This window comes from Cricetulus griseus, chromosome 4 (assembly GCF_003668045.3).
Source record: "Cricetulus griseus strain 17A/GY chromosome 4, alternate assembly CriGri-PICRH-1.0, whole genome shotgun sequence".
Classification (NCBI taxonomy): Eukaryota; Metazoa; Chordata; class Mammalia; order Rodentia; family Cricetidae; genus Cricetulus; species Cricetulus griseus.
Window position 1 is genome coordinate 75,251,161 of NC_048597.1, and position 72,089 is coordinate 75,323,249.

General features: G+C 39.9%; 2 protein-coding genes and 1 pseudogene across 6 annotated transcripts in view; 1 reads left to right on the forward strand and 2 right to left on the reverse strand.

The window, feature by feature from the left end:
• Positions 1 to 22,328: 22,328 nt before the first annotated feature.
• LOC100769116 lies at positions 22,329 to 33,323 on the reverse strand (annotated as a pseudogene).
• A 7,178-nt stretch (positions 33,324 to 40,501) lies between these two features.
• Positions 40,502 to 54,214, reverse strand: LOC100768835 (zinc finger protein 39). Of its 4 annotated transcripts, none has more exons than XM_027413447.2 (6): positions 54,063 to 54,214; positions 51,426 to 51,552; positions 50,824 to 50,913; positions 45,973 to 46,099; positions 45,754 to 45,846; positions 40,502 to 44,651 (listed from the first exon to the last, which is right to left on the reverse strand). In XM_027413447.2, exons 3-6 carry the CDS (start codon positions 50,842 to 50,844, stop codon positions 43,069 to 43,071), a joined length of 1,824 nt encoding a protein of 607 aa, XP_027269248.1. In that variant the 5' UTR covers positions 50,845 to 50,913; positions 51,426 to 51,552; positions 54,063 to 54,214; the 3' UTR covers positions 40,502 to 43,068. The 4 variants fall into 4 exon arrangements, with proteins under 4 accessions (XP_027269248.1, XP_027269247.1, XP_027269249.1 ...); XM_027413446.2 differs by having other exon boundaries at positions 50,824 to 50,919; XM_027413448.2 differs by lacking the exon at positions 50,824 to 50,913.
• Positions 54,215 to 59,489: 5,275 nt separating this feature from the next.
• Positions 59,490 to 72,089, forward strand: part of LOC100768540 (zinc finger protein 883) — a 23,335-nt gene continuing 10,735 nt past the window's right edge. The window contains exons 1-2 of one of the 2 annotated variants that reach the window (XM_027413449.2): positions 59,490 to 59,637; positions 61,572 to 61,718. In XM_027413449.2, the coding sequence (XP_027269250.1) occupies positions 59,599 to 59,637; positions 61,572 to 61,718 (186 nt within the window). In that variant the 5' untranslated portion in view covers positions 59,490 to 59,598. The remainder of the gene's footprint in view (positions 59,638 to 61,571; positions 61,719 to 72,089) is intronic. The other variant, XM_027413450.2, reaches the window with a different exon arrangement.

Consider the following 72,089-nt stretch of genomic DNA (forward strand, 5'->3'; position numbering starts at 1 on the left):
ATTAGACACTGAAAAAGCCTTTGACAAAATCCAACATCCCTTCATGATAAATATCTTGGAGACAATAGGAATAACAGGAACACAACTAAACATGATAAACGCAATATACACCAAACCAATAGCCAACATCAAACTAAATGGAGAGAAACTCAAAGTGTTTCCTCTAAAATCAGGTACAAGACAAGGCTGTCCACTCTCTCCATATCTCTTCAATATTGTACATGAAGTTCTAGCTAGAGCAATAAGACAACAAAAGGGGATCAAAGGGATACAAATTGGAATGGATGAAGTCAAACTTTCACTATTTGCAGACGACATGATAGTCTACATTAGTGACCCGAAAAACTCTACCAGGGAACTCCTACAGCTGATAAACGTAGCAGGATACAAAATTAACTCAAAAAAATCAGTAGCCCTACTATATACAGGTGATAAAACCAATGAGAAAGACATCAGGGAAACATCACCTGTCACAATATCCACAAGCAACATAAAATATCTTGGGGTAACACTAACCAAAAAAGTGAAAGACCTGTACAATAAGAACTTTGAGACTTTAAAGAAAGAAATTAAAGAAGATACCAGAAAATGGAAAGATCTCCCATGCTCTTGGATAGGTAGAATTAACATAGTAAAAATGGCAATCCTGCCAAAAGCAATCTACAGATTCAATGCAATCCCCATCAAAATCCCAACACAGTTTTTCACAGACATTGAAAGAACAATACTCAACTTTATATGGAAAAATAAAAAACCCAGGATAGCCAAAACAACTCTTTACAAATAAAGATCTTCTGGAGGCATCACCATCCCTAACTTCAAGCTCTACTATAGAGCCATAGTTCTGAAAACAGCTTGGTACTGGCACAAAAATAGACAGGTAGACCAATGGAATTTACTTGAGAACCCTGATATTAACCCACGCACCTACGAACACCTTATTTTTGACAAAGTTGCTAAATCTATACAATGGAAAAAAGATAGCATCTTCAACAAATGGTGCTGGCACAATTGGATTCAGACATGCAGAAGATTGCAGATAGATGCATACCTGTCATCAGGAAAAAAAGAAAATAGAGATTATTTAATAATAAACCAGTATGTAAAAACCAACAAAAAAAGCACTTATGCAGAAGATTCTTTTTTTCCAACTTTTTTTATTTGAATTAGAAACAGGATTGTTTTACATGACAATCCCATTTCCCTTCTCCCACCTGTACTCCCCTACCTGCCCCCCCCAACTAAAACCTTAGCTGTCACATATCTTTTCTGCTCCCCCTGGATGGTGAAGCCTTCCATAGGGTGTCATCAGAGTCAGTTCAGTGTTAAGCTGTGGGTGTCTGCCTCTGCTTACATCAGCCCCTAGTTGAAGGCTCTAGAATGGCATATAAAGTAGTCATCAATCTCATTATTGGGGGAGGGCATTTAAGATAGCCTCTATACTATTGCTTAGGTTGCCAATTGGTATCATCCTTGTAGATATCTGGTATTCTCCCTGGTGCCAGATACCTCCTCAAATCTAAAATGATATCTATCTAATCTAATATGATATCTATCATCCTGTTCTCCTCTATTCTTCCCCCAACTCAACCTGCCTGCTCCCCCATTTCCTCCTCTCACTTCCTCTTAGCCCCCTCTCTTTCTTCCAACCCCCCTCCCCTTCCCCCATGCTCCCAGACTGCTCAGGAGATCCTGTCCCCTTCCTCTTGTCCAGGGTAACATACATGTCTCTCTTAGGGTAATCTGTTTCCCAGCCTCTCTGGTGGTGTGGATTGTAGGCTGGCCATCCCCTGCTCCATGTCTAAAATCCACATATGAGGGAATACATACCATGTTTGTCTTTTTGTGACTGGGTTGCCTCACTCAGAATGTTTCTTCTAGTGCTATCGATTTGTCTGCGAATTTCAAGATTCCATTGTTTTTTCCACTGAGTAGTACTCTATCCATTCTTCATTTGAGGGACATCTAAGCTGCTTCTAGGTACTGGATATTACAAATAATGCTGCTATGAACATACTTGAACAGATGTCTTTGTTGTATAAATTTTCTTCCTGGATATTTTGTATTAGGGATTTGTTGGACTTATATTTTCTTTGGTGAAACTAAAATCAATCAAAAGAGATGAAGAAGGGCATTTCACACTCATCACAGGAAAAGTCCAGAGAGGGAGGAGTGATGAGCAAAGGGGTCAAAACCACTTTGGAGAAACCCTCAGAAACAGCTGACCTGAACAAGGGGTTCCTCATGGACCCCAGATTGATAGCTGAGAAACCAGAATACGACTGAATGAATTTTTTAAAGCATTTACTGTGTGAAGTATTTTTTCTTTAATACTAAAATCGATCATTTCTTTCATGACACAATCATTTAAACGATGAGTAAATGTAGCAATCACCACATTTCCATCACTGTATCAAGCACATTGTGTTTTCAAATGGCACTGAAAAGCACTGAAGGTGTACACAAAAACTAGAGTCTGTAGGAGCCAGAAAGTAAAAATTCAAGAGAACATCATAAAGTAGAAGTGTCCACCAGAGACCAAGCATGGGGACATGGATCTGAAAGTGGCCATCAGTTATACACACATCTTCTCTGATTATGAGCATATGCTTTTGTAATATTGTTGGTTAGTGAAGTCATCACTCTAATCACGTATCTTTTGGCAGGCTTCTTCAATTAATTCTATGGAGAATTCTGGAATTTATTCCCTGACTACTCCCATATGACACTCTGTATTGTCAGAAGCCAGCCTTGGCGACCCCCCATGCCTAGCTAGCCACCAGTCTAGTATCCCACCCCTCAGGTTCTGGCACCTGGCCTGAGAAGCAATTAACACCTATTCCTTCCCCCACTTCCTTAGGTTAGTGCTTGAGGTAAACACAGGAGATTCCGGATACCCGCCCTGGCCTGAGAGTAATTAACATTCATTCCTCCCCCACCTCCTTTTTCTCTGCTTCGCCCTTTTTCTTTAAAAGCCCCTTGGTTTCAATAAAGTCAGACCTTGACAAAAATTCACTTAGTCTCGATCTTCTTTTCGACCCATTATTTTCAGGCTTGATCCACCTCGGACTCACAAATTACCAGAGCCCCGAGGGCTGGGGCAGGTGGCGCCCAAATGTGTGGCTGGATTCTTCACCGAACGGAGATCCCCCCACAAGGAAACCTCGGTAGTGCACACCGACAGGGAAATTCTGGTCGCTGGATTTCGACAGACGCTGGTCTGGGAAAAGTTCTCACCGTTCATGAGTGACTGATTACCTGGTAAGTCCCCCCTCATTCCGTTCAATAATAATGGGCCATACATTGTCTAAGGAAGTCAAACACTTCCTTTCAGGAAAGAGGAGTTTGAGTAAAATGTAAGGACTTGATTCAGTTTTTTGCCTTTTTGTTGAGAACATGTCCATGGGTCATTTTAGAAAGCCCAGACATTCATCCCCTAACTTGGGAAAAGGTCAGAGAAGGACCTTAACAGATTGCTCATAGAAAAGGGACCTGAGGCAGTTCCCTCACAGACTTTTAGTTATAGGACTTGAGCCTCATTCCCCTAAAAACCTTAAAAATTACCCTGTCTTTAGTTCAAACCCCAAACCAGATACAGATAGTAGAAGCCTAGACTGCTCAAGTATAGGAGATTTTAGAGTTTAAAAGTTTTAAAAGGATCCTTCCTGCTTACAAAAGCCACTGCCATGATGCAGCATTTCGAGTTGCACAGGAGCTTGGGAAGACATAGGTGCAGCCTGGCATACACGCAGGCCCTCGGGAGATATCTAGGAATGTAATAGAGAACAGGAACCTCTGCGCCTACTTGGGGGCGGCTGGATGGTAAAGAATATACAGGACAAATGATTGGGATCAGCAGGGAGAGACAGTTAATAAGTACCAAGATGGAGTGAGCCTTCACCTCCTTCTTTCATTTTAAACTGGAAATACAGAAAGGCAAATACTCAATGGTAAAATTCAGCAAGAGCTAAGAGAATTGGAAATTTTAGCGAGATTGCTTATAGGAGATAAGAAATTTACAGGTTTCCTTGGATCAGAGAGAGAGAGGCTCAGGGGAGCATAACAGGATGCATGTGCCAATACCATTCAAACAGCTCCAAAAACTAAAAATAGCTTATGTCCAGTATGGACCAACAGCAATTTTTACCCAGAGGCTGATAGGAAATATTTCGATAGAAGCCTCACCTTTAGGAAATTGAAAGTCGGTAACCAAGGCCTGCTGGTCAGGAGGAGGATATTTGTTATAGAGAGCAGGCAGGGACCTAGGGAGTTAGTTCAGAATTGATTTCTAGGCCTGTATGGAATTATACAAAAAAGTTAGAGACACAGATGTTGGGAACTTTGATTGTGAAATAGCTAGCTTATGAGAATGTTGGTACTGCATGCCAGACCACGATAAGGCCTCACAGGAAGAGGACTGATGTGGCGAGTTCGGGTAAGAATTTTTCAGATGTGGACCTAGCTTACACTCAGGGATTAGCGATGATGGCTGCCTTACAGGAAATTCAGCTAAAAAATAAGTTATTCCTACACAGAAATCAAGGCATAGGGAGAAAGAAATGCACAGAGCCTTCTAGAGGTTGCTTTGGATGTGTTCAGAAAGAGCACCAGGTCAGACAGAGTCCCAACAAAAAAGAAAACAAGGGATCAGGCTTGTGCCCAAAATACAGCCCCAGATTTTTCAGCAGCCCAGAGGGCATAGTCGAGCTAAGGCCAAGGTCAGCCATGGTAGCGGCCGCCATCTGCCAGCCCTCAGCCAGCGGCTTGATGCCACCTCTGGCATCTGCAGCAGGCTAGACAAAATGGCTGATGGGGTGGCAGACAGCCTCATGGTAACTTACAGCCTTGGGAGATGCCGCCATGGCTAATGGCTAGTCAATGTATACAAATGCTATTGATACAGCCAGACAGAAACTGTTTTTGAGACTTATAGAGAAGAAAGGGCAACATATTTAAGCTTAGAATTGTTCAAATTTTGGATGTTCATATTTCAAAGATTGACTATAGCTACTATGTTAGGAGAAATTTCAATTAGGGATTTTTCTTTTCAACAAACTCATCATAACCTAGGCAAAAGGAGAAATGTGAGATGTATGCAAGTTATGAATGAATGGTGTGGCCACACCTAGATGCATGATGTGTTTGTGAATTAATGAATGCTGATGAATGGAAATGTCTAAATTGTCTTGGATATGATTAGAGATATTTACATTGCCTCAGATATTGTTTAAAAAATATCAAACTCACTTTAATATGGTCAAAAAGAGCATCCAGTCAGTCAGTCAGTCAATGTCTTAACAGGAAAAATTATGATTTAAGCCCTAGGAGATAGTCAATTAAAAAGTTAGCAAATGTCTATAGCGTTAGCTTAGAGACATGAGTAATCTATGGATGATTCTGTAAAAAATTGGGTACATGAGAGGATACAGATCTTCCTAAATTTTTATAGTTAAAAAGGAAAATCTAGAAAATAAAAGTTGATACATGATTGTCCCGCGCTAACCGTCTCGCCAGCAAAAACGACTCGGGGACACTCCTCAGGATCCTTCTGCAGTAAAGCTTTAAGGCATCTTGAGAGAGAGAGCATCAGCTTACAGAGCGGAGACTCCGAACACCCAAAAACCCATCCCTTATATAGATTGGCAACCGCCGCCTCAGACTGTTACTCTCTGACTGGCTGAAGCTCGTCGGACCATATGACGTCAGCTGATCGGACCATATGACGTCAAGGGAGGGGGCAGAGACTAAGGGCTGGAAAGTTACAAAGTTACCTAGTGCACATGTGCACAGCTTGTAACGGCTCCTTACACATGATTTTTAAAAGGGTTTATAAAAAGCCTCAGGAGTGAGCCATCCTGTTAGATTCACAGCTTGAATGTGTCTTTGCATATGCAAATTAAGTCAGGTCAGCTAAGATACAAATGAGGTCTTATCAGCTTGTCAGCTTCGAAGGTTAGATTAGAAAAGGCTACTCAGAAACTTTAAATAAATCTGGAAAATTGTTGAGGACATATGTTATATTCTAAAGAAATTAAGGCTTAATAGATAGCAATTAAAAAAGATAGTTTAAAATCTTTAAATGAATTTTTTAGAAATTGTTATAAAATATTCATTGGTTAAGTACCTTTTTTGGGATATCTAATGATGATTTAAATCCTTTAAGTAAGATTCTATAAGGAGATAATGATCCAGATGTACCCAGACAGCTAACTAGGAAGGTAGACAAGTTCTATAATTAGAGGAGGCGGATTCAGCATCATCAGATATATTGACTATACAAAACCATGGGAAGCTTATGTACTCCCCACAAAGCATAGTCCGACTTCTGTTTTACGGCAGAAGGAACCATTACTATGGTTGTGCCTACCCGTCTCACCAGCCTAAATATTTTAAACCCTTATTTTAAAGCATTAGCCTACATGGTACAGAAATGCCATATAGGTTCTAAGAAGTATTTTAGGAGAAAACCAAGTATGATACATGTCTCCTACTCTAAGCAATAGTTTAATTGGTTATTTCAGAACAATGAGTGATGGACAATTGTCTTTGCTCAGTTTTCAGGAGGAATCGATAATCAGTTTCTAGCTCATGGACTGTTACAATTTGCACTAATGCATCCTTTGTATTTCCAAAATTGTAAAAAGTAGTCCTATAAAAATATGCTATGTTAGTTTTTACCAATACATCTATTGGGAGAGTCACTTGCATAGGTTATTAATACAAAGGAATAGATAGAGCAGACAGCTCTAGCTTCAGCTCAAATAGTCAAACTGCAAGCTGTTGCAATGGTCTTTCAGATCCTGGTAAATAATTCATTTAATTTGTATACTGACAGTCACTATGTCTTTAAGGCTTATAAGGTAATAGAAACAGTCCCATACACAGGGTCTAGTAATAGTCAATTAAGAGTGTTATTTGAGCAAATTCAAAATGTTATTCACCTAAGAGAATTATCATGTTTATGGGTCACACGGGGAACCTATTAAATAGGCCTTTCCCTGATTACTAGCCAAATGGAATGAATTAACTGATTTACAAAATCAGTTGATTTGCCTTAAATAGAAAAAGCTTGACAGGCTTGTAACTTTCTTCATCATAATAGCAAAAGTCTAAGAAAGAAATTTGGCTTAACCAGAGAGACTGCTGGTCAAATCATCAAACAATGAGGAATATGTCCACAATATGGCTATGGCTAATTTAAGGATGAATCCTCAAGGCCTGCTCCCCAACCATTTATGGCAAATGGATGTTATAAGTCACTGTTTAAGATGTTTTGCTTACATGGGAACACCAAAAGTTATAAAAACAGATAATGGGTCTGGATATACTAGCAAAGCTTTCCAGCAATTTTGTGCTTAATTTCCAAGACCGGTGTTACCAGAACAGCCGCATGGCCTAGTCCCACCCAGCGCACGTGGACCTGCCTGCTGAGCCGGGGCTAACGGCGAGGACAGCTGGGCCTTTGGGGACATGGCGTGTGGCTGACTTGGGAGAGAGAAGGGCCTGCCTCCGAGCTTCTGTAGCAGCGGCAAGACATGAGGCAAGCCCTCAGCACGGGCAGCACAGGTGGATCCTGAGCCAGCAGGGACACACGGGCCAGGCGCGGCGGCACATACCTGTAGTCCCAGCTACTCGGGAGGCTGAGACAGGAGGATCGCTTGAGTCCAGGAGTTTTGGGCTGTAGTGTGCTTTGCCGATCAGGTGTCTGCACTAAAGTTCGGCATCAATATGGTGACCTCCCAGGAGAGGGCGTCCGCCAGGTTGCCTAAGGAGGAGAAGTTCTATACCATGCATTGTTTGTGCTAAATTTCCTCACATATGATGCTACAGGAAAATCAGTCGCGGATCACCTCTGGCATCCATCAATGGCTCAAAATTATGCTCAAGCTTTATGGAAAGATCCCCTAACTCACAAATGGCACGGACCAGATCCGGTCCTCATTTGGGGAAAAGGACATGCATGTATTTTTGATACGCAGGCCAATAATGCTAGATAGTTGCCTAAACGCCTTTTAAAACTATATAATCCACCCAGGGAAGCCCCTGAGAAGCCTTCTAATTCTGCTTAATTCTAGAAAAAATGATGCTGTCTTTTTGGCTACTTGTATGTTCCCACCTACATTGCCGTTGCCGCTGGAAGCCCTTATCAGATCTACAACTACACCTGCATGATCATCAACCCAGCCTGTGATGCTGCCAATGCCTCCGCAACTATTGCGACCACCCCCTCCTATTCCCCCCTGATAGTTGACTTATGTGCTTTAGCATTAGGGGCCTCTCCAGACTAGGGAACCCCTGACCATTTTTTCCCCAAGGACCTCCCTCCTCTGCTGACCTCACTCTCTCCTTAATTAACCCTACTGTTCAGGCCCTTCATCAAGCCAACCACTCCCTTATAGAGGACTGTTGGGTCTGCTATTCTTCCACCCCTCCCCTTTATCAGGGAATTGCAGGCACTTAATTCCTACCTTGCCTGTTCTACTGGATTGACTACTTATACTGTCACCTCTACCTTTTCAAAAACTAACCAAATTCATTAAGTCTCAGATTGACGTCATCCTCGAAAAACTGGTTTTGATCCACTACCATCACCTGGAGGCATTAGATTCTGAGCTGCCTGATGACAATAAAAAACCCCACAGTCCTAAAGGACTGGATTTTCCAGACCTTGAACATTGAACCTCCCTATTTCCTTGGTCTTGGAGCTGTCCATGACGGGTTTATTGTGATGCCGAAGGCCAGATGCTGACCCTTCCCAACAGCTGTAGCGCCCTCCATGACAGGATTAGCATGAGACTGACCCCCAGATGCCCACTCCAAAGTACTCCCGAGCTGCTAGCCTTATGAAGGGTCACCTGAGGGCTGGGGGCGGATGAACCTCACATAGCCTAAGACAGAGGCACTACCCCTCACTGTCATATAAATGACAATATCATAAAACATAGGGTCCTGACTGCGGGTGCCCATCATGTAGCCTAAGCCAGACACTCCATTTTATTATACTTAGTAGGGGGAGATGTCAGAAGCCAGCCTTGGCGACCCCCCATGCCTAGTTAGCCACCAGTCTAGCATCCCACCCCTCAGGTTCCAGGACCTGGGCTGAGAAGCAATTAACACCTATTCCTTCCCCCACTTCCTTAGGTTAGTGCTTGAGGTAAACACAGGAGATTCCTGATACCTGCCCTGGCCTGAGAGCAATTAACATTCATTCCTCCCCCCACCTCCTTTTTCTCTGGCTTCCCCCTTTGTCTTTAAAAAGCACTTTGGTTTCAATAAAGTCAGACCTTGACAAAAATCCGCTTGGTCTCGCTCTTCTTTTCTGCCCATTATTTTCAGGCTTGATCCACCTCAGACTCACGAATTACCGGAGCCCCAAGAGCAGGGGCACTGTATCAGAGATAAAAACGAGCTTCAAAATACGTTTGTAGATCTTCTTTATCCTGGGACCTTCTTTATTCTGGGGTATTTATGAGGACAGTCAGCAAGATACAAGGAATGACTCCTCTTGAGTACACTTGTGCAAAACTATTTTCCATAGTGGCTACATACAACAGTGATTTGGAATGATGCAAATATCTTCCAACAGAGGAAACCAGGAAGTGAGAAGGGAAACATCCAGAAAATGTTAGCTAGGAGGGGTCATTGAAAACCAGCAGGACACATGCTCTCTATAACTAATTATTGCCTATGCCACTCTAAGTTGTCAACAGCCTGAAGGAGACTTTAAACACATTCTGTGTAAATCACTGATGTCTGCAAACCAATATTCCATCCATTTCTCTCTACAATATAAAATATTTCATCTTGTTTCTAAGAAACTGAGAGACAGATTTCATCAACTCCAAATAAAAACTTAATATCAGTTATTAAATTGGTTTGGCCATTTATATTCTGAAATCTTACCTACTCTGCTATTGTCCTTTTGTGCAATATAAAATCCTGATCCTGACCATTTACCCTGATCTCTCTGGGCCTGCCCTGCTTGGAGTAGACCCACCCAGCAAGGGAAGAGCTCACTGAGTCTGGAAACACCTCACTCTTCCTTCCCGCTCCACCGGCCTGTCCCATACTGAGGTGAGTGACCCTATGCTCTTGCCCAACTCCTATCCATAGCCCCATTCACCCCTATCTCTCTGGGTCTGCGCCTGCTTGGAGTAGACCCACCCATCCAGGGAGGAGCTCTCTAAGTCTGGAAACACCTCATTCTTCCTTCCCCTGCTGCTGACCTGACCCCTACCAAGCCCCATTTACCCAGATTTCTCTGGCCCTGAGCCTGCTTGGAGTAGACCCGCCAAGCCAGGGAGGAGCTCCCTGAGTCTGGAAACACCTCACTCTTCCATCTTGTTCTGCAGACGTGACACTTACCGAGGCCTAACCCCTTCAGAGTGAGGAGACTACCAGGAGAGGCAAGACCATCCAGAGCTTCAGACATTGAAGTCAAGGCCCACACACACCACCAGGTCACAAGAGGAGATACAGAGACCCCTCCTGCACCCACTGGTAGAAGATATGGGAAGAAGACAGAATAAGAACTCACTCAACAACAGAAAGACCAATATGACACCACCAGAATCTAGGAACTCCACACCAGCAAGATCTGAAAAGCTTGACACAAATGATGAAGAAGAGATGGACCTCAAAAATTACCTCAGCAAGATGATAGACCTTTAAAGAGGAAACAAGAAAATCCCTTAAAGAAATAAAAGAAAAAGCAAGCAAAAAATTACACGGAATGGAGGAAAGGACAAACCAAAAAATTCAAGAAATAAACAAATCTCTTAAGAATCTAAAGAAACCCAAGAAAGAAACAACCAAACAAGGGAAGGAAGCACCCAAAACAGTTCAAGGCATGAGAGCTGAAATAGACAAAATAAAGAAAACACAGAATGAGGCGATGCTGGAAATGGAAAGGCTGGATAAACAAGCAGGAACTAATGATATGAGAATAACTAATAGAATTCAAGAGATGGAAGAGAGAATCTCAGTTATTGAAGACTCTCTAGAGGATATAAATTCATCAAACAAAGAAAATCTCAAGTCCAACAAATCCTTAACACAAAATGTCCAGAAAATATGGGACACCGTGAAAAGACCAAACCTAAGAATAATAGGTATAGAAGAAGGTGAAAAAACACTGCTCAAAGGTACAGAAAACATATTCAACAAAATCATAGAAGAAAACTTCCCCAACCTACAGAAGGATATGCCTAGGAAAGTACAAGAAGCTTACAGAACACCAAACAGACTGGACCACAAAAAGAAGTCATCCCCACCCAACACATAATAATCAAAACACCAAATCTACAGAATAAAGAGAAAATATTAAGAGCAGCAAAGGAAAAAGGCCAAGTAATATATAAAGGCAGACCTATCAGAATCACATCTGACTTCTCAATGGAAACTCTGAAAGCCAGAAGGTCTTGGATAGATAGATACCCTACAAGCACTAAGGGAGCATGGATGTCAACCCAGACTACTGTACCCAGCAAAAATTTCAATCAGTATAGATGGAGAAAACAAGATATTCCATGACAAAAACAGATTTAAAAATTACATATCCACAAATCCAGCACTACAGAAGGTTCTGGAAGGAAAACTCCAACCCAACAAACATAAATACACTCACAAAAACATAGGCAATAGATAATCCAATTTTACCAAACACGAAAAGAAACAGGAGGGCGAAATACACACATATGACACCAACAGCAATAAATCCCAAACAAACAAGAACCAATAAACAATGGACATTAATATCCCTAACTGTCAATGGTCTTAACTTACCCATAAAAAGATATAGGCTAACAGAATGGATATGAAGACAGAATCCATCCTTCTGCTGTTTACAAGAAACATACCTCAACTTCAAAGGCAGGCGTTACCTCAGAGTAAAAGGATGGGAAAAGATTTTCCAATCAAATGGGCCAAAGAAACAAGCTGGTGTAGCAATCCTAATATCTAACAAATTTGACTTCAAACTAAAATCAACCAAAAGAGATGAAGAAGGGCTTTCATACTCATCACAGGAAAAATCCATCAAGATGAAGTCTCAATCCTGAACATCTATGCCCCAAACACGAAGGCAGTCACATTTGTAAAAGAAATATTGCTAAAGCACAAACCACATATAAAACCACACAAACTTATGGTAGGAGACTTCAACAACCCCCTTTCACCACTAGGCATGACCACCAGAGACAAACTTAACAAAGAAACAAAGGATCTGACAGAAGTTATGACCCAACTGGGTTGAACAGATATCTATAGAACATTCCATGCAAACATGAAAGAATATACCTTCTTCTCAGCACCACATGGAACCTTCTCTAAAATTGACCACATAGTTGGCAGCAAAGCAAACCTCCACAGTTACAAAAGAATTGAAATAACCCGTTGTATCTTATCAGCACCGTGCTTTAAAGCTAGAATTCAACAGCAACACAAATTGAAGAAAAACCTGCAAACACGTGAAAATTGAATAACACCCAATTGCACCACCATTCATGGATTCAGGGAGAAATAAAAAAAATTAAGACTTCCTAGAATTTAATAAGAATGTAGACACAACATACCCAAACTTATGGGACACTCTGAAAGCAGTGCTGAGAGGAAAGTTCATAGCACTAAGTGCCCACATGAAGAAACTGGAGAAAAGTCACATTAGAGAATTGACAGAACAACTGAAAGATTTAGAGCAAAAAGAAGCAAACTCACCAAGGAGTAGACACCAGGAAATAATCAAACTGAGGGCTGAAATCAATAAAGTAGAAACTAGGAAAACAGTACAAAGAATCAATGAAATAAAGAGTCGGTTTTTTGAGACCAACAAAATAAACAAACCTCTATCCAAACTAACCAAAAGGCAGAGAGAGATCATGCAAATTAACAAAATCAGAAATGAAAAGGGGGATACAACAACGGACACTGAGGAAATCCAGAGAATCTTCAGGTCATACTTTGAAAACCTGTACTCCACAAAATTCGAAAATCTAAAGGAAATGGGCAGTTTTCTGTATAGATATCACTTACCAAAATTAAACCAAGAACAGATAACCAGTTTAAATCGAACTATAACCCCTACTGAAATAGAAGCAGTCACCAAAGCCTCCCAACCAAAAAAAGCTCAGGGCCAGATGGCTTCACTGCAGAATTCTACCAGAAATTCAAACAAGAGCTAATACCAGTACTCCTCAAATTGTTCCGCACAATAGAAGCAGAAGGGACATTGCCAAACTCTTTTTTACGAGGCTACAATCACTTTGATACCCAAGCCACACAAAGAAACAACTAAGAAAGACAGCTACAGACCAGTATCCCTCATGAACATCGATGCTAAAAAACTCAATAAAATACTGGCGAATGAAATCCAAGAACACGTCAGAAAAATCATCCACCATGATCAAGTAGGCTTCATCCCAGGGATGCAAGGATGGTTTAACATATGAAAATCCATCAATGTAATCCACCATATAAACAAACTGAAAAAGAAAGACCACATGATCATCTCACTAGATGCTGAAAAGGCCTTTGACAAAATCCAACATCCCTTCATGATAAAGGTCCTGGAGAAATCAGGGATAACAGGAACATACCTCAACATAATAAAAGCAATATACAGCAAGCCAACAGCCAACATCAAATTAAATGGAGAGAAACTCAATGCAATTCCTCTAAAATCAGGTACAAGACAAGGCTGTCCACTCTCTCCATACCTCTTCAATATGGTCCTTGAAGTTCTAGCTAGAGCAATGAGACAACAAAAGGAGATCAAGGGAATACAAATCAGAAAGGAAGAAGTCAAACTCTCACTATTTGCAGATGATATGATAGTCTACATAAGTGACCCAAAAAACTCAACCAGGGAACTCCTACAGCTGATAAACACCTTCAGCAAAGTGGCAGGATACAAGATTAACTCAAAAAAATCTGTAGCCCTACTATACATAGATAACACATTTGTGGAGAAAGAAATCAGAAAAGCATCACCCTTTACAATTGCCACAAACAACATAAAATACCTTGGAGTAACACTAACCAAAAAAGTGAAAGACCTGTACCATAAGAATTTGGAGTCTCTAAAGAAAGAAATTAAAGAAGATACCAGAAAATGAAAAGATCTCCCATGCTCTTGGATAGGTAGGATCAACACAGTAAAAAGGGCAATCTTGCCAAAAGCAATCTACAGATTCAATGCAATCCCCATCAAAATCCCAACACAATTCTTCACAGACTTTGAAAGAACAATTCTCAACTTTATATGCAGAAACAAAAGACCCAGGATAGCCAAATCATCCCTATACAATTAAGGAACTTCTGGAGGCATCACAATCCCTGACTTCAAGCTCTATTACAGAGCTATAGTCCTGAAAACAGCTTGGTATTGGCACAAAAATAGACTGGTAGACCAATGGAATAGAATTGAAAATCCTGATATTATCCCACACACCTATGGACACCTGATTTTTGACAAACAATCCAAATTTATCTGATGGAACAAAGAGAACATCTTCAACAAATGGTGCTGGCATAACTGGTTGCAGACATGTAGAAGACTTCAGTTAGACCCAAGCCTATTGTCTTGCACAAAACTTAAGTCAAAATGGATCAAAGATATCAACATAAATCCAGCTACACTGAACCTGTTAGAAGACAAAGTGGGAAATACCCTTGAATTAATAACTACAGGAGACTGCTTCCTGAACATTACACCGGTAGCACAGACACTGAGGTCAACAATTGATAAATGGGACCTCCTGAAACTGAGAAGCTTCTGTAAGGCAAAGGAGACAGTCAGCAAGACAAAACGGCAGCCCACAGACTGGGAAAAGATAATCACCAACCCCACATCTGACAGAGGGCTGATCTCCAAAATATACAAATAACTCAAGAAGCTAGTCCCCCAAACACCAAACAACCCAATTAAAAAATGGGGTACAGAACTAAATAGACAATTCTCAATAGAGGAATCTAAAATGGCTGAAAGACACATGAGAAAGTGTTCAGCATCCTTAGTCATCAGGGAAATGCAAATCAAAACAACTTTAAGATACCATCTTACTTGTCAGAATGGCTAAAATCAAAAATACCAATGACATTTTATGCTGGAGAGGATGCAGACAAAGAGGAACACTCCTCCACTGCTGGTGGGAGTGCCAACTTGTACAGCCACTGTGGAAATCAGTATGGCGACTCCTCAAGAAAATGGGAATGAGTCTACCACAAGATCCAGCAAGTATCCAGAGTATATGCCTATACTCTTAGGCATATACCCAAAAGAAGCACATTCATATAACAAGGACATATGTTCAACCATGTTCATAGCAGCATTATTTGTAATAGCCAGAAACTGGAAGCAGCCTAGATGTCCCTCAACTGAAGAATGGATAGAGAAATTGTGGTACACTTACACAATGGAGTACTACTCAGCAGAAAAAAAAAAAACAATGGAATCTTGAAATTTGCAGGAAAATGGATGGAACTCGAAGAAACCATTCTGAGCAAGGTAACCCAATCACAAAAAGACAAACATGATATGTACTCACTCATATGTGGACCTGCTTTATGATACATAGTAGTGACCATGCTTTATCGGAGCTGTTTTTAATGATGTTGCTCAGAATGGTTTCCTCCCAGATGATGACTGAGAAACTAATTTTAAAAAATGGTGCCAGATTCAATCTGAGGATTCATGGAGACAGGATCGCCCATTTTCTGAGGTAGAGGTAAGAGCTAGGGTCTGGCTATTTTGCTTCTCTGATATTCAGGCAAGCTTTATTAGAAAATAAATAATATATCACCACAACACAGAGCCAGAAAACAGAGTGATAAGTGCCAAGAGAAGACAAACGGGAGGGGAGAACTCTTTAATGGGTAGAGAGCTTCAGTCTCACAAGTCTAAATTCCTCTAGAGATGTTTCAAAAAAGTGAGGACAGACTTTACACTACTATTTGGTAGTGTGCAACTTAAAATTCTTACTCCAATTAAAAATAAAAATGAAAAATGAAAAAATACACTTTAAAAACTTTTCACTCAGCACACATTTAGTGTCATGAGATCATTACTAGGGAGGCTTTTCTAACCCTGCCCATACTCACTACTGATTTTTAATTGTGTATAGCTAATGGACTTCTCTTGGTTTGGTAAGGTTGACATTCTCAGAGTTCCCATTATCTTTAGTACATCAAAATCTGATAAAAGTTTTTCATCAAACCATCAACTTTCCCTTTGTGTAATTAATAGATAATTAAATGGCAAATTTGGGTTAGGAATGAGGAAAAACGTATAAAATGTAGAAGTGTTTGCATACATTGAAAGTGAGGAAGAAATGAAAAGCAATAATGGTTTTATTGTTGTCTAATAAAACACATTTAAAGTGGCAAAAAAAATCCTGATCCATCCCTAAATGCTTAGAGCTCCGTGCTCTCTCTATTATTTTCTTTGAACATTAAGTATTTAAAGAAACACTCCCCTTTAAAAAAAAAAAAAAAAGTAAGAGCTCACAGAATCCATCTACCATGTGTTAGTTCAAAATATTTTAAATGATTTCCCCCTCCGACTCCATGACCTCTGCTGAGGTGAGTATCCCCTCTGCTCCCACCCAACTCCCGCCATCACCCCTCAGATCTCTCTGGGCCTGCACCTGGCATAGAATGGATCCACCCAGACAGGGAAGACTACCCTGAGTCCGGACACACCTCACTCTTCTTTCCCCCAACACCTTGACCTCTGCTGAGCCCTGACCTCTGCTAAGGGAGGAGAATACCAGGAGAGGCAAGACCATCCAGAGATGCAGACACTGAAGTCTTGGCCCACATACACACCGGATGACAAGAAGATAAAAGGAGACCCCACCTGTACCCACTGGAAGAAGACATGGGAAGAAGACAGAATAATAACACACTCAACAAAGACCAATATGACACGACCAGAATCTAGGAACACCACACCAGCAAGATCTGAAAAGCACAAGGAAGAAAAAGGAGGAGGAGGAGGAGGAGGAGGAGGAGGAAGAAGAAGAAGAAGAAGAAGAAGAAGAAGAAGAAGAAGAAGAAGAAGAAGAAGAAAAAGAAGAAGAAGGAGCTGAACCTTAAAAACTACTTTATGAACATGATAGAGTCCTGTAGGGAGCTGCAGAATACCGCACCCAAAAGATGGCGCCGGTTTCCGCCCTCTGCCAGCCCAACGGCGAGTGCTCTCTGTGGTAAACAACTCCTAATTTGGGAAAGGTCATGTATCCTCTTAATTCTGCTTGGAGACAACCAATCCTGGCGCACCACGTAGGGTTAGGTGATTGGTAGATGTAGACTATATCAGGCCCCGTCTCCCTTGACCCGGGGCCGCCGCCATTATACACTGTAAAGCAAAGAGGTTCCCGATTAAACTGTGTTGAAGAAGATTCCTCGGTGTGGCGTCGTTCTTGCTGGTCAAGGGTGGATGCCGCAGAGTCCCTTAAAGAGGAAATGAGAAAATCTTTTAGAGAAATAGAAGAAAAAAACAAACAAAAAATTCAAGAAATAAATAATTCTCTTAAAGAATGTAAAGAAAGCCAAGAAAAGGCAACAAATCAAGTAAAGGAAACATTCGAAACAGATCAAGGAATGAAAGCTGAAATAGAAACAATGAAGAAAACACAGAATGAGGGGATGCTTGAAATAGAAAGGCTGGATAAGCAATCAAGAACTAAGGATGTAAGTATAACCAATAGATTATAAGAGATGGAAGAGAGAATCTAACTTGTTGAATACTATTCACTAGAGGATATACAGTAATCAACCAAAGAAAATCTCAAGTCAAACAAATCCCTAATACAAAATATCCAGGAAATATGGGACACTGTGGAAAGGCCAAACCTAAGAATAATAGGTATAGAAGAAGATGAAGAAATAAAGCTCAAAGGAACAGAAAACATATTCAAAAAAATCATAGAAGAAAACTTCCCCAACCTACAGAAGGATATGCCTAGGAAAGTACAAGAAGCTTACAGAACACCAAACAGACAGGACCACAAAAAGAAGTCCCCTCGACACATAATAATCAAAACACCAAACCTACATAATAAAGAGAAAATATTAAGAGCAAAAAAGGAGAAAGTTCAATTCACATATAAAGGCAGACCTATCAGAATTACACCCCACTTCTCAATGGAAACTTTGAAATCCAGAAGGTCCTGGATAGATGTCCTACAAACACTAAGGGAACATGCATGCCAACCCAGACTGCTGTACACAGCAAAGCTTTCAATTATAGATGGAGAAAACAAGATATTCCATGACAAAACCAGATTTACATGATACATATCCACAAATCCAGCCCTACAGAAAGTTCTGGAAGGAAAACTCCAACCCAACGAAGATAACTACACTCACAAAAACATAGGCAAGAGATAATTCAACTTTACCAAACAGGAAAAGAAAAAGGAGGGCAAAATCCACACACAATGACATCACCAACAATAAATCCAAAACAAACAAGAATCAACAAACAATGGCCATAAATATCCCTCAATGTCAATGGTCTTAACATGTCTATAAAAAGATACAGGCTAACAGAATGGACACAAAGACAGAATGCATCCTTCTGCTATATACAAGAAACACACCTCAACTTCAAAGACAGGCATTACATCAGAGTAAGGGTTGGGAAAAGATCACCCTTCACAATATCCACAAACAACATAAAATATCTTGGGGTAACACTAACCAAAAAAGTGAAAGACTCTATAGTAAGAACTTTCAGTCTTTAAAGAAAGAAATTAAAGAAGATACCAGAAAATGGAAAGATCTCTCATGCTCTTGGATCAACATAGTAAAAATGCCAATCTTGCCAAAAGCAAAGTACAGATTCAATGCAATCCCCATCCAAATCCCAACAGTTCTTCACAGACCTTGTAAGAACAATACTCAACTTTATATGGAAAAACAAAAGACCCAGGATAGCCAAAACAACCCTGCACAGTAAAGGAACTTCTGGAGTCATCACCATCCCTGACTTCAAGCTCTATAACAGAGCTATAGTCCTGAAAACAGCTTGGTATTGGCACAAAAATAGACAGGTAGACCAATGGAATCTAGTTGAAAACCCTGATATTAACCCACACACCTATGAACACCTGATTTTTGACAAAGAAACTAAATTTATATGTTGGAATAAAGAAAGCATCTTCAACAAATGGTGCTGGTACAACTGGATACTGGCATGTAGAAGACTGCAGATAGATCCATGTCACCATGCAAAAAACTTAAGTCAAAATGGATCGAAAACCTCAACATTAATCCAGCCACATTAAACCTTCTAGAAGAGAAAGTGGGATATACCCTTGAAGGACTTGGTATAGGTGACTGCTTCCTGAACATCACACCAGTAGCACAGACACTGAAGTCTGCAATTAATAAATGAGACCTCCTGAAACTGAGAAGCTTCTTTAAGGCAAAGGACACAGTCAGTAAAACAAAAACGACAGCCCACAGAATGGGAAAAGATCTTCACCAACCCCACATTTGACAGAGGGCTGATAACCAAAATAATCAAAGAAATAAAGAAGCTAGCCACCAAAACACCAAACAATCCAATTAAAAAGTTGGGTGCAGAACTACATAGAGAATTCTCAACAGACTGAAAGACACTTAAGAAAGTGCTCAAAATCCTTAGCCATCAGAGAAATGCAACTCAAAACAACTCCAGATACCATCTTACACTGGCAAGAATGGCTAAAATAAAAAACACCAATGACAGTCTATGCTGGAGAGGATGTGGAGAAAAAGGAACACTCCTCCATTGCCGGTGGAGTGCAAACTTGTAAGACCACTTTGGAAATCAGTATGGCGGTTTCTCAGGAAAATGGGAATCAGTCTACCTCAAGATCCAACAATTCCTCTCTTGGGTATATACCCAAATAATGCACATTCATACAATAAGGACATCTATCTGTTCAACTATGTTCATAGCAGTGTCATTTGTAATAGCCAGAATCTGGAAGCAACCTACATGCCCCTCAACTGAACAATGGGTAGAGAAAATGTGGAACATTTACACAATGGAGTACTACTCAGCAAAAAAATAAAAAATAAAAAAAAATAAAAAAAAAAATGGAATCTTGAAGTTTGCAGGCAAATGGATGGAACTAGAAGAAACCATTCTGAGTGAGGTAACCCAGTCACAAAAAGACAAACATGGTATGTACTCACTCATATATGAATTTTAGACATGGATCAATACCAGCGTACAAACCTCATCACCAAAGGAACTAGGAAACAAGAAGGACTCCAAGAGAAAAATGCATGGACCCTAGAGAATGGGAACAGGCAGGATCTCATGAGCTAATTTGGAAGCATGAGAGTAGGGGAGAGGGAGCTGGCAGAATGAGAGGGGGAGAAGAGGAGAGGGGAGGAGGAAATGGAGGAGCACAAAGGTTGAGTCTGGGGAAGAATAGAGGAGTGCAGGATGAAAGATACCATAACAGAGGGAGCCATTTATAGGTCTGAGGAGAGATCTGGCACTAGAGAGATTTCCAGAGATCTACAAGGATGACACGAACTGACAATCTAGGCAATGGTGGAGGGGCTACCCTAAATGCCATTCCCCTATAATGTGACTGATGAATACTTTATATGCCTTCCTAGAGCCCTCATCCAGTGGCTTATGGAAGCAGAGGCAGACACCCACAGCTATACACTTAATTGAACTCTGGAACCTAGTTGCAGAGAAGGAGGAATGAAGAACAAAAGGTTTGGGACCAGGCTGGTGAAACCCACAGAAACAGCTGACCCGAACAAGGGGGAGCACATGGACCCCAGACTGATATCTGGGAGGCCAGCACGGGACTGATCCAGACCTCTGAAGTCAATGAGGAAGCCTCAGCACTCTACAGGGTCCCTGGTAATGGATCAGTATTTATCCCTGGTGTAGGAAGGGACTTTGAGAGTCCATCCCACATGGAGGTGTTCTCTCAGTCTGGACACATGGGGGACGGCCTAGGCCTTGCTCAGGATGATATGACCGACTTTGGGGAACACCTAAACATCCAGTTGCAGAGAAGGAGGAGTGATGAGCAAAGGAGTCAAGACCAGGCTGGTGAAACCCACAGAAACAGCTGACCTGAACAACGGGGAGCTCTTGGCCACCAGACTGATCACTGGGAAACCAGCATGGAACTGATCCAGATCCCCATGAATGTGGGTGTCAGTGAGGAGGTCTCAGAAATCTATGGGGCCTCTTGTAGCAGATCAGCACTTATCCCTAGCATAGGAATGGACTTTGGGAGCCCATTTCACATAGAGGGATACTCCCGCAGCCTAGACACACCGGGGAGGGCTTAGGCCCTATCCCAAAAATTAAGACAGACTCTGAAGACTCCCCATCGAAGGCCTCACTCTCCCCGGGGAGCAGAAACGTTAGTGGGGGGCAGGGGAGGAGGCGAGGGAGGGGAAACTGGGATTGGCATGTAAAACAATCTTGTTTCTAATTTAAATTTTAAAATGGAGAAAAAAGGTCTATTATTAAGCATCTCATTCCTAATATCTTGTGAGTCAAGTTTGGTTGTTTGCTGAAGCGGTCAGTGTGCATCATGAAAATTCCTTCAGAAGTTAACAAAGAAATAGTCACTGCCTAAGCCAAGTCTCAAAGTCAGAATCTGGTTTGAATGATTTCTATTTAAATTACAGTATTTAAGATGACTTTCTGTCTCCTTTTTCTTGAATGTTTATAGTTCTTGAACACTTAAAAAAATTATGAGAGGAGACACATGACTAAAATAAAGGTATACACTAGTAAAGGTCTCCCACACTTACATACATATACAGCATGCAATAGAGAGGAGAAATCACAAGGAAATATGGTCTTAATGGAGTGCATGTCTATGAAATATTGATAACTCCCTGAAAAACAGGTAGTTATAAAATTGTAGGATTCACCATGCTTTCAGTTGAAAGAGTGCATACTAATTTAACCAAAAAGGAATAATTTTGAAGGAGGAAGTAGAATTTTAAAAAGAACTGTATGGATGTATGAAGACAAAGAGAATACGAGGACAGTCAGCTAACCTGGTTACAGTTGGACATTTGACATATGAATTCACAGTTAAAACAGTGGATTAATGTAATTATCTCCATGATTTCTCTCATAGTTGAGTATCATTTGACTTGTGTTTATAAAACAGGACATAAATAGTCAACATAACAACATAGTATGAAGCTCACTGTGGAATTATTTGGAACATTACTACATTAAGGAAATGATAACATTCAATTAAAATGCATTTATTTTCATAATAAAAGCATGATACAAATAAATACATGATTAATTAGTGAGACCTAACATCATATGTGTATGTGTACATATTTCATATTAACAACAAAGTTATAAAGTTTTGAAAACATTAAGTATACAAATATGAAACTGATCTTTTGTTTAAACTAATTGATATGAGAAATTAATTTATTGAAATATACTTTCCAAATTAGAAAAAAATGTGTGAAAATCTAAGAAAATTAGACCATAAGAATGAATTTCTTCAACATATTACATCATGAGGTAGAAGGAATCGTAGCATAATCACAGCATTAAAGCTGATACCTGTAAAACAAAGAGACTAGTAAGATTAGATCATGAAATCTAGCATGTAGAATCAAAACCCAAATTATGATCTTGTGCCAGACAGTTAAAGTGCTGCTGGAATGACTTCTAGAATATTTAATTAAGATGGAAATGAACTAAGTTTGAAGAACATTTCTCTTAGAATGTGCTTTGTTCCTGATGTGATGAAGAAAGTTCCTATCTGGTCTTGACAAAATAATATAGCACTTGGGGACAAAAATGCAGCCAAGAAACCCTGCACTGGAAGCCAAAATAGAGAAGACTTCCATGGCCACCATGAGATTTCCTGGGTGCTGTGGTAGACAGGGAGGAAGGTTATCCAAACAGTGAAGAATACCAACATGCTGAATGACAAGAACTTGGCTTCATTGAATGTGTCAGGTAGGTTCCTGGACAGATAAGCCATAGTATAGCTCCCAAGTGCCAAGCAGCAGAGGTATCCCAGAACACAGTAGAAGGCAACAATTGAGCCCTTGTTGCATACAATGATGATGTGGCCATGTTCAGAGTGAAAATCTGAGTAAATAAAGGGAGGAGAGATGCTCAGCCAAATTCCACAGAGCACAAATTGGATAATGGTACAGATGGGAATGATGAAGTTAGGAGCCCTTGATATCATTAGCCACCTCACCATTCTCCCTGGAACAGTGACCTTGAAGGCCAGAACCACAGTAAGAGTTTTGGCCAAGACTGTGGAGAGCGCCACTGTGAACAGAACTGCAAATGTGCTCTGTTGCAGGGTACAGGTGGCTGTGTTGGGATGGCCAATGAAGAGCAAGGTACAGAGAAAGCAGAAGATCAGAGTGATGAGCAAAATGTAAGTGAGAGACCGATTGTTGGCCTTGACAATGGGAGTGTGGTGGTGCTTCATAAAGACAACAAGAACACCAGCTGTGAGTACAGAGAATCCCAGGGCCAAGGAGGTGAGTATCATCCCCAAAGTGTCTTCATAGGCCAGAAAGGTCACTGTTTTCTGGAGGCAGTGGTTCTGCTCTGTGTTTGTATAATGACTTTCTGGACACCTCACACAATAATCCATATCTGGACAGAAGTAAAAGTTATCATGAGTCAATGCTCAGGTTTCGCTTTTGCTCTAAACTATCTCTCAGCTATTTAGAATATTATCTAATGCAACTTTCTTTGTAGTTTCATACTCTAATAAATCAGCCCTCCACACCTCACCATTCCTAATTCTCTATCATTAATTATTACAGATGGATACCGCACATCTTCATTACTGGTATATAAACTGAGCAAGAATATTCTTTTCCTGATCCAGACAAACATGATCTTGGGCTACTGGATGGTCAATGACATGTGGATTTTTTTTCATGGCTGTGAAATACTCTCAGTACTGCTCTTTTTTTCTCTTTCAAGGCCTTTACATTGGCTTCAGTTTGGGAAGTAGATAGACATTTCTCACTTGTTTCATTTGTCATCTTGGCAAAAGGCAACATTAAACTTTTAAGTGAAGGCAGGAAAAGAATTTTCTCTGCTGTTTTATGGTGTAACTTGTCCATCTGCTTAACACTACTGCAGAACACTACAAAATGATGAGTAATTTCTCAATGAGACTGCCATTTACCTGTCTCATTGGAGATTTCATTGGCTGGACAAGTTGTACAGTCAAAGCAACAGTTAAGCTTCCCATCCTGGGGGGATTTTCTGAATCCAGGATCACATCTCTCACTGCACACAGAGTGTGGAATCTGATAATTAGATATGTGTTAACAAATACTCAGAATTATATGGATTAAATTATGCACTAAAGATATTTAAAATAGAAATACTGAGTGACTAATTTTATATACATAAATGAAGATGGTGTGTCTGTGCTACTCATGAACAGGTCCATGTGTTAAAAGACTTTCCCCAAAGACAACGATTCTACTGCAGAATTGTGGAAATTGTAGAGGTAGGGTTAAGTAGGATCAACTTATCTCATTTAGAACATGTCTAGAAGGGAATGCTGTAACCCCAGACAGATGTTGTCTGTGTACTTTCCTTCTATTGAGGTGAACAGCTGTTTTCCGATTTTTGATGCTTAATCTCCATAGTCACCAAGACAGAATCTAGAAGCAACACAGAAACAGATCCTTAGGAGTTTCTGTGAGGTATTTTCTGCATTGGGAAACTTGATATGGGAAGACACACTCCAGAAGCATGTGGCATCATTTCAAAGGCTGTTCTCCCATATTGAATGAAAAAGAAACTGACAGAGAAAGCTAGGGAAAAGGTCAGAGCCATTGGTATGTACTGTGCTTCCAGAAGACCAGTTTGTTTCCTGGTACCCACATCCAATGACTCACACAATACAATGTCTAGAGGATCCAACATTCCCTTCTGAACTCTGTAAGTCCCTGGACTCATGGGACACATCCCAACATTAACATATGCATGACTTTAAATGACATAAAAGAGATGTGAACAGTGACATTCATTTTCCAAGCTTCCTGAATGTGGAAGTGTATGATCCACTCTCTCTGACATGTATTTATCCACCATGACTATAACTCAACATGTGAGAAAATTAAAATCTATCCTCCTTAAGTTGCTTATAAACTTTTTAAAGGCTTGAAGGCAAAAGGCCAAAGACCATGCATGATATTCCTTAAACTAAGTATGCAATTAATCCTACTTTTAGGGTTTTCCACATAAAAATGAATTCTTACTTAAAAGACATTGTATTTATGACATGAAGTAAGTATCCATGAAAAATATATTTGAAAATAGTCATATTGATAAGAAAGACACGAATTAAAATTTCTAATATTGGCAGTTCTTATGTATATGCACATAGACCCTGAGTGAGCAACCAAGGGTCATTGTATCCATAAACATATTTGTATCATTGATATAGAGACCAAAAGATTGAGATAAGATCCAACTCACCTCTGTAAGCCCTGTTGGCCATTTTATCATATGCTGAGACAAAACCAGTTGTTGACCCTGTAGAGACTTTGGAGAAAATGTTCCAACTTTCACTGTTAGTCCTGGACCTCCTGGAGAACTCCAGAAGTTGAGAATATCATACTCTGCATCTACTTTCCTTTTCAAACCTAAAACCACATTGTCTCCAGCGCAGTTTTTGACATGAGTATTCTTTAGAAAGGGATGAAGCTAAAAAAGATGCAGTATCCTATGAAGAACTGGATCCCAAAGACATCTAATAGAAGCAGAATATTTAAAGTCCCACATTGTCTTAAAACTCATCTTAAACCCACCTGTTAATGATATCAAACCGAAAAACAATCTAGGAGAATGAAACTATCATTAGGTTTCTAGAGTGTCAGCCAACTTCAATAGAAAAATTGACAAAAGCATATTGAAAAGGAAGCAATAAATGTTGACTCAGACAAATCTCAATTTCCTTGAAGTGCTAAGTATCTACACACATTTATCTTAGGACTATAGTAAGGGTTTCTGTGTGCAAAACTTAAGTGTCATGGCCAAGAGGATAATTAAATCATCACTTGGGTAACAATCACTGTAGTCACGTGCACCATAATTTTGACATGTGAGAATTTAGTCCTACTGGGAGAAATATTAGGGTGATCTGGGATTTTCATACCATGAGAAAATTATGAAATTATTTGTAAAATGAACTAGGTATTTGTTTATACATGCTTCCTCCTTGCTAAAGACACACCATTCAGTGGAGATAGTGACATAAGGGTCTGTACTGATTTCTATGCAACCTGGTCTGTGCTATTTGGTTAAAGATGCTAAAATCTACAATAGTGTTTTAGGCCTTTTATAATACACCGTCATGCTGCTATGGTTAAAATGCACAACAAGGGATATTACCTGCCAGGGGTAGGCATTTCCTTCCACATTCCTGGGAGATTGAATTTGTACTTGACTAAAGATCATCTCATGAAGACTATGAGCCACAGCATACACAGAATTATATATATTATAACTCTCTTCAGTCATGCCCATTTCCCAATTTTTCATAGGCAACTGTTCCAGGGAAGCATTGGGTTGACAGATACCCAGAATTTTACAATCGTGTTGAGAAAAAGAACAATTGAAGTGTCTATGCCACAAAATAGCTAGGAAATTGTCTTCTGGATATTTGAAAGGATTAACTGTCTGCATGAAATGTTTAAAACCAGGAATTTTTGCAAGGTGATGTGAAAAAATGAGACCTGCGTGGAATGAGTCAGCCAGGAACTCAAGTGAATGAAAATATGAAGAAGTATGTAATCGTGACTTCAAGACCCAGACTTTCATTGTCAGTAAAGGATGTGATAAACTCACTATTAAAAATTTTAGGGAATCACAGTCACCATAAATGATAATCACATTTGTCAATGATTCCAGGATCTGCACACGAGTTTTCATGATAGAGTCAAGAGTGGGAAAGTGAGTGTCTGGAATCATTTTTGCAAAAGCTATGCACACTTTATTTCTGTCCATTTCTCTCTCAAATCAGATAGAATCTGAGATGCCTTGTGGTCATCTGTGAGAACCAACCCCACCCAGGTCCATCTAAAATGAGCCATCATTAGAGCAATGCCAAATGGAAGAGATATGTCCGGGGATGCTATTTGATAGAGAGAAGAAAACTGGCCTCGATCACTCAGGATGCTGTCAAATGATCCAAATGTGAGCTGAAGGGAAAATCAAATTTTAAACAGAAGGAAGAACAGGGGCATAAAAGCACTCTTGCTCTTGTACACCCAGCTGGAAATAATAGGGACAATGGTCTGCTCATCCTGTTGTAAAGTCTTCTGTCACTTCCTGCGAGTTTTGCAGAGAACTGCTGACAATGCTGAGTTTCAAAAATTCTGTATCAACTCCAGCCTCTTTCTCTTTGCCCTAAGCAAAGAATTTGAGGTTGTATTACCAAATGCTTGACTCTTCCATTTGAAAGGCGAGTCATCCAAACCTCTCTCATTTACATTTGTAGACATCTGGTTTCTTACTCCATCACAGCCCCTCCCTCACCTGTAGAAATCTGTAGAGATCCAGCAGTCTCCCAATATGTGCAGATGTTGCTGATGATGCCCCCGTAAGCACAGCAGCTACCTTACTTTCCCTTCTACAGGTGTAATTAGGAATGATTCTTCTCTGTCCTGTGAGCCAAATAAAAGCATCCTGCAGGATATTCCATTCCTTGTTTAGAACATTATAGAGTTCAAATCCTAGAGATGTATTGGGTAAAAGATTTGGGTTCCTGTCGATCTATCTCCTCAGTGGCAAATAACAAGGCCAAAACAAACAAATAGTTATTTTCCAGAAACCTGCACAAATGGAATGTCAACATTTTATAGAACAGTCGTACCACAAATACTTGCAATTTTAATGCAGTGGCTTTTTTATTTGAAGTTTGGGTTTCCACAGACTAATATTTTAACAATTTTACATGATATTTGGAATCACAACAGACATAGTATCTAGATAGTCTAAAGCGAAATCCTTAACTTGAGTGAGTCATTAATTTGGCCAAATGGTGTTTTGTTTACCTGATTTTCATGTGTGGGTACACCACAAAATACTCTCTGTGAATCCATACACAGACCCTTAAAAAAATACAACAAATCTTCAGCTGTCTTGGTTATTAGTCTCCATAATTATTAAAAAACAAATGTTTGTTTGTTTGTTTGTTTGTGAAGTGGGGTCTCTCTACACAGTCCTAACTGTTTTGGAACTCACTGGGTAGAATAGGCTGGCTTCAAATTCACAAAGAACCACCTGCCTCTACCTCTCCGGTGCTGGGATTAAAGGCATACTGCCTTTAATTAAAACAGAATTTTATCACTTTCCACCTTCTCTTTAATTCCTTCCATCTCCTTCCATGTCCACTCTCACTCAAAGTGATAGCCTCTCCTTCAATTATTTCCATTACATATATGTACATATCTATATGTATGCACAGATATGTAAAAGCAACCTACTGAATGAATGCCCTGTTGTTATGTATGTGTGTATGGTTTCAGGGCTGACCACTTTATATTGAACAATCAATTATAAAACTAATTCTCCCTCTGTCAGCACTTATCATTTGCCCATAATTCCTTGCTGAAGGGTATAATCTTGTGATATTTTCCCTGATTTCCTTGTTGGCATGTCTACTGAAAGTGCCATTATCCAGACCTTGTTAATGTAGCCATTCTTTAAGAAACTGGTTTTGTAATGGACTTCCTGGTATTTTGACTTTTATGATCATTCCCCATCAGATCCTCTTCTAAAGCCCAGGACCTCACTAGCCTGAGAAGTTGGCTATGTTTCTAATACAAGGCATTATTTCCCTCCTATTGGGTGGCTTTTAAGTCCAATTAGAAAGCTCTTAGTTAACAACTAATATGTGAGCATGAATTGTTGTACCTTTAGAAACACTGTGCTATGCTGATCACTGTTGTGGTTCATATGTGCCACAGCTAGGTAGCACTGTTCACTGCTTCAATTCTCTGGCAGCTTGCATAGTATTGTCTGCTACCTAAGAAGTTAGACCACAGGAAGGAGGCTTTCAGATTAGACCTGGCTTTCAAAAATAAGACTTCTATGTCTTTAGGTGGTATCTTTCCAATAGCAGCTTAACTTCAATCTCTGAGAAGCAACCATGTGCAGCAGCCATAGTCTATACATTTTTTGGAGTCACTTAGACTACCCTGATCAGCTACTGAAAATGAGATTTCTTGTTCTTGGTACTGGGATTTTTGTTACAGTCTATGGTTTTGTAGAAAACATTGTCAGAGCAAGTGGAATACACTTACATGTATTGTGTATGATTTTAAGCAAATATACAACAATAAAGTTCCTTAAGGCTTTCTCAAACAACCTTGGTGCTATTTGTCCTGCCCCCACTTCCCCTTGTGTTTTGAGCTCCCAACATCCTCCCCAGTTGGAGGATCCCCTACACATTTTTCCATTTACCACCTCACATCACCCTCATCTTGCTACTCTGCTCTCAAGCCTGCTCATGGGCACTTTATACTGCCCTGGTTCTTGCAATGAGTCATGTTGTAGAGTCTCATCTGAAGATTTGCAGCAAGGAGGTTCCAATGAAAGAGAAGATGAGATTTTTGGTTTTCTGAGCCTGGGATATCTCATTCAATAAAATATTTTCTAGGAGCACCATTTAGCTGCAAACTTCGTGGTTTCATTTTATTTATGACTGAATAGTTTTCTCCTATAGATGTGTACCACGTTTTTATTATCCATTTATCTAATAGACATTTAGGATGTTGCAATTCCCTACATATTGTAAATGTGGTCATAATGATAGTGGCTGAGCAAATATGTGTGGAGTAGGACATTGATTCATTTGGGCATATGCTGAGGAATAGTATAGCTGGGTCATGCTGTAGACTTAATTTTAGGCTTTTTATGGCTCTCCATAGAGTTCTAGACTTGCTGAACCAATCTGAGTTTCCACTAATAGTGAGTGAGGTTTTCCCTTTCCTCCAGTCTTAGTTAAGTTTCTAATGTTGTGGTAAAACTCGGTGGTCAAAAAGAAATTCGGGAATAAAGGTTTATTTCCCCTTATAGCTTATAGTGCAGGAAGTCTGGCAAGAAACCCAAGGCAGAGTCCATGAGAAATACTGCTTACTATCTGGCTCTTGATGAATTGGTCAACCTATTGTTTATATACACGAGGACCACTGGAACAAGTATGGCATCATCCAAAATGGGCAGGAACTTCCTCATCAATCATTAATCAACAGAAAACACCACAGTCTTGCCAAGAGATAAACCTGTGGAGGCATTGTCTCAATTAAGTTCCCTTCTTCCCAGACATGCCTATTTGTGTAAAGGGGTCAAAAATATAACCAGCAAAGCCCACAACTGTGCCAGTATTTTTTTATCAGATGCTTTGCTGATTTTTATCAATTCTTGTCCAAATAAGATGAAACCTCAGAGTTCTTCTAATTTACATTTCCCCAATTGCTAAGGATGATGAACACTTTTGATGTATTTCATAGCTATTTTTATTGCTTGTTTTGAGAAATCTGCTTAGAACCCTATACCGTTTTATAGCTGAGCCAAATGATTGCTTAACTCTTTGTTTTATTTTTTCTGAATATTGATTCTTTGTCTGACATATAGCTGGCAAAGATTCTCTCCTGTTCCCCGGCTTTCTTCTTTGCTGAATTGTTTTTTCTTTACAGAAGATTTTTACTTTGATGAGCTCCAGTTGTCAACTGTTAGTCTTAATCTCTGGGGAAATAGAGTCCCAACAGTTAAGATTTTTCATATACCTAAAACTTATACAGCATTGCCTAAATTTTAGTCCAGGAGTTACAATATTTCTGGTTTCAAACCAAGGACTTTGATCCACTTGGATCTAATTTTGTCCAAGATAATAGATAAAGATCTGACTTCATTTTTCTATGTGTGGACATCAGTTTTGCCAGCAGCATTTGTTGAAAAGACACAATGCTATCTTTTCTCCAGCAGAATTTTTGCCTCCAAGTCAAATATTGGTAATTGCACTTAAAAATACTCAAGCTTGGATCTTCTGTTTTGTTTCATCAGTTTACATGAACTTCTCTGTGCCAGCATGATATTGTTTTGTATCTATATCTTTATAATTTATCTTGAAGTTTTGGATGGCAATCCCCCTTCAGTATTATTCTTGCACAAGAACACTGTAGATATTCGGAAATATTCTTCTAGGTCCATATGAATATAAGGGTAGTTTTTTCCATTTCTGTGAAGAATGCTGTGCATCTTTTGATTGATATTACAGTAAATCTGTAAATTGCTTTTGGTAGACTGGTCATTTTTATATTAATTGTATATAGCCATCAATTTGAGATGTCTTTCCATTTCCTAGTGTCTTTCTCAATCTCTTTTTACATAGATTGGGAGTTTTAATTGTAGATGTCATTAACTTCCTTGGTTATGTTTATTCCAAGGTATTTTATTTTATTTGAGGCTGTTGTGAATGGGAAAGTGTAATATGGTAAGTATTCATTTATATGTGACTGTAGCTTTTAAGTCTTTAATAGGCAGTGTGAAATCCCTATAATCATGGACCTTCAGTACAAGGTAAGGGACTGGGGGAGAGGATCTTCCTTTTTAAAAGGAAATAAAATAGATATATGGATATCTTTGGTAAACTGGCAGGATGATCAAACAGGGAGAACTTAGAGAAGAGGAGTGAAAGGGAGCAAGGAGGTACACCTAAAACTGTAGGCAATTTGAGGAGTCTTATGAATTCCACTACAGTAAATGTTTCTTAAAATATATACAAATATGAAAAAAGTCGAAGTGGAATCATCAAATAATGGGGGATACAGCAGAACCCCAACAGGATATCCCTCATTCCAGATGACATATCCAATGCCATGAGTGGGTTATATCTCATTGATTTGGTAGCCAAAGAGGCCACAAGGAAACCCTCAAATATCCAGGCTATTCCCAAAGCTGCTCTCCACACCTATTGCAAGAAGCTTCTCTCACAAGGAATCAGTGATGTGTGGGTATACAATCATGAAATTGGCAGTTATTTCATAGCTCTATCCATTAATTAGAATAATTATAGTAGGTTTTCCATGGTACCCATGATCTATTTAGGCTCAAGTTATTTACAACTTTGGTAATGTCAGGTATTGATGGATTCCAGCTCATGGAATGGGCCTTAATCTTTTACTCTTAATTGAAATAAAAATTATTCCTGGGTCAGGTTTGGTGGCCATACTTAAGCCTAGTAATTCAGAAGCAGATGCAGGAGCATCTCTATGAGATCAAGGGCTACATAGCCTACATAGCCAGTTCAGACATCCAGGGCTATATTGAAAAACCCTGTCCCAAAACAAACATCAAAATAAGCAGAAAAATAAGATTCCTGGACTGGTAAGATATTTCAAGAGATAAATGCACTTCTGTAAAGTCTGACAACCTGAATTCTACCCTGAAGACCAACATGGTCTTCATGAGAAATGAAGAAATGAGAAAAATACCTCTTATCAGTGGTTTTCTGAAGTCCATATTTTTGCACCCTGCACACCTGTGTGTACACACAGTATACACACACACACACACACACACACACACACACACACACAATGGAGTAAACTTTTTGTACACTGTGAAAATGTGTCTTTGTCAAGGCACATTCTGATTGGTTTAATAAAGAGCTAAATGGACAATAGCTAGGCAGAGGTATAGAAGGGACTTACAGGCACTGAGAGGACTCTGGGAAGTAGAGAGACAAAGAAGCCAGCCAGACAAGAAACAAGTCAGATACACAGGATGCAATAGAGGTAAAATCCACATAGTAGAACATAGATTTAGAAACATATGGGTTAATTTAGGTTATGGGAGCTAATTGGGAACAAGCCTAAGCCATAGGCCAAGCTTTCATAATTAGTAAGAAGTCTCCATGCCATTATTTGGGAGCAAACTGGTGGCCCAAAGAAAAATCCAATTACACACACACACACACACACACACACACACACACACACACACACACACACACACACACCCTACACAGACACTGACACATGCATTCCCATAAATACACAACAGGTATGCATGTATTCATACATCAAAATAAGTCTTCCAAAGCATATGTAGTACCTAGTGGCCTTTCCTGTCCCTGAGCTAAAAACTTAGAAACACTCAAATGATTCAGGAAAACTGATTTTCTGAGCAACACAATGAATTACATTGACCAAATTCCACCCTTTCTCCCAAAAGTGAAGTGCACACACTTGGTAATTTTCCAACCTTTGATTCCCACCTGTACTTTGGATGTGCACTTCAGTTTTGCCATGTTGTGTTCAGGTTTGAGTAAAAACTATATTATTCCATTTCACATCCTTAATACATGGATCTTACAAACATATGAATGCCTACATAGAATAAAATGAATCTTACTTCTTTTAAAATAATCCTATATGAATGTTCCAGCTATAAAGCGCAATAAAAGTGTCAAAAATTATTCTTCTCTCATGTAATGTGGGCCTTTTCTTTCCAGCATGAGGAAAGCAATGATGAATTTTCAATATGCTTTATAAATTGTCACACCCTTGTTATTCTGTTTGCTAAAAATCTATTTAGTTCCATGGCTTTATGTTAAGCTTGGGTTACTAACTCACATTTATTCTAACTTTAATTGAATTTTTATTACTCATGATAATTTTTTTCCATTTTGCACAGTATTTCTCTGCTGTGGGCTTTTGTTAGGTACAATTATGTAAGAATCAGAGCCTGGTCCAGTAAATTATTAATGAGTCAAATAAAGATACTAATGTTTATCTGTAACAAAAAATAATCCTAAATGATTATTTTACTTTTCCAGGGTTATAAAAATTCAACCAATTTTTCTGACACTATCTCCCCAGTCTTTCAGATTTAATACTGACTTAAACACACTTTCACGACCATCATCACAATCAATGTGTGCATATGAACATATCCATAACAATGAGCAAATATATACTGGGAACTTTTGAATAAAACAGTTAAGCTAGGCAACATTAACAAAAGCCAAAAGAGTATCAGACAAACAATTAGATAAAAGCATGAGTCACTGAAGGCATTTTTATGGGAAAGAATGTCTAACTCAAATTTTCATATTTCTGCTCCCAAATCATTAGTAGCTAGCATAGGCAATGCTGGTCAGCCTCATAGCACATAAGGGAATTTATAGTCAAGGCACTCATTGGCATCATTTCTTCTCACAGGGACACAACTAACTTTAAAAGTTTCTCTAAGTACTTTTAATAAATATTCCTTCTGCAGAAATAACAAGCTTGAGCAACTACAGAAAAATGCAGAGCAACAAATGTGGAAAATAAAAGGGAAAAAATAAAAGCCCTCACCTCTACTTTCAGAGAAGAGAAGGAGTTAACAGAAAGAGATGCTGAAGAAGAAATCTGCTACTAGAAGCAAGGGAAAGTCAGAATGAGAAGTGCAAAGAATATTGCTGCAAATCAACACTGCTGTGAGAGCAGATAAACACTGCATTATGAAAAGGAATAAATTTTTAAATCATACATACTGGATAAAATAGTATTCACTTGCTTCAAAATTTCTTCTCGGGTTGAAGTGATAACTATAAAGTGGAACAAACCCAGCAATCAGCACATTTCCATCATGGCCGTGTTGCATGCTCCTTATGCACTGAGAGTTACTGATCAAGCACAGACCGATGGGGGTCTGCAGGAGACAGAAGGTAAAAATCCAAGGTAACTTCATGTCAACACAAGTGCCTGACAAGCTGAAAGCATGGGGGAGATGGGCCCCACAGTCCTCATATATACAGCTATATAGATGGCTCATGTGTCTGTGAGCATGAGTGCTTGTGATTTTAATGATAAGTAAGTGTGAAATCACCACAAGTTCTTTCTGATCACCCTCCTCTTCTCCCCTAGAGAATTATGGAATACCTTCTTCCCTGAGGCTTTCCATCTGAGACACTTCATTCAAGATAAAAACAAGATACAAAATGTTTTTGCATTCTCTTTAGCTGCAGGCCCCATGATTTCATCTAAGACTAAAGAAAATAACACCTTAGGGATGAAATCTTCTTGGACAGATTTTTATACCAAGAAACTTTTATGTGTTAGCCACTTAGGATGATGCAAAGTATTACATCAGAGGTTCTCATACTAGCTCAAACATGAAAGGGACAATCTCCTGAGCAAATTGGGACCATGGGGGAGGGGAGAGGGAGCTAGGAGAATGAGAAGGGGAGAAAAGGAGGGGTGAGGAGGACATGAGGGAGCAGAAAGGTTGAGTTGGGGAAAGAATAGAAGAAAACAAGAAAGGAGATTCCATAATAGAGAAATTTTAGGTTTAAAGAGAAATCGGGCACTAGGGAAATGTCTGGAGATCTACAAAGATGACACCAACTAACAATCTAAGCAACAGAGGAGTGGCTACCTTAAATGCCCTCCCCTGATAATGAGATTGATGACTGAATTATATGCCATCCTACAGCCTTCATCCAGCAGCTGGTGGAAGTAGAAACAGACACCCACAGATAAACACTGAGCTGAACTGGAATCCAGTTGCAGAGGAGGAGAGATGAGCAAAGGTGTCCAGACCAGGCTGGTGAAACCCACAGAAACAGCTGACCTGGAACAACGGGGAGCTCTTGGTCCCCAGATTGATAGCTGGGAAACCAGCATAGGACTGATCCAGACCCCAGGAACGTGGGTGTCAGTGAGGAGACCTAGGAAATCTATGGGGCCTCCTGTAGTAGATCAGTACTTATCCCTAGCATAAGTGTGGACTTTGGGAGCCCATTCCACATAGAGGGATACTCGCTTAGCTAAGACACACGGGGGTAGGCATAGGCACTATCCCAAAGGATATGTCAGACTCTGAAGACCCCCATGGAAGGCATCACCCTCCCTGGGGAGCAAAACGGGTATGTAATAGGTAGGGTTTTAGTTGAGGGAGTGGTAGGGAAGGAGGAGAGGGAGAGGGAACTGGGATTGACATGTAAAACAATCTTGTTTCTAATTCAAATAAAATAAAGAAAGAAAAATTGTTATTTACTTCCTGAGAATATTATAGAATTTTAATCCCAATGCTGAGGAGGTATAGGTATATCTCTGTGAGTTCAAAGGCAGCCTACTCTACATAGTGAGTCCCACAACAGCCAGAGCTATGCAGAGAGACACTGTCTCAAAAAATAGCTATATTCTATTTCACTTCTTTAGTACATCATATGACATCTGTATCCAATATCACAATTACAAAGTATAACCTTGAAGAGGATTCTATATCCAATCATAAATCAGTTGGCTACCCCCACAACATTCTTGTCCCTATTGTACCTAAGCAGATTTTGCTAGGTCAGTCATAATTGTGGCTCATGTGGCTCATAGCTTAGTAAGACTGTGAATGGCTTTTTTTACTTCATCAAACTGCATCTTCCAGTACTGTGAAAGCTAACCAGCAGGAAAAGAAGTTTCCTGAATGTTACCAGTATGATTTCTCCATGTCCATGACAAAAGTATGTAGTTTCTTTAGCAATTTCTCTCTTTGTTTATTTTATGTAATTGGTGTTATACCCAAATGTTTCTCTGTGTGCCATTTGCATGTCTGGGAATCTCTGAGGCCAGAAGACAATCAATCTTCAAGAACTGGATTTACAAATGGTTTCGAGCCATCATTTGGTTGCTGAGAATCAAAGATGGATAATCAAAGATGAGAATCAAAGCATCCAGGGGTCTTAAATCCATGAGCCATCTTTCCAGCCCTAGCCATAGGGTTTTTTCATGAAGGGCTTGTCAGCAACCAAGATCAATGGCAATAGCCTTTATTATATAGTCTGCATTGTTTGGGGGAATCTCCAGGACACTTTAACTAAAAGCTCAAAGGAGGGAATCCCAAACTGGTACTAGGCTTTTTATCTGGCAACCTATGACTTCTGAGGAGAATATAGTGCTCTGTGTAAAGTAATGGCTATTAAACTCTTATACAAAAATATTAAATATTATATATGAAGATAATAGTATGATTCCATATTCTGTTTTCAAACATCTTTAGTGCTATCTCACCACCTCTTCCTCTGCCCTACTTTCCCACCCCTCTCCTCATTTGTGGTGTTTTAAGTAAGAAGGCCCACCCTAGGCTCATATATATGAATGTTTAGTCACTAAGGAGTGGAACTGTTTGAAAGGATTAGAAGGATTAGGAGGTATGGTCTTGTTAGAGGAATTGTGTTACTGGGAGTGGACTTTGAGGTTTCAAAAGTCCATGCCAGCCCCACCTCTCTTCTCTCTTTCTGTTACCCACAAATCATATTGTAGAACTCTCAGTTACTTCTCCAGCACCCTTTCTGCCTATGTGCTGCTATGATGATAATAGACTAAGCCTCTGAAACTGTAAGCAAGCTGCCAATTGAATGTTTTTTTATAAGAGTTTCTTTGGTCATTTTGTCTCTTCACACCAAAAGAATAGTGACTAAGACACCATTAAACTTCTCTCCCTAATTAAGGAAACAGTAATGGTGTACACCTGCTCTCAACTGTCCACCTAAAGCCTAGAAGCATGATGAATTGTGATCTCGATCTCATTTGTTTTCTGCACCCTCTACCCAGAATTCTCACATAGAGTCAGAAGGACCCTACACTGCCTCCATCCAATTATCTCATTCCATTCTTTCAGACTAAATTACAAAGAATTGTGACAATTGCTAATGTAAATAGTGGTGTCTCAATATGTCCCAGCTTTGTCTGCTTAAATCAGTACCTCTAGTCCAAAACCAAGTTTTGCCTAGAAAATCAAGTCTCTTGTTAAGGTCTCTCTAACAGAGACATGTTAGGAAATGTGGTGTTTTTAAGTAAGGATAATATTGGTATATTGTTTTATGCTGTTGAAAGGCTGGCTCTAGAGTTGGACATAGCTTCTCCCACCTCTAGACTCAAGCATGTTTGTTTAAAATTTCCTGTCCTGTGTTAGGCAAGCCACCTAATTTTGTTACTGTATGCCAGAATATCTCCTAGCTGAAATCCCTGTCCCCAGTTAAAACATATGGTTGGATTATACAACTAACATTCCTGGGGTGGGGGTGGGGGGATGGGCAGAAACCAACCTCAGAGGACTGGCCCAACACCAAGTTCCTATAATTGTTCAACTAACCACTTTGGCTGCCTCTGTTCAGATTAAATAATTCTTGTTTAATAAAATATTAAAGCTGAGCCTCCATGTACTTATACACAAAAAATGTACCTTGTGCTGGCAGTCAAACATTGTAATATGTGATACCTAGATGGTCCTGGTTTTAAAGACATGAAAGAATCACAGAGAATCACTTTAGCTTGACACTATATGAAAAGACTGAAGTTTCTAAAAGATCCCAGAAGCTAATTTAAAAAGAAAAATGCAGCTCAAGTGCAGTGAGTGAGCCCACCAATTTTAGAGATGCCAATGCCAAATCATGGCCATCAAAAATAGCAGCCACAATGAGATGGAGCCAGATGGAACCCTGGAGACAGGCTACATATGCTGCCAAGGCCAGAGCCAAAGTGACCTGGGCCCCTTAGAGGAACCCTTAGAGAAACCCCTTAGAGGATCATGAATAAAACCTACATATTGAATTGATTATACTGTTGAAGTTTGATCTTGCCTTGTCCAGATTATGGTTGTGCCCTCTTTCTTCTCTCTTGAGAGACACAACAGTCACACACACACACACACACACACACACACACACACACACACACACACACACACACACACACACACACACACACACACACAAAACCTTATCAGACCTTCAGACCTTAGCACAACTGACTCCATGATGAAAATACCATTCAGGTTGCAAAACTCAGCACACAGACAGCACCACCAGCCAAAACTAAAATAAGTTAAACAATTAGAGCCACAGCTATCAGAGGATGGGAGAGAGAGAGAACTGGGATTGGTATGTAAGATTGTTCTAATTTAAACTAAAAGTACGAAACACTAAATTCCCATCTTATGGTACAGCAAGACAGTGACCTAAGCAGTATAACAAGCAACCTAAAGAATGTCTCTCTTTGCCTAAAGTCTATTCAGACTAACAGAAACTGACTTAAAAATATGTCTATACATGGACATCCTCCCCCAGAAGGGGAAAGGAACAAGATCTCCTGAATAAACTGGGAGCATGGCAAAGGGAAGTAGGAGAAAGAGGAGGAGAGGAGAGGAGCAGGGAGGAGAACATGAGGGATCAGGAAGGTCGAGTTGGGGGAAGGTCAGAGAAGTGAGCAAGGAAAGAGATACCTTAATAGAGGGAACCGTAATGGGCTTAACAAAAAACCTGGCTTTAGGGAAATTCTCAGGAATCCACAAGGATGACCCCAGCTAAGAATCCAAGCAATAGTGGAGAGGCTACCTTAAATGCCCTTCCCCTAAAATGAGATTGATGACTACCTTAAATGCCATCATAGAGGCTTCATCCAGTAGCTGATGGAAGCAGAAGCAGAGATTCACAGCTAAGCACTGAGACAAAATCATGAAATCCAGTTGTAGAGAGGGAAGAGTGATGAGCAAAGGGATCAAGATCATATTGGGGAAACCCACAGAAACAGCTGACTTGAGCAAGTGGGAGCTCACAAACTCCAGACTGACAGCTGGGGAACCTGCATAAGACCAAACCAGGCCCCCTGAATGTGGGTGTCAATTGGTGGGCTTGGGCAGTCTATGGAGCCGCTGGCAATGGAACCAGTATTTATCCCTAGTACATAAACTGGCTTTTTGGAACCCATTCCCTGTGAAGGGATACTCTCTCAGCCTTTATACATGGGGGAGGGCCTAGGTACTGCCGCAAATGATATAACAGACTTTTGTTGTTGCCCATGGGAGGCCTGACCCTCTCTGAGGAGTGGATGAGGGTGGGATGGGGAGAGAGTGGAGGGATTGAGAGGATGGGAGAGAGAGAGAACTGGGATTGGTATGTAAGATTGTTCTAATTTAAACTAAAAGATAAAGAATATGTCTAAACTCCTTGTCTTTTCTAACTTTGTTAAGCTTTAACTATTTTGGTAAACTGAGTTATACAAGAAGCTGTGGCCAGGTAGTGGTGGCACACACCTTTAATCCCAGCACTGGGGAGGCAGAGGCAGGCAGATCTCTGTGAGCTCGAGACCAGCCTGGTCTACAAGAGCTAGTTCCAGGATAGCCTCCAAAGCCACAGGGAAACCCTGTCTTGAAAAAAACAAAACAAAAAACAAAAAAAAAGAAGAAGCTGTGATATTCTATAATGATAAACTATGGGAAAACAAAGTTTCCAGTCTCTATATGAACTGTATTTATGGCTTTATTTTTAATTTAATGCTAAAAGAGCTTCAATTCAAAAAATTATTTGTAGGTATACATGTAACTGTAATAATGAAAGAAGCTATCAATTTGAGGGAGAATTGGAGGGAGGTCTAGAGGAAGGAAAGGGTAGTGGGGTAAGTGACATAATTATTATTTTTACTAAATATGCAAAAAATGAAACAAGAATTGTTGACCAAAATGCTTTAATTCAGATGTCAATTATAAACAGTTGTGTACCAAATTTCTGCATTTCAACATGAATTGTTAATATTAGACACAATAGCAGGTTCTATGTTGGTTAAATATTGTAAATACACTAGCAATTGCTCTCTTAGAGCAGTGGATAGCGCTTCAGTTTCCGTCTGAATAAATAGTTTTACAAAAATACCCATACACTCTATACAAACAACATATATTTAACAAAATATAAATGGGATAATTGTTTAATATGAAAACTGCATATTATGATTTGAATATGAAATGTTACCCAAAGGCTTCTGTGTTGCATGTTTCATTCTCAGATTGTGGCAATACTTTAGAGGTGATATAAACTTCGGGAAAGGCTTTTTTCTTTTTTCTTTCTTTTTAATATATGTCACTGTTAGATATCTTTAAAGAATAAACCTGATATCCAGCCACATCTTTGCTGTTTCCTATCTAGAGGTTAGAAAGCACTTCTAACCATGATCTACATGGTCAGAGGGTCAAGTAACTATTGACTATATGAAATTAGGATCTAAATAAATATGTACATCCTTAGTTGGTTCTGTCAGATAATTGCCCAGAGTAATACCAAGTTAACTAATACGACCAAAGTACTTTAATACTGTGTAAGTCTGAAATTGCAATCAAAACCATATACATAAAAAGGCATGCACCCTACTTCTTAAGTAGTCTCCTACTGTATTTGTTACATATGTAACAAATTCTCTCTACTTATGCTGAGTACCCTCAATTCAGATTTCTAAAACAAAATATATAATATAGGACATACTTATATTTGAGATGTATGTTCAAACCTGTTCACTAACTAGATTTGAGTATCAACTAATAAACTTTCATTTATGTCAACCACAAGTGCCCCAGGTTGGAGGCCAATTTACGATGACTGGGGATGGCCATCCTGCTGTACACAACTGAACACAATCTAAAATAATATTTTTAAATAATTTATTATTTCCAATTAACACCCAAGTTACATAAACAGAACTATGTTTACATTGTAGGATTTTAATAGAATCCAAATAAGGGTTATTTTATTACAAGCTCCCTCATTATGTTTCACATTCCTGACTTCTCTGTGATTATCAAAGTGTAGGTATCAGCTGCAGTGAACTTTGAACTTCACATTACCCTCATTTTTCTTGATCTTGACAGATTTAGCGTCCTTTCACCAAAGCATCAAATCTTTCATTTGCTCAAATGTTTTGTAACATGGTGAGGGGGCATATAGACCATATAGACAGCAGCCAGAAAAACTCCAAAAGTTTTCATTCTTAATTTTTTTAAGTCTTAAAATTTTATGCTAGGCACAGTAGCACATACATGTAATCTAAGCACTCACAAGGCAGGAAGAGCAGGGCTTTGATATCAGCCAGGGTGTTTGTGGCAAGACCTTCAATCCAAATCAAAAAGTTAGGGAGATTTCACTGAAAATAATCAAAGAAATGTCCTTGCTGAACTGGCTAAACTACCTCCAGAACTGCTTTTATTTTACAAAATTTGTTAAGTATAACAACAGGGGCAGGAAATAGCCCAGAGGGAGAATAAAGACCCTTGCTGTAAAGCCTGACAATCTGAGTTTTATAGTAAGGACCCACCAGATGGGAGGGAATTGACTTTGGAGAGTTTGTCCTCAGACATATGTGACATGCAATGCATACACAAATATAATAAAATTTTAAGGTGATAAAAGGTAAACTATGTGAAAGATGGATAACATTTCTAGTGGTCAAGCACTCTGCCACTGAGCTACATCCATAGCCCTCCTAACTGCTTAAATTCAAGTAGACTTGGCTGTTATGAGTGAAGTGATGCCCAGTAACAAGATTTCCACAGTTCCACACATTTCTACAAACTTACATGATTAGAACTCCTATAGCATATTCAAATGGAAGTGAAGTATGGCAACATTTCCCCCTAATTGTATTCTTGTTCTTTGTCACGTATAGGGTTTGTAACACCATTAGATTATCAAATTCTTGTATTTTTAATTGTTTTTTTTCCTAAGGTCTCATGTAATGCAGGCTGGGTTTCAACTCACTCTGTAGCCAAGATTAGACTGTAACTCCTGATCCTCCTTCCTTGACCTCTCAAGTATGGAGACAACAAGCATGCACCAACAGGCCAGCAATGAGTTCTAAATTCTATTCAGAATTTGGGGCAATTCTTGACTTTCATCGGTTTCACACCAATTTCTGATAGCATGTCACGAGAACCTCAAGAAAAACACTTTGTTTTGATTTGTTTTTTTAAGTCATGGTGTCATCCTCTGTTGCCTACAATCAAATGACCCTCCACCATAAACTATAAAGCAATCACTAATGTACCTAGCTAAATTACTTGTCAGTCAATTGTGAGTTCTTTGATTTAAAAAAAAAAGCATAAATCAAGACTTTTCTTAACTGTTTATTCATAAGGTTCAATCTCTCATGTAGGTATACCTATGTACAATAAGATCTGACTTGCAGGTAAATGTTTCCAAATGGTCTTTACATTCACAGGTTCTCAGACCTGTAAGAAGTGTTGGATGTTTAAGTAAAGTTTGTTTTATGATGCAAAGCTTTCTTGCATTCTTCATATTCACTGTACATTGTCTGATGTTGAGAAGTGTTACTCAGCAAAGATTTGTTGCATTGTTTGCATTCACAGGCTTTTTCCATAGTATGAATCTTCTGATGCCTTCTAAGGTTTGACTTGTCATAGAAAGATTTCCTACATTCCTTACATTCATAGGGTTTCTCACCTGTATGAGTTCTCTGATGTACAGTGAGGTGTGAAGTGCAGTAAAAAGCTTTCTCACATAATTGACATTCATAGGGTTTGTCACCTGTGTGAGTTCTCTGGTGTCGAGTCAGGCCTGACTTGCGGTAGAATGTCTTCATACATTGCTTGCATTCATAGGGTTTTTCACCAGTATGAGTTCTCCAATGATGACTGAAACTCGACTTACAGATAAATGACTTCCTGCATACTGTACATTCATAAGGTTTCTCACCTGTGTGAGTTCTCTGATGTACAGTTAAATAGGACTTGGTAGAAAAGGCTTTCCCACATTCTGTACACTCATAGGGCTTCTCACCTGTATGAATTCTCTGATGTAGAGTGAGTTGGGGCTTTTGGCAAAAAGCTTTCCCACATTCCTTACATTCATATGGCTTCTCACCTGTATGAATTCTCTGATGGTCAGTGAGCTCTGACTTACGATAGAAAGCTTTCCTGCATTCTAAACATATATATGGTCTCTCACCTGTATGAACTCTCTGATGCTGAGTGAGGTGTGACTTTTGGCAAAAAGCTTTCCTACATTCTGTACATTCATAGGGCTTCTCACCAGTGTGAGTACTATGATGTCTGTTGAAGCTCGTTTTCCAGTGAAAGCATTTTCCACATATTTTACATTGATAGGACTTTTTCCCTCTGTGGATTTTCTGATGGAGACTCACTTCTGACTGCTGAGAAAACTCATATTCCTCCTGGGCAAAGAGCTTTTCTTCTGCATGCTGTCCCTTATGTTTTGGAAGGTATGATTCAGTAATGAAAGGATTCTCAAAGTCATTACATTTGTAATGTTTCTGTCTAGAGTGTATTTGCTCATTTTCATCAAGGTCAGACTTGTTACACTTTATCTGTGATATATTACATTCAAAAGATTTCCCCCTTATCTGAGCCATCTCCTTGCCAATAAATGCTGTATCACCTAAAGATTTTGCATATTCACTGAATTTATGAGTCAGTAATACTTCTTTTGTATTGAAGGTACTCCCTGGTATAAGACTTTGAAAGTAACTTTGTGAACTTTGAGACTTGTACAAACTAACATGCTCTGGATGTCTGATGGATTTTATAGTTTCATTAAGATCATCAGGTTCAACTTCTAGCTCATCAGCATCACTGTGGAAACACACATTCTTCCACAGAAAAAGCTTTCTAGGACATATTCCTAGTGGGTTCTCATTCTTTATATTCTGATTTGAAACATGGTTTGCACTCACATTGAATGCCTTCCCTACTCCAGTCAACTTCTTTGATGTATCACTGTCAAGTGCAACTTGCCACACATGTCTTGCTTTGGTTTCTGGACAGATCTTGCTCAGGGTATTCATTCCCTGGAATTCTGAAATGACAAAAAAAAATTAATATGCAAAAACTGGACTATCTTTCTTCCTACTAGAAGGACAAATGCCCTCCCCCCCAAACTCCTATTATGCTTTAGTCATCTATTTGCTTTTTAATCATTTTTTTCAAAACTAGGAAAATATTATATAATTCACCAAAATAACATCCATTTTCCTTTATCTAACTCAATGTCATATGTGACTTCTATATTTAACATACATTAATAATATAAACTAATGTTTATATTATATATATTATGTACATATAATATATATAATAATATAATATGTATTATATTATATTATATTATATTTATTATAAACTAATAATATAAACTAATGTATTGTTGTTTTTACATATGTATACAACTGAATACTATTCACACACAAAGAGGTATCATTGTCTTGTTTCTAGATACACAATGTACTTCAATAATACTTATGTCTACCTTTCCCAGCCCAGACCTCTAAGTTCTTTTCCTCCTTCCAGACAATCCTCATTCTACTTTTTTTTTTTAGTTTACATCATTCTAGAAACTTAACCTCTATCTTTTTAACAAGCCACTGATCATTCAAAACTGTATTCAACCACATTATTTGTTTAGTTTATTTTCTCTGGAACACTCTGATGATTCTCTCATATTCCACCCATTAACTGCCAAAATGACTGTGATTGAATACTAGCCTTAAGCTAGTCATTTATTAATTTGTATCTGTTATTAATACTCATGACTATTATCATGTCTTGGTAATTAGGCATCTGCATATTATGTAACAAACTTGAAAAATGATTATCTCAATGTTAAATTACCTCAATAAAATAAATGCATAGCTACTTCCTTACAACTCAGTTTAATAGACTTTTCCTAAATTAACACTATGTATGTTCTTTCTCCAAGATCCATATACAGAATGGATTTATAGTAAATCTAAAAGCATATTTCAACAACAATAAAAACAGAGTCTTCTTTGGAGAGTGTATTACACAAATGTCTAATATATAAGATTAGCCATCTTTAGGACTGGGATGGGGGTAAATTTGGTGACCATATCTGATTAGTTCTCATTATTCTAATCCCTAACAAGTATGTACAGATGTACCTGGGATGCTCTGGTCTGAGGCTTCTCCTACAATCCATGACCCAAGTCTTTGCTCCAAATTAAAGATCAACTCAGGTTTGGTCTTGCAGTGCCCTGTAAATGGAAAATATTAAACTACTAAGTCAAGCAGAGAGAAAAAAAACAAAATATCTTCATTTGAAGAGACATCCAATGATGAAGCCAGTAAGTTAGAGAGTTTACATTCCATTCTTCACTCACCCAAGAACAACAAGTTGCTGTAGTTCTCCAGCATCACATCCCTGTAGAGGGTTCTCTGACCTTCATTCAGGTCCTGCCATTCCTGCCAGGTGAATTCCACAGCTATATCCTCAAATGACACCAACCCCTGTAATGACACATTTCTCCTCAGCCTGGGAGCTCATCCTTCTATGTGGATACCTGTCTTACGTAACACAAAACTTGATTTTGTATTCTTTATCATAGGATAAAGTAATATCTTACCTACACATGAATTTAATATAATTCAAGAAAATGTAATTATCCAGTTTCCCTTATAGATGCTGAACAATCCTTATTACTAGGAAGAACAGGATTAATAAAATTCTCAGGAAAGCACCTAATATAGTCCAAAGACACAAGTATAAACACATTGTTGATGTGTACAAAAAAAGTTAATGTTCTATGTACAACAGGATGATGAAGTAGAAAACATTTGCTACTTACATAAGACAGAACTCCTAAATGTTTACATGGATGTGTTCTCATGAATATGAAGCAACAGAAGTCCAGTTATGACAGCACAAAGGACACAAGACAGACTAACAGAACCACAAAGAATACCGTGTCTGAGTATTTTCATGTTGTGATGAGTGATAACACCAGTAAATGTTCAAATCATTAATTACCCAATAGTTTTGCATTTAAGTACTTCTAACAATTTAATGTCATGGGTTTGTTAGTAGTCCATTATATAAATAATTGTTCAGAGGCTGGAGAAATGGCTAAGCAGTTAAAAGCACTGTCTGTTCTTCCAGTGGACCCAAATTTGATTCCCAGCATCCAAATGGTGGGTCACAATCATCTAGAATACCAATTCAGAGGATGAAATGGTGTCCAAGGGCACAGGCAAAACATGCAGGAAAATATCCATATACCCAGATACATAAAATTCTTAAAAATTAAACCTGCTTTAAAAAATTAATAACTGCAGTTACAGCCATTCTTGCATTTTCTTACTAAATCAAAAAAAAACAAAAACAAAACAAAACTGCTAGGGTTCACATAAAAGTAACTGTATTACCCACTTCCTAAATCAAAGTTATTTTTAAAAAAGACTTGGGGTGATATAAATTATGTAAATTACATGAACCAAGATAACAGTTGACTGTCTACATTACTAACTCTGACCTTTGATTTATGGTTGATGGTTACAAGGAGAGGAGTTAATAAGGCCCCAACCATTCTCAAAGATTTATAGACAGCAGAGAAACATTCTCTTCAATGGTGTAACTGCTTAATTACCCATGCGACTATTAAGTAACTTTAACTAAGCTCACTGGTTCACCAGGACTTGAGTGGAATAGTTTCGTTCACCTGTCATTGGTGCTTTATCTACGTGAATGGGAATGTGATATCTTCCCAAGAAATATTCACACAACTAGAGGGTAAACTTTGTGCACTCCATGATAGGTACTGGAAAATCTAACAAAACACAAGAGAAAGCATCATCTTTGCAATATAACCAAAATCCCAAGAGAATTCCCTGGACATTATTCCAAATAGGAGGATTCATTAAACACACTACACAGTGACATAAGGGCTGGGGATGTAGGTCAGTGGTAGAGGGCTTTACTAGAACACAGAGCCCTGGTTTCAATACCCAGTAATGCCTAAATAAATAGCACAGCAAACTGTTTCAATTGCTTTCTATACTTTAATAAAACACTGACCAAAAGTAACTTTGAGAGAAAAGAATTTATTACATCTTTCAGGTAAGATAAGAGCCCACCATCAAGGGATGCCAACTCAAGAGCTCAAGCAGCTACCACAGAGGAATTCAGCTTACTGGCTCTCTCACTCGAGCTTACACAGCCCAGGCCCACCTGTCCATGATGGTACCATCCACAGGGAGCTGGGACCCCTACATCAATCAGCAACCAAGAAAACTCTTAACAGACATGATCACAGGTCAATCTAATGGAGGTAATTGTTCAATTAAAATTCCCTCTTCCCAGGTATGTCAAGCTACAAACAAGATTAGTCATCACAGAAAATTCTTCCCACAATAATATGTTCAGACAATAACAAAATATCAAATTAAAGGTACCTACTGTAGCAACAAAAATATAACAACTTCTCAGATAATAAAACAAATTGAGGTTATAAAAAAACCAACTACATTCATGAACATAAAATTACATATCACAAAAACATAATAAATGAATCAAGTCTATATCATAATATCATTAATTTTCCTTAGGTCAGTAAATTTTCTTCTTAGATGTGAAACAGTTGATTTCAATGTTGTTATAAAAAAAAAGTGTACACTGGAAAGATAGGTAGAAGGTAAAGATGCCCATTAGGAAATCTGATGACCTAGGTTCAATCCCATACAGAGGAAGGAGATCCAACTCTCAAAAGTTGTCCTCTGATCTCCACATACATGCCACAAAAAAAAAAAATCTTGAAAAATTATTATTAACATACAAATAGCAACAGAGTGGTGTAGGTTAAATTCTGTTCTTACAAATCTACTTCTTCCCCCTGTATTAGTTGCCATGGGTTGGATAAAAACTTATATAGAATGGATGAAAGACAAATTTTTTCACAGTTGTGTAAGTTAAGTCAATAGTCAAGGTTGCTAGAGGTTCAGTTCCTGATAAGATCTCCCTTACCGATATCCAAGTGAAAACCTAATGCAAGCACCTTTCCATGAAAAAAACAAATATAATTCTCCCTTCCTCTTTTAATTTTATTCTGGGGCTCAAATCATAGCTTTGAGCATGGTAGACAAATGCTCTCACAGTGTGCTAGCACCCAGACCTTGTTCCTCTTTTGGATAGGGAAGTTCAGCTGTATGGTGTTAGCACCCAATATATACTTCCTCATTTAATGCTAATTACCTCCTATAAGCCCTATCTTCAGATACAGTCCGAATGTGGATTTGGATATAAGCTTCAACAGAGAAATTCTTGGGAAAGAATAAACACTTCATCCATGCCTTTATCTGAGTGAAATACTGAAGAAACACAACATTCACATAAGCCAACTTGGAGCTTCCCTTTGCAGTCTGGGTTCCCTCTGCACTGTGAATGAAAGTGATGTACAGTCTTCTGAGAAGAAGCCAGAGGAGTCACATGCAAGGGGAAGTCAGAGGTGTCCCCCACAAGTTCACATTTTCCCTTTGACATGCGGAATGAGAATGTACCACACAGGGCAAAAAAAATTTTTTCCTCTGGAATTCTGAGTCAGAGAAGCAAACACTCTTATGCTCTTGATGGACAGATTAGTATGAGTAGGAAAGAAAAGTTTGCTTCAGATCTTTCTGGAAAATTATAATCATCATAACAAATACCACCAGGAATAACAAGTAGTATAAGAAAGCTGTTACACACTGTCTTAAATACTAACTAAAACTGAACAAATACTAAATATAAAAATGACATTTAACCCCTACCAGTGGTGTAACTTAAGCTACATTTTACTTATTTAGGATAACGACTAATATAAGTGTTGCTTAACATGTCATGTGCTTACCACAGGGACTTAAAACATAAACGACAACAGTGCATTTCAGGTACCATCCATTGCATTTGGCCAAAGTATACAGTTACGAATGGACAGTACACACATGCCAGTTTATAAGCAGTAAATGAAGCAAAGAACCAGTAGATATCTGAGGACATACAGTGCTAAAATCTAGACATGTTTCCATCTCATCTTTTATGCTTTAAAATAGGTTAAAAGTTGCCTACTCTAGTTCAGGCAGGAAACAAAAAGGGAAAAAAAATGCTCTGTGAGCTAGGAATATAGTTCATTTCCACAGCAGTCAGCTAGCATATATGAAATTCCAAGTTTAACACATTTTTTAATCCTATAATAAAAGTCAAGTAAGAAAGAAGATTAAAGTTGATTGAAAATGGGGACTTCTTGGGTCAGATGGAGGACTAGAAGCTGTCTACAGGTGACTCTAAGAACAAGATGATCAGGGTAACAAAAGACGGACTTTATTCTGAACAGAGGGGAAAAACACAGAGAAACACAAACGAGGAGAGTATAAGTTGAAATACAGTGAGAAAGACAAGGCAGTGAGAAACAGACGTGGCCAGTGACCTCAGCTCAAGCAACTCAGAGAGAAAAGGGGCCAAAGATGTATCTACAAGGTAAGCTAAGTAGTCTTGGGGAAAAGAGACTGGCAGTGGTTACCCACACAAGAAGTAGCCCATCAAGTCCACCATGGATGGGGCAGCACTCATAAGGCCCCATCATTCCTTAAGGAGTATGAAGGTTGAGTATTCCTTAGTGGTGTTACCACTGATTCAACTGTCCTTGCAGCCAATAATCCTCTACCCACTCTCATGCCAGCACCCCTACTTACATGCAGAGGGCCATTAAGACAATAAAATACAAAAAGAAGAGCAAGGCTTATTGAGAAGAAGTATTCAGGGAGGTGGTGATAAAAGAATAGTGGGGGATTGATCAAAGTATAATATATATATATATATATATATATATATATATATAATTGTGAAATAATTTTTAAAGTTGTGTCAATTATATTAAAAGTCAAACTCATGATAGTTTATAAAAAATGATATAATCATCTGAGAACAGAACACAATGCACCCTGTGCTCTGGTGGCCCAGCCTACTGCCCTACAACTGGTAGGGAACTAAAGGCACACAGAGAGCTCCAATAGGAGCTGAAGTCACCTTGCAGGAATGAGACATGCCACCTGGGTCCCAAGTACCAGCCCATCACCCACCCCACAGAAAGAGGCTACCTGGGGCCCAGAGACCCAATACAGGGTTCCAGTCTGTTGATTCCAGAGCCACAAATAATTCCCACCAATTATAGTCCCTGGTTCAAGATGCTGGCCCACACACTCACCATTTCTGGCTTCCAGGGCATCGAGTGTCCTCCCTATGGAACTCCCCGAACCAGCACGTCACAGGGCAACAGAGTCTACAGCACAGCCACCTAGACCTCCAGAGTAGAGGAAACTGAGCCTAGGGACGCATCCCAAGATGGCGAGCTTCAGAGTAAAAGATCCTAGCAAGACTGGGAAAGCCTGCCCCTTACTATCCATCTGCCTGATTAGACATTCCTCAACCCCAGTGTCTTCAATTGTACAGGAGGGGCTGCCTCTAGGGCCCTAAGTAACAGTAGAGTCACCAACCCATGAATGACTAAAGCCAGCATAACAGATACTGTGAGTTGAAACACCAATCCTATGTATACATGTCTACATGTATTTCTGTGTGACCTAACAGTATCTTTCAGTTAGAGGAAATCGGTACCTATAAAGTACCTATTGCATTGCTAATATAAGCAAGGTGTCATTAAATTTTGGAATCCTATCTATCATAGGGGGTAATAATTATCTACACTAGATAACAAGCCCCTTTAAAATGTTATTAAATACAGAATGATTGGGCTGGTCAGTAATTTAGGCTAGGATCAGGTGGGCTCTTTTTGGTCTGTGCACCTACCTGATGGTTGAAGAGGCAGCTGAGCTTCAAAGAGTGACCTGACTGTCATCTGGAGCATCTTGATTCTCCTCCTTGATTATCCTCCAATGCCCTACTGTGGCCTTCCCCTCACAGAGATAAGAGGGATCTGAAAGAAAGGGTGAATGTATTCCAAGACCTTTGCAGTGCAGGTACCAAACCAATACACTTTCCCATTCACAGCTTCACACGTGACATGCCAAATAGGCAACTCTGGATCCAAGGTTCAGGAAATAAGAGTTCCCTTTCAATGGCCTGTCCTGGTTCTGGACCCAGAGAACTAATGGCCACTTGCTGACATTCTGACACTCGGTATCATTCAGACTCTCCTTGCAGATGTGATTTCTGCCCCTGTTCCAACTCACAGAACCTTCTAACTGGACTCTGAGTTACAGGAAAAAAGAGAACATGAAGGTAGGAAGAGGGCCTATTGGGGGTGTCTGAGGGAAGCAAAGGTGATATGACTAAGACACATTGTATACATGTATGAAACTGCTGAAGAATCAATAAAAAGAAAAAAATACTGTTGTATGTTTTGGTTGCGAATGGAGCCTTTAATGCAGCCATTTCTCCAGTTCTAAAAAATATTCAAAAAAAAAAAAAAAAAAAAACCCAAGTAGATGAATTCAGCCTGACTACAAAGATCATGTATCACCTCTAGACAACATGACTCATGTAACTGGCAGTGTCCTTTCCAGTCCTAGATAATGAACACTTATTCTAATAGTTGAACTCAAGAAAACAAGAATCTAGGAGCAACAGAGTATTTCTGATGTCTCATCACAGCAGAAATTCCAAAATGTGTACAATGCATCCCACAGGTGTGCCAATGCCAATCATTTCTGTCACTTATAGTACTTGTAAGTAATTTAGGATTTCTTGTACAGATCAGAAAAAAAAAATATCCCTGTGCCTGGAACGTCTTACTGTGAAATAACCTGAAGATACAATTAAGAGGAAGCATTTTCTCTTGTTGGAATTTGGAGAAAGATACAGATAACTATCCTGAATTTGTTCTTTGATTTTTTTTTTCACTAGGCAAAGCTGTTTTCAAGCACTTAAAACTGATGCTGCAATGAAGCAAATACACAGAGCACCCTGAGAATGTTTCTAGCACCCTGGACTCCCATTTCTAACTCCCAGAAAGACTTAAAATCTTCAAAATTCAAATTGTGATGGGCCAATGAAATTAGAATTACTGTACTGGCCCACCTAGAAATCGATACTCTTTAATGCTTTCCAGTAGTATGAAATGTGAGGGGACGGTCAAACACATTGCTTTTTAAACCATTATCTTTTGTAGACTTATCTGTAAGTTGGTCCTGAGGTAGTATAAAAATCTTGGGGCTAGAGAGATGGCTCAGCATGTTAGAATACTTGCTGGTCTTCCAGAGGACCCAAATTCAGTTCCCAGCACTGATATCGGGCAGCTCACAACAACTTGTAACCCCAGCTCCAGGATATCCAATGCCACTTCTGGCCTCTGAGGCACCTACATGTCAATGGCATACACTCACACAGATACACACACATACATCTAAATAAAGTAAATTTACTGCTAAGTTGTATTTCAGTCTTACCTATTAACATAGGTTACCTAATCAATATCATTTGCTCATCTCAATAGTCACTTTGTTCGTGACTGAACCCAATACCGGATATGTCCTACTGTGCATAAGATATGGAACACTTTCATTTTCTCCTAACTTCAATGATCATTATTATAAGATGAGCACCATGTGGGGGAAAGTGTCATCCAAAAACAAAGCCATGCCACTCACTAAATTCAAATGGAATCTGACAGTTCTTAGGGATCCACCCAAGGGTGAGAACATAAATACCTCAAAATACTACAACTGACCTCACGAGAGCATGTGTGAACAAGGCCAACATTAAAACAAAACTAAGTTCTACTGTTATTCTCAGATACTTAGGTATGCAAATCATTAGCAAGTATTACTTTTTGTTGATGTAACACGCATGCTAAAATATGTTCACAAAGCGTTCGTGTAAAACTCAATGACTTTTTGCACAATGTTCAGAAGTCAAATGTCTTGTTTTCCTCTCTTTGTGTGTTATATTCACAGAAAATCTTTTTAAAGTCTTTGAGAGATGATTTTTCTCAAGTACTCTGGTATTTGAAAAAAAATAAATTATACAGTATTGCATATTTGAAATGTACAATGAGGAACAGTTAACATAATGGAAACTGGAAGTTGGCGTTTGAGAATAGGGGCAGAGAGGTAAATTGGGGTGAAGTGCTCACAAGGAGGGTTAGGGCTGGCATTCGGGGAAAATTAGAGGAAAACAGGCGGGGTCACAGGAAGGGGGGGGGCAAAGCATCCGGAGGGCGACAGCTCGTCTCCAGGAAAAAACCCACAGAATAGGAAGAACACAACCTGCAGGAACCAGCCAGCTAGCGCAGAGCTGCCCTTCTTGTGAGGGCTCCAGAACCGGCTGCAGCCGCCACATTGGGAGGGACAGGACGCCCGGGCTCGGGCCGCCCCACAGCACAGGGGAACCAGAGCGGCCGCCCGCCAGGCCTCACTGCAGACCCCGCTCCGCCACAGCGCTTCCCGCTCGCGCGCCGCCACCTCCGGGCGCCACACGCACACTCACCAGGCCCGCTTCTCGGGGACGCCGGCGCCCTCCTACCATTGCCCTGCACCCACCGCGTCACCGCGCCACCAAAGCTGCGCAGGAGCTTCCCGGGCAGCTGACATCGAGCCCAAGATGGCCGCTCCCAGACAAAGGCCCGGCGACCGCCAAGGCCCGCCCCCACCCTCCGTCTGTGTGTCTGATTGGATAGAGCTTCAGGTCCCGCCCCCCCCTGAGTGACAGTAGTTGGCGCCAACTCTGGGCTGAAGGAACCCAGAATGACAGGTTCTCCGCTGCAGCTAATTTTAAGGCAGGGAGAGCTTCTTGCGAAGCACAATCTGTTCCTCTAGGTGGACATTTGCGATTTAACCTTATATCTAATATCATATAAGCTTATGAATTATATATGTGTGTATACACATACTAGTCACAAATAGAAATAGGACGCCAATTTTTTTGTAAGTCTCGTATATTAGATTACATGCTCCGTAGATGATGTTTTAAGAAAACCTCTCTCTCTCTCTCTCTCTCTCTCTCTCTCTCTCTCTCTCTCTCTCTCTCTCTCTCTCTCTCTCTCTCTCTCTCTCTCTCTCTCGTATAAGCAAAGCTTACTATTTTACAATGCCTGCCTCCATGACTTTTGATACGTAGGTTAGGTCACATGGTTTGCTCAGAGGAATTGAGTATGGGTTATGCTTAAAGGCTGAATGTATATGATCTTGGGCAGGCCTCTTTGCTTTTCCCGGACATAGCCAAGGACTACCTAGCAAGACTTAAATTTGTTTACAGTAAAGATGTCCTGCCTTTCTTGTATCCCTGTGAGCTAGATTTTTACTTTATTGTAACCCTATCAAGTGTCCCTCAGAAACTCTCTGGCGGTTAATTTTTTGAATGAGTGTACAATGTGCATATGGGTGTTGATGTGTCCTGCTGTGCATATAGAGAGATCAGAGAACAACTTGTGGGAGTTGATTATTTCCTTCTACCATGTGGGGCCTGGGTATTGGACTGCCATAGATGCCGTGCCCTCCTACCACATGCCTTTATCGACTAAGCCAGCTCACTAATGACCCCCCCAAACACACACACACACACACACACACACACACACACACACACACACTTTTTAAAGTGGCTTAGCTCCACAGCACACTGATCTTCAGGCAAGCGTTGGTGATTTAGATCACAAAATATCAGCACAGTATGACATTTTTTTTCAGCAAAGTTCTCAGTCAGCAATCACCAATTAATATAATCTGTGCTTACAGTGGGTACTCGAGGAACTGAGTTCAATCAGAAACAAGATGAACAGTTGAATCCAGCAAAAGATTGAAATTAAGTGAGCAGATAAGACTGGTAAGCCACAAAGTAGCAGCAAATAACTTCCTGTTAATTTAAGAAATCTGCAGGTGTTAGAGAGATGACTCAGCAGTTAAGAGCACTCACTACTCTTCTGGAGGACCAGGGTTTGGTTCCCAGCACCCACATCAGCTAGCTCACAACCATCCAAACTCTAGTTCCAGGGGATCCAAAGCTTTCTTCTGAGGCAGGCCCATTGGTGCACATCTTTTGATCCCAGCACTCAGGAGGCAGAGGCAAGCTGATCTCTGTGAGTTCAAGGCCAGGCTGGTCTATGTAGAGAGTTCCAGGACAGCCAAGGCTAAAGAGAGACCCTGTCTCAAGAAAAAAACAAAAAAAAACAAAAAACAAAGAACAACACCCTTCTTCTGACCTCCGTAAGTACAAACATATACATGGACACAGACTAATTAAAATAAGTAAAGCAAATAAATGATTTAAAAGTAAACATATTGAAAATTTGGGATAATATCAACTAAGGAAGCATATCAAAGATCTAAAAGAACAAAAGGAAGTATGTAAGCCATATGTTTGAATGAAGGTGTTTGGATTTTGGAGTTAGGCAGGGGCCATCCTGAGTCCAGTTGTTTAACAGTTGAAGCTTTGGGATATTAGGGGAATATATACATATACATTTACATATACATATCGATAGATGAATAGATACATAGATAGATAGATAGATAGATAGATAGATAGATAGATAGATAATGTTTGTATTGTGTAAGTACTCTTGCCTGTGAGTACATGGGAAAGCTAGAGGTTGATTACAAGTGTTTTCCTCTATCATTCTCCACCTTTTTCTTTGTTTTTTTTTGGGGGGGGCAATTGGTGATGTGAATAAGAATGACCCTCATAAGTTCATATATTTGAATGTCTAGTCATTAGGGAGTGGTGTTACTTGAGAGGGATTAAGAGGTGTGGCCTTGTCGGAGTAGGTATGGCCTAGTTGAAGGAAGTGTATCACTGGGATTGGGCTTTGGGGTTTCAGAAGCTCAAGCGAGGCCTAGTGGCTCTCTCTTCCTGCTGGCTGTGCATTTGGATGTAGAAATCTCTGCTGCCTTTCTAGCACCATGTCTGCTGGCATGCCACCACTCTTCCCACCATGCTAATAATGGACTCACCCTCTAAAACTCTCAGTCATGCCCAAATAAATGCTTTTCTTTTATGAGTTGCCATGGCCATGGTGTCTCTTCACCGCCACAGAACACTGACCAAGACAAACAGGGTCTCTCACTGAGCTTGGAATTCTCCTGTCTCCACCTCCGAAGTGCTGGGATGATACAAGGGTTTTTTGCATGTGATATGAATCCAAATGCCAGAGTTACTGTACAAGTGGCAAACACATTACCCACTGAGCCAATTATTAGCCAACCTATCAGCAATGTGCTTCCCACTGAAAGGGAAGATCTGTTCCCCAAACTTTGAATCTGGACTGGCCTTGTCCACTATGGCTCATACAAAGCCCCTATGAAAGTGCATTAGCTTGATACATAGGCAGGAAAGTTTTTGAGGAGTCATTTTCCTTTTACTTCCAGAATCCTGCCATCTCCATGAAAACAAGTTCCCAGCAACCAACTAGAAAATTAAATAGTGTTTGGGGAAAATCAGTTGGTGTCTCAGTTGTCAACCAGCCCATCTCCTGCCACCTTGTCAGGCACCGGATAACTAGATACAGCAAAAGGAGCCCAGTGGATTTCAGCTCAGATTGCTAACCAGCCCAAATTTAAACTAACTAACAACTTTTGAAGGGGCTTTATCCAGCCTTCTCTAATTAGCCATGGCCCAATAGACAGATATGAATGTAACATAAATGACCTCAGCAAATTGTCATATGCTATCTTAAGGGTACTGAAAGCAAACTTGGGGAGTGAAGACGCCCTCTCTTTTCTCCTCCAACACACCTTGTTCTGAGTCAGGCTGGCTCCCTGGCTCTGTGACATGGAGAAAACAAAGCACAGCAAGAATGCTAGATTATTAAGTATAGTGCATCATTCAGAAACGCTAAAAGTGTACCATTTCCAGCAAACTTCACTGTAGCTCATTCTATGGTTGTAAAAATGCTTGCAGTAAGAAAGAGAAGCTGGTGCTCATTTGTGGAGAGGAAGCTCTTAATCAGGAACCCAAGCAAACTGCTCAACACTCCCCAACAATTTCTGCTACCGGTTTGTAAACACTCATAATTTTTAGTGTTGTTATTCTGTGCCTCCCTCCCCCCTCTGCTTATTTATTTTATGTGTATACATTCATATGTCTGTATGAATGTATGCATACATGTACATACAGGTGCCCTGGTGACTAGAAGAGGGCATAGGATCCCTTGGAATTGAAGTTGAAGGTGTTCTTGAGACACCTGTGTGAGTCCTGGATTGGAGCCCTGGTCCTCAGGACTGAACGCCAAGTGTTGCTAAGCCATTTTCTCCAGCGTGTTTGCTTTCTTACTCAGGATCCTTCAGCGGCCCTTGCTAGATATTATAAACTTCTGTTTTGATAATGTTTTGCTATCTGCTGCTTCTCTCTATCAGCTCCATGTAATTTATTCTTTATTTTTTTTTCTGCTTGCTATGGACCCAATAAACACACTTATTCAAAACCACAGCTACCACAGATCATTCTCTAGACTATTGAGAAAAGCAGGCTGCCAGGACTTAATGACATATTATTTACAAGTTACCCGGCTAACAATTGGGGCCATACAGATGTTGATTTCCCCTCCCTTTTGTTAGATGTTGCTGAGTTCACAGAAACATGTATAGAAATATATATTGTTCCAGAAATCACACAGTACCCCACATCACAGGAGGAAGCAAGACCCACAGCTTGACCATTAGGGACTAAAGCCAAGTAGCAAAATTAAAAGGTTATCTTTTGTTAAATTCTATGGACCAAGGCTGTAGATAGATGTGAAGACATAGAGCATTTCCTCTTCTTGTGATGCCACAGTCCCTGCCTGCCTCTGTCCAATCTCTGGAAGAATAGACCTGTCCTCAACAGCTGTTGGGAAACAGTAGTTTACCATTGAGCACTTCTGGTTGAAGTTCTCTGTTCTCTTTTAGGTTGCTATGGTTCCCCTCCTTGAGCTTTTAGGGGAAATTCCAATAGGGACTTCTATCTCCTCCCTTCTGGTATGACAGGCCTTTCTACTTCTTGAGGTCAGGAGAGTCACACCTCTCAAAAGGGTGCAGTGGCTTTTCTGAACTGAAACAAGCTATAGCCTTAAAACACTTGCTGAGTTTCGAAGAAGTTTGTCCAAATAGGACATGAAAGTCACCAATTTTACACTGATCAGATTATAAAGATATGTTTAGGTGCACTGGGTCATTGCCATCAATTTCACACATTGTATTTCTTTTGAGACAGGGTCTACATATGCATTCCAGGATGGCATAAAAATTCATCTTGTAGCCAAGCTGGACTTGAGGTTGCAATTTCCCTGCCTTTACCACGCAAATTCTAAAAGTACATACAGGCATGTGCCACAAAGATTGGCTTCACCCGCTTCTCTTCAATTTTGAATCTGAATACAAAAAAAAATTTACATTAGACATCTCATCCCATTTTGAAGGCCAAGCTAATGAGAACAGAGTTCAGAAAATTTAGAAGAATTTTGAAAATTGATATCTCCTTCCCATTTGTGACTAATACACATATACACATATTTAACTCATAATCTTATATGAATATGTATATTTACATATATATTTGTAAATGCAAGTGTGGCCTGTGGCCCAGATCCCACTCTAGCAGGCTAAAGGCACAGTGTAAGAACCTAAAGGAACAAGATTTTATCAGAGGCTGCAACAGGGCTCTTGGCAGCCGCCAGAGTCCCTACGCCATAGCCGCCATAGCCAGAGGGGACCAAGAGGCAGGCCTCCCACGGAGATGACTAAAGTCCAAGCTCTGAGACCTGACAGGAGACAAGACTCCCCAACAGCTGCATCTGAGAACCTTTCATCCTGGGCTCCTTCAGCTGTGCGTTGGCGCCAACTACTGTCACTCAGCGGGCACTCACGAAGCTCGGTCCAATCAGAGGCTATAGGCTGAGGCATATCCAATCAGACACACCGACGGAGGGCGGGGGCGGGCTCTGCCTGTCGCCGGGCCTTTGTCGGGGACCCTCCATCTTGGGCTCGGTGTCAGCTGCCCGGGAAGCTCCTGCGCAGCTTTGGTGGCGCGGTGACGCGGTGGGTGCAGGGCAATGGTAGGAGGGCGCCGGCGTCCCCGAGAAGTAGACATGGTGAGTGTGCGTGTGGCGCCCGGAGGTGGCGGCGCGCGAACGGGAAGCGCTGTGGCGGAGCGGGGTCTGCAGTGAGGCCTGGCGGGCGGCCCCGCTGGGTCCCCTGTGCTGTGGGGCGGCCCGAGCCCGGGCGTCCTGTCCCTCCCCAGGCAGTGTCTGCAGTCCGTTCTAGAACCCTCTCAGGGAGGACCGCTCTGCGCTAGCTGCCTGTTTGCTCCGGATCATGTGTGACGAGAGCTTGGTGGTTCAGAAAGGAGCTGTGTGTGTTCCCTAGAACCCCCAGTCCCTTCATCCTCTCCATGACCCACCTAGTTCCTGGTCTTTACAGACCAATGAGAAGCGGGATCTCAAATCCAGAACCTAGGCCAGCTCCTCGGAAGTCTGATTATTTGGTTCTTAAAATTGCACATCCCCGCCCACCGTCCCAAACACAGTAACTTCTGCTTCCACCTTTTGTGCTCCCCTGAGCTTCCCCCAGAAAGATTACACTGAAAGCCTCCCACTTGTTCCTCATGGTATATTTTCTTAAGGGATATCTCAAACACATTTTGTTTTTTCAAAAAGAAAATATTTTGTTTTCTCCCAGGTACAGAGAAATGGACTTTTAACTCGTGCGTGCGTGCGTGCGTGCGTGCGTGCGTGCGTGCGTGCGTGTACGCGTGTACATGCATCAAGTGAGGGCACTACCAGAGAGAGCGTGTGATCCCCTGAAGTGTAATTACAGCAGGTTGTGAGCTGCCTGATGTAGATGTTGGGAACCAAGGCTCAGGTCCTCTGGAAGAGCAGCAACTGCTCTTAACTGCTGAGCTGTCTCTCTAGTCCCAAGGTTGTTTGCCTGTGAACATTTCAGGAGAAGAATCACTTGAGTCCTTGTTACAGAAAGACTTGTTTCTTTCGTCCTTTTTTTTTTTTTTTTTTTTTTTTTTAAACCCCTCTAGCCTAGGACATATTATGAGAATGCCTTTGTGTTCCTTCCCTTTTGGGAACTGTGAGAGTCCTCATCCCACCTTCATGTCTCTTCCAGGTGGTAGGTTTCAGAACTGCTTGACACCCAAGTTCTTAGAATTGTCAAGTCTCCAGTCTCTGGTCTCTTGGATTAATTAGTAATACTGTGTTATGATAAATCTTTCTGCCAAAAGCCGCCTGAGCCCCACAGCCACATGTGAGCTTTACGCCAACCGCCCGCCCGAATTAGGCCCAAATGAATACACAGAAACTTGTATTAGGTTCAAAGCTGCTTGGCCAATGACTAAGATTCCTCATCTGTTAGCTCAGTCTTAATTATCATAAATCTATATATTTTATAAGACTTATCTTATCGGAAGCCTTATTGGCGTTCCTCTTTGCCAGTGGATCACATTGTGCTGCTGGAGAAGCAAGGGGAAAAGGGACCCTTCCTGTTTCTCCTTCGCTTAAATATGAGTCTCCTTGCTATGTCACTTCCTGCCTAGATCACCACTTCTCTACTACATTTCCCAGAATCTTCTTTGACTCCTAGTCCCGTCTGACTTGCTGTCTCATTGGCCAAACAGTATTTTATTTAACAATCAATAAGATAAACATACACAGTACATTCCCCATCAACACTGAGTAGAACGGAAATGTGGAGTGCACTGTGGGGGAGGGCATAGGAACTGCCAAGGTCCCATCCAGCTGCCAAGAGGTCCACTGTTTTATTTGATGCTGGCGCTGTGTGTGTGTGTGTGTGTGTGTGTGTGTGTGTGTGTTCTATTCATTAGTAATGCTGTTTTTATATGGTTATGTTGATATGTCTTTCTGTTGCTTTTAACAATACAGTCCTTTCAACCATGTATATCCATCGATGGATGATATTTACAGTGTTGGGATCTTGGCCTATGTTATCACAGTATTGGAGTTATAAACTGCATGTTAGTGTTATGTAATGATAGCCAATCTTACTGCTCTTATTCTAGGGTACTGGGTCTTCTCCTCCTCTTGGAGGCTTTCTGAGGTGTTGGGGTGCAGCCTCTCAGGGAAACACCTGGATGCCCTGCTACTGGAAGGAAAGTCCTGGTATACTGTCATCTAAAAGGAACTTCAGTTGTTTCCATGTCTGCTCTGTGAGTGTGACTAATGCGGCAGCAAACATGGGAATGGTGCCATTCCTTTGACAAACTGATTGGTATTTGAATACATAACCAAAATTATAATGTTTGGATTACATGGTAGTTCTGCTTAGTTTTTTTTTAAAGGAGCACAAACTGCTATGCATAACTTATATTCTCATTAGCAATGTACTAGGATTCCTCTTTTGCCTTGTCTGTGTCGTTTTGAACACTTCTTGTCTGGCCTGGTTTTGATACTATTTATTCTATGCTGAAGTTGCAGGAGGTCTGCTGTTTGGAGTAGCCAGTTAAAGTCACCACCGGAAAAGTGTTCAGAAACTCTTCTAGGGTAATTGGAGTCTGTGACTTTTAACTCTTTATTAATGGTGACAGTCAAGGGCCAACGAAGTGCTTATATGCCCATCTTAAAAAGTTGGTTTTTTCCTATGATTCATGGCCATTTGCACATGCCCCATCTCTTCTTTGAGAGTTCTGAGGCTTGGAATTAATTCCTTAAAATGGAATACATTAAAACCAAGACACTTTGTATGTGCTAAAACTCATTCCATGAGGTGGTCCTTGTAGGCGAAGTGAGAGTGGGGAGCTTAGGAAGTGCTGGACACCCATTCTGGATGCCAGAGCATTTACTCTTTTGTTTTTTGCCTATTAATAGTGGGTTTCTTTTTTTGTTTTTTTGTTTTTTTTAAATAAGGTTGGATTGATATATGTCTTCCTGTTGCTCTTGATACAAATCTCACATCCATGTAAATCCATCCCTGGATCTTACATCCCTCCATCTCCCAGGTTTTCAGCTATTTGTGTTATTATTTGTGTGCCTCCTATGTTATCATGACACACATTTATGACAGAAAACATTTTGCCTCTTTCATAGCCACTTTCTCCAAAGGAATAACAACTTACACTTCATCTTGAGTTCGTGTTCAGTTGTCCCATGTGTTCATCAATACTGTTTGTCTGTTTTGTTTTATGGTTTTTTTCTCATTTCTAAATGTGTTCTGTATTTTTATGGTTATTGAACATGCACATTCTTACTATATAAAACAGCTTTTCAAATCCCTTGCCTACTTTTCTGCCTAGGTCTCTGTCTTTTCCTTCCTTATTAAAAGTGATTAGATGTATGATGTATGTGAAGCAATTGGTTTCTCCCACCATGCCACTTTGTTTTTTTGTTTTGTTTTTTGTTTTTGTTTTGGGGTTTTTGTTTGCTTGTTTGTTTGTTTGGTTGGTTGGTTTTTCGAGACAGGGTTTCTCTGTGTAGCTTTGGAGCCTAACCTGGCACTAACTCTGGAGACAAGGCTGGCCTCGAACTCACAGAGATCCACCTGCCTCTGCCTCCCAAGTGCTGGGATTAAAGGCATGCGCCACCAACGCCTGGCTGCCACTTCGTCTTTTTACCCTTTGTTTCATTTTATGAATACAATTATTTCAGTATATTTTTTAAAATATAGCTTTGTGTACATTTAAAGAGCTTTCCCATTACACTTTTGTGTTCCCATTCCATTTTCCATAATTCCTTTGGAATGTGTGCTTTTAGATTTGTAATTTGTAAATGATTTATATTTATAAATGATTTCTTACATGGTATGAGGAAAGGGTATGCAAACATTTGTAGCCAAACTGTTATTCCACTGTTCCTGTAGTTTTCATTGCAAAGGGAGTGTTTTATTATTGTTGTGGAGCCCAGTCTCTGTCATCTACGAATCTAAAAGACAAGGATTTCTTTAAGGGCTCTGTCTTCATATCCACAGTTCCATTTACTCATCTTATCACCAAGTTCATGCTATACAGCTTTATAATTTATAGGCATTTGACACATCAAGATGTCATGCTCATAGTAGATTCATATATGATAGTGACTATAACATGTAGCTGAGGTTTGTGTAAATTTACTTGGTAATGTTTGCAGAATGTCAGAATCACTAAGAACACATCTCATATGGTGTCTCCACTATAATGTGAGGTATGAGTTCAAATATGTAATACAAATTAGCATGTAATTTTTCCTTATTGAAGTTACCTGGAATTGCTGATATTCTCTGTGATATGTTCCTGTTCAATACCTCTTCATTTTTTTCTTTATTTTGGAATGTTTTGTTTACTCTCCCCCCAAACTTTTGTGAAAATTGCATTTATTTATTTTGTGTGTAGGAGTGAGTGAGTGAGTGAGTGAGTGAAACAGACTATATGGAAACCAAAGGACAGCATTAGGAGTCGATTCTCTCTTTCCGTTGTGTGAGTCTTGGGGACCGAACTGAGGTCATCAACCTTGGTGTCAAGCCCTTTATCTCTACTGGCTAAGCAACTTGTTAGCTCCATCTTTTTTTTTTAAACAAAATATTTATTTTTTTAATTATTGAGACTAGAGGTTAGGCAATGAATTTTTAGTCTCTTTGTTGTTTTACCTATTATTGTTTTTGTCTACTGAATACTATGAGCTTCATTACATCGTCTCTAAATTTATTGATTTATAATTGGCATGATTTGCATATATTTTTGTTTACTACCATGTTTACATTCACAACACCAATACCACAGCCAACATAATTAACATACCCATGATCCCATTGTGTTTTATAGTGTCCTTATACAATCCCTCCTTTATGTTTTCCCCCATCATATTCTAGGTAATAAACATTTCCTTGAACAAAAGAAAAATGTAGCAAATATCAAAATCATATAAGCTCAGTGAAGTATCACAAGGGACATGTAATTGCTACCTCCTGTGTCAAAAATGGATACCTTTTGTAACAGGTAAAATGTTTGGAATGTGTTAATTTAGCAGACCACTGGCTCCCACCACCCTAAAGCTAACCACAGATAGCATCTGCAGCCTATGCTAGAAATTTGCCCACTTTGCTTGAGTCTGTTGTGTTAATTTACATAAGGAATGTCCCCCACAAGCTCATGTCTTTGAACACTTGGTCCATGGTTGGTGGTGCTATTTGGGAATGTTATGGAACCTCTAGAAGCTACAGCCTTGCCAGAGGAAGTACATTACTGGGCAGGTTTTGAGGACCTATAGCCTGACCCTACTTCCTGTTTGCCCTTTCTGCTTCCTGTGCATGGATAAAAATGTGATCAGTTTCCTGCTCCTGCCCCCATGCCACCACTTCCCTGTCATGATAGAGTCTTACTCCTCTTAAACCGTGAGCCAAAATAAACTCTTCCTTAAGTTGCTTTTGGTCTTGGTATTTTATTATAGCAGCAGAGAAGTAGCTATTACAGTCACTTACCTAATCGCTATACCTCTATATTTAGTAATGCCTTGATTTATGACTTTGTTTTGTGACTATAGAGGTTCATGTAACCACTTCCACGTAAATCCATATTGCTAGGCATAGCCACTAATTTTTGACTTGGAATGAAGTACATTTTATTCCTTTTGAGGTGAGAACTATTTTGTGGACATTCCTGTATACCAAGCCCACACATTACCTAATTGTCCCTGCTCCCTTTGTCTCTCCAGAGTTTGGGAAGTTTGTGGGCATGTGGACATGTGGACATTGACATGTCTGAAGAGGGCCCCAGTTCCCAAGACACCATTCAGGCAAGAACCTAGGTCCTAGAACTACACCACAAATAGGCAGGAGCTAGTGGATGAGTGGACAGCTGTAAAATTGGGCTCTAGACAAGTGGAGGCCTGGGGTGGTGAGTGCTAGTTATGCAGGTTTCAATAGCTTATACATCTACACATCTGGACTTCCTGGCCCAAATTCACCGTGTCCTACTTTTAATTGTCCTGGTGTCCTCCCTATGACTGACATATAGGTTACAGTGGGGCAAATGATGTTGCACTGCTGTTGAAGTTTGTAAGGCCCATAGCATGCGACTATGACAAAGTGTAACGCATAGTCATGAACTTTAGTCCAGTAGCCCTTTCTACTCCTACCCCTTTTCTTTCAGCAAAGCACCTGATTGGACAGCTCAATTATTCCCATTCCTTTAGAATGCAGGGAAGAAGGTTAGTCTACAAGCAGATTTCCCCTTCCTTTTGTGAACTATAAGTAGCTCCTGCCAGCTACATTTCCATGTAAACAGAACCTGATACTTATAACAAAGTTGACCCCAGTGTCTTCCCACAGCTCCTTCTGAACATGAGGATTCGAGCATGTGAAGAAAATTCCACTCTTGGTACTATCGCATAATTGTTATGATAACACTCAATGATAGGAATTTCTTATATTAGCATTATCATATAAGAGCTACCATACTATTATTGTGTGGGTTGTTATTGACTAAAGTGCTATGTAACACATGAAAATACTCTTGATTGGCAGGGTAATGAATCATAAAAATATGTTTCAAGCATGTCATGTAGCCCTTATTGCATCCATCAGTCTATATACAATAGCTACAAAACCTAACTCCTTTCTTCAATTTTTGTCTCATGCAAACTAGACCACTGGTGAATTTTATCATGGCATCACAAGGAATGGATTATGCAAAAACATATGTTACAACTTCATCCACATTAGTTAAATTCAAGCTAAAAAAATTATTTCCAACTGTAGATTCTGTTACACTATTACAGATCTGTTTGTGATTATAATGGTTAATCTTGCTTGCTAGCTTGATGGGATGTAGAAGAAGCTTCTGTATATGTCTATGAGAGTCTTTAACTGAGAGAGAGGCTTAACTGAGATTAGAAGATCCACCCTGAAGGTGAGTGGCACTATTGTATAGGCTGGAGTCCCAGACGGAATAAAAAGAAAGTGAGCACACCAGCATCCATTTTGCTGGGCTTCTGTGGATATAATGTGACCAGTGCCTCATATTCCTGCCACCATGCTTTCCCTGCCATATGGTCTGTACATTGAAACTGTGAGGCAAATAAACTTTCTTAAGCTGATTTGCCAGATACCTTAGCAAAGTAGTGAAAAAAGTAACCAGTACAGAAAATTGGTAACACCGGTGGGACTACAGTTTCTAGAAATCTGAGTATGTGGCTATTATGTCCTTGAAGTAGTTGTGATAGAGATGTTGAAGAAGGCTTGCAGACTAGGAAAGTCCTAGAATCCCATTAACAGAACTTATGGGGCATTTGGGTTCTGAGAGATATGTGGACTGTGGAGACCTGGCTCATGATGTTTCAGAGGGGATCAAGGATTCTGCCAGGAACTGGGCAGGAGGGCATTCATGTTACATTCTCACTAAGTATCTAGCTTCACTCTGTCCATGTGATGAGAACTTACATGAATTTTGATTCAAAGGTAATGGACCAGGCTAGTAAGATGGCTCAGCAGGTAAAGATGCTTGCTACAAAGTCTGATGACCTGAATTTGATCCCTGGGACCCACATGGTGGAAGAAGGAATCAACTCCCACCACTTGTCTTCTTACATCCACATGTGTTTATGGTACATTTGCACCCTTCCCCCTTGCATATAACTGTATAAATAAATGTAATTTAAAAGTTTTAAATAGTGGATTAATTTGTTTTGTGGGGTAAGTTTCAACACAGTATAATATTCAGGCTATGCCACGGTTACTGCTCACTCCTGTTATCCAGATATACAGGGAGAAAGGTCAACAAGTGGAACAGAGAGAAATATGAAAAATGTGCAGCAGACATGTAGGTCAGTAGATTACAATAGAAGACCCAGAATAAAGCCACATGGCTACCTACAGGCACCTAGTCTTTATCTTTGATAAAGGATATATATATATATATATATATATATATATATATATATATATATCCCTCTTTAACAGATGGTACAGAAACACTACCCACATATATATAGAAGAATGAAACTAGGTCTATAATATCTCCCTGTCCCCTGTCACCCTGTCATTAAGATTGAATCAAATACCTTAATGTAAGACCTGAAATGAGAAAACACCTGAAGATAAGCACAGACATTCTGAAAATGACTCTGGTTGCTCAGAAAATCAAAATTTAAGAATTGGTGAAAGGATTGAATGAGATTAAAAACTGCACAACAGAAAAACAGTTGTAGAAGTAAGATACAACCTACAAATGAAATGAAACTTTTTTAGCTGTTCATCTGACAGGATTAATGTCCAGAACATATAAAGAACACAGAACCAGTGAGGTGGCCCAGCAGGTAAAGGCACTTGCCCAAAAGACTGATGACCTGGTTTCCACATAAAGGTGGAAGGAAGAATCAATTCCACAAAATTGTTCTTATCTCCACACATGGACCATGGCAAATGTGTGCATCCCTGCCCTAAACAGACACAAAGAAAAGAAAGAAAAAAGAAAAGAAAAGAAAAGAAAAGAAAAGAAAAGAAAAGAAAGTAGTTCAAAGCCCTCCTCCTCTACTACACAGTAAGTACAAAGCCAACATACTTGCATGAGTCTCAGTGGCACCAGTCTTTAATCCCAGATCTTGGGAGGCAGAAGCAGAATCCCTGTGAATTTGAGGCCAACCTGGTCTACATAATGAGTTCCAGGATAACCAGGGTTATGTAGACAGACTCTGTCTCAAAAAGAAAAAAACAAAGGCAATTCTCAAGAGAAGAAATACAAATGGTCAGTAAATAAAGAATATTGAACATCCTTAAGTCACAAGCCATTGGGGAAATGCTGTGAGATTCCATCTCACCCAGGTTAGCCTACCATTAAGCCAAAAAATAAATGCTGATGAAGATGAAAGTGCAGGGTAGAGACCTTATACACTACTTATGGGAATGCAAATTAGTCCAGCCAGTGGAAATCAGTATGGAGAGTCTTCAAAAATACCTCAAGTAGTCTTGTGACCCAGCTATACCACCACTGGATATATGTCCAAAGGTATTTATGTGTCTGTTTATTACAATGTAATTCAAACTAGACAACTTAGAGAATTAGCCTAGATTTCAAACAGGTGCCTGGATGGAAAAGAAAGTGCATTTACTCAATACAAAGAACAAAATTAAGTCTTTTTTTTTTTCAGGGAAATGGGTATAACTGGATATCATCATAAGTGAAATAAGTTAGACTCAGACAAATACTAGGCTTTCTCACTATGGATCCTAAATTCTATGTAGATATTTAGAGTTGTATATGTACACATGTGACAGAAAGTAGCAGCAAGACTGTAGAAACAAAGCAGATGAGTAGAATAGGGAGAAATGGGATAGCAGGGTGCATATGATCAAATTACATGATATGCTTGCATTTAAATGTCTTTATGTAACCTATCACCATGCGCAATAAATGTATGTCAACATTTTTAATTAAAATAATCTTAATTTCTTATTTGTTTACTTAGTGGTTATATTAGTCACCGTTTTATTGCTGGGAAGAGACACCATGACCAAGGTGACTCATAAAAGAAAACATTTAATTTGGGCTTGCTGAGAAGCCAGAGGCTTAGTACATTAGGGTCATGTTGGGAAGCATGGCAGACATGGTGCCAGAGAATAGCTGAGAGTTCGACCAGACCCACAGGCAGCAGGAAGACTGAGTCATTGGGCCTAGCTTGGGCTTTTGAAACCTCAGTGCCCACCCCCAGTGACATGCTTCCTCCAACAAAGCCACACCTTCTAATCCTTCTAAGGAGTGCCACTCCCTGATGATGAAGAATCCCAACATAAGCCTCTGGGGGCCATTCTTATTCAAACACATACAAACATAAGCACATACAAACATCCAACAGTACACACAGCAGTCAGACAACTTTCAGGAGTCAATTCTCACCTTTTGTCTTGTGGGTTCTGGGGATTGAACTATAGTAGAGAGGCTTAGTGACAGGTGCCTTTATTCACTGAACCATCTCCATGCCCCACTGTCATCACTCCAGAAGTGGTGGGGCCTGGAAGAATGGAGCCAATGAATGAGGCAGATTGGTCTCATGCACCAGCCAGCTTTATATAGAACAACAGACAGTTTATACTCTGAGGCTTAAGAAAGGCCATATGAATAGAGATCAAAGGAGTTGAGGATGTAAACATTCTGAATAGCAAAGCAAGCAACAATGGGTACTCTGAAGCAAACCTACTCCTATCTGCTACACCTGGGAGGGCACGGAAACACATTCCCAGAACAATCCCATGTTTGGAAGAAACTTAAGTCACAAGACTCTTGTCCTGTTTTCTTGGAGTGTTCTCAAAACCCTCAAAATTCTCTTCTCACAGTTGCATCTTGGATCATGTTCTGATAGCCCACCTTTGAAACGTTTATAACGCGGGCTGAAGAAATAGCTTGGAGTTTAAGATTACTTGCTGCTAATGAAGTGGACCTGGGTTTAGTTCCCAGCACTGGCATTGTGGCTCAGAACCATCTGCAACTCCAGCAATGGGGACTCTAATACCATCTTTGGGATGGGCAACAGGCTTGCATGTGGCACACATAAATGCAGACAAACACCCATACACATAAATTTATTTAAAAAGAAAATGTTTTGAAAACCACCTCTAACCTGTAAGCCCCATTTGCCTAAGGACAGGTAAATTCCTGGAATGCTGGGGACTGTTATTCATGTAAGATAATAAGTCACATGTTTTCTGTAAACAAGGTTGGTTGTCCCAGCTGCACAGGATGTACTTGATCACATGTGGGCAGGAAGTACATCAGGATGTATGCTTACCCCTTATTGGACAAAGGAGGGAAGTACATAGCCTTGTGGGTCTTGCTTTTAGAAGCTCCTGTCCAATGTAACATAGTGCCATTCTCTGGGAATTCTGGGTATGGACCTGGCCAATATTCAGGGACCTGGCTAGTATTTAATAAAACTGGCTTTAAATTTGGCTCAAAAAAAAAAATGTTATTTTGAGACAGAGTCCCACTGTGTAGTCCTTGCAGGCCTGGAACATTACCATGCAAACCAGGTAGGCCTGAACTCAGAGATCCACCTTCATCTATCTCCTAAGTGCCTTGGGGGTGGGGACATATTTTTTAAAAAATTCATAAATCAATAAAATTATACTTCTGCCTTAAATTTTATTTGCATAAGATATTATACACATATAATCCATGAGCTGATATGACCTTATTGCAAAGTTAAATGCAAATGTCCAGTGGTAGGCCAGATTCTTCCACAGAGAGCTCTGTCTTAAAATACCTGCAGATAAGAACTTGTCATCCTGGTTTTATTCACCCATGGGTTTGCACCCTCCTCTGTTATTCATGATCTAAGAGAGTGTGACATGAGGCCCTGGTGGTGATAAATGTCCAATCTGGTTCAGAGAGAGTAGAGAGTGAGTTTTGATAGTCTTGCTGGAGATTTGTTTGGTCGATCTTTTTCCATATTCCACCTCTGTACAGGAGACCCACAAAGTTCTGTTGCAACCACTGTCATCCTGTGACATATAGGTAGGGAACTACAAGAGAGGACAAGGGATGCCCTGAAAGCTGGGGGTGGTAAGTGTGTGGTTGATGTCCTGAGTTAGGAGAAGGGACTCTTTGTAAAGGATAGTAGAACTGGTAGAGATACTCAGGGTTCCCTATCTTCTACTCCACACTATTTTAGGCCCAAGTCCTCTGTTTGGGCTGCTGTGTCCATCCTCTCTAGGTATAGGCTCGACCTATGGCTAGAGGGAGACTTCATGGGTGTCCAGTGATGTAATGTCCAGGTTATTTGTGTCTAGAACAATTGATTTGTTGTTATTAGAAGAATAAATGCATAGAAGGGAGTTTGGGAAGGGATTGACCCTTTTTTACTACCACAGGTGGCTGATGTCATTTTAGTTAGGGGGGATTTGTACATTCTTAAGATGGGGCAGTCCGCACAATGGCCTTTCTTAGTTGCTGAGTTCCACAGCTACCTTTTTATGGCTCACAGTCTTGTATGCTTGGCCCTATCTCACTGCTTCACTTCTGCCTGAAAGATGTCATCCCCCAAAATTTTATGGGAAGCTGGAGAGCAAAAGCACTCATCTTTGGTGACCTCTATCTGGCTAGAGGCAACAGTCCTTTTATATTGTACATCACAAAGCAGTGGCCCCAGCAATACTTCTGAGTCTTGTTTCATGGTTAGTCTTAAGAGTTAAGTTGAAGTAAAGTTAGAGTTTAATAGCTTTTAAGTGAGATGAAACCAGTTTTGTGTAAAGGTTTAATAGATAACATCCAAATAGCAAGGCCAGAAGCAGCATCACCAAAGTCCCTGCTAAGGAAAGCAACCAAGACAGGCAAGGCCAATCTCTAGACCATATATACCTATGATTCAGGTAGCTGGCACCCAGCCTTTGAGGCCTGGTTTGCCTAATTTTGTGCAACATCTCTAACTAGTCTGGTCAGTTAACATAAAAACATTCTTCAAGGAAGAGGCCATAACCTCTCATTTTTTAGCAGTTAAGTGGTCTGATCTTCAGTTTTGGAGGGCTGCTGGCACTAGTGATTCTTTCTGGTTTGGAAACAATAGTACCCTGTACAGTGTCTTATAAGCTGTGATGGTTTGTATTGCCAAATTGTCAGACTCAA

What these genes read in the sequence shown, in the direction of transcription:
- LOC100768835 (XM_027413445.2), bottom strand. Translation starts at nt 54,101, where the DNA reads ATGGTAGGAGGGCGCCGGCGTCCCCGAGAAGCGGGCCTG. An exon ending in CAGCAACTTGTTGTTCTTGG is followed by an intron (nt 45,847 to 45,972) that starts GTGAGTGAAGAA and finishes TTCCATTTACAG; the next exon opens with GGCACTGCAAGACCAAACCT. An exon ending in CTCAGACCAGAGCATCCCAG is followed by an intron (nt 44,652 to 45,753) that starts GTACATCTGTAC and finishes TTGTCATTTCAG; the next exon opens with AATTCCAGGGAATGAATACC.